This window comes from Emydura macquarii, unplaced genomic scaffold, assembly GCF_026122565.2.
Source record: "Emydura macquarii macquarii isolate MOO-44397 ecotype Brisbane River unplaced genomic scaffold, CSIRO-AGI_Emac_v2 contig_3108, whole genome shotgun sequence".
Taxonomy (NCBI): domain Eukaryota; kingdom Metazoa; phylum Chordata; order Testudines; family Chelidae; genus Emydura; species Emydura macquarii.
In genome coordinates, this window is record NW_027133245.1 from 5,687,487 (window position 1) to 5,759,575 (window position 72,089).

Sequence of the window (72,089 nt, forward strand, 5' to 3'; positions counted from 1 at the left end):
GGATCTGGTCCCTCATGAGCCTAAATGCACTTTAAATTGTGGAAGTCTAATCCAAAGTACGCATCCCTTTAGAGTTTAGACTGTCTGTTAGGTTAATTTAGGGAGTTCTGCATATAATAGAGCCTTCTCCACAGCAGAAGATACAAACAATTTGATTTTTGGTGGCTATGAATTTTATTCATAATTTTATTTTCCTCTATAGTTAATTCCCAGTTACATTAATGCCATTTTATGGTCTTGTTTAAATGTAATCATAATGTCATTTTTTTTTATCTATTTTGAAAGGTTTGCCATCTTGCAATCTGGAGTTTATAAATTAGACATGGTTCTTCTTCTTTCATATGGCTTTAGTAGGTAGCAATGATTACATATTTGTAAACACTGTACTTGTATATAATGAACACATGGGACCTAAATGATAATGTAGCAGTGTCAATGTAGGAGTTAGAAATACACTACACCCTCTCTGGGAAACATGGGAAGAATATATATATATTATAAGGGTATTGCTATCATCAGAGGAAATAGTTTTTCAAGATGGAAGTAATTTAAAAAAAAGAACCTGTTACGCCAGAGGGGAGGACATGAAGGTTAGGGAATTATGCTGTATACAATATATAAAGTTAGAGAAAAAAAGACACACAGATTTTCTGATAACACATTTATTATATCAGCCATTACCCTTAAAATACATTTCTATCAAAACACTCAGTCATGATCTAACTCTGCTCCTATTGAAGGCTAATGGAAGTTGACTGTAATAGGAACAGAGGTAAGCCAGTACTAAGTGCTTTGAAAATCCATTGTTGAAATATAAAGAGAAGGACACATACACTGCAAATTTGACAGTAAAGAGATCACCAAGTAAAGTCAAAGTACTATGAAAGAATGAAATTATTAACACTGAGTTAATTCTCTCCTGTAGCTGGTTTTATTTAATCCTTCTCAAGGAAAGCCCTCTCAAGTTAGTAGGTATTTGCTATATTAAAGACTGAAGGAAGGGCTTGAGGATGTGGCCTATTCAATGTTATTGCATAAAATAGCATTTTCTTCAGTCCTAATTGTGACAGGGTCAGACCTGATGGCTACTGGAGAGTAGTAGAGGGGATCTATATAAGCCCCAGAATTAACAAATCCCTGTTCCCTGGGTGATCCAGCTGGGGCTACTCTGGGGCAATTAGGCCAGCTGAGGCCAATCAAGGAGCTTGCCCCAGCAGACAGGGGCATCTGGAAGGGAGTTAGGAGAAGAAGCGGTGCGGCGCAGCTACAGGACTTGGAGCAACCACTGCCACATACTACAACCTCAAGGGTACCAGAGATGAGAGGGGGTACCTGTCTGGCTATGGCCAGGGACCCAAGGCACAGGCCTGAGGGAGAACCCCTCCCCACCCAGTTCCAGGAAGCAGACTGTGATCAGTGGGGCCAAGGACAGGCGACCCAGGGAAGGGAGTAAGTCATGGACTGGGCAGTTTGAAGACTACTCCACACAGGGTCTCTGGGTCGGGGCCCGGGGCAGAGGGCGGGACCGCCCCTCCCCCCCTGCTCCCCCCCAGACACATCATAGTAGTAGCCGAAGAGGGCACAGTACCCCCGTAAGGGCTGAACAAGCCGCCCTCCCCACATAATTGATCCACTGGACAATCTGAGATTTGGATACTTAGTTTGCAAAATAGATTGATGATATAAATATCCTAATAAATTATCTCAATTTACAATCCAAGTTAGTTGATCTTTAAAGATCAACTAGTCACTTACATGAAAGCTTACAATCTAAGAAGACAAAAATAAACAAAAGCAGACACAGGACAGAGGAGTGAAACAATGTGCTAGCAAAGTCACCAAGCTAAAGTAGACACACTTGTTCTTTCCAGGCCTTTGGTTTTGGACAAGACTATTTGCACTATGCCCTTGCAGAGAGAGATGCTGGGGAAGGGGGCAATGAACAATAGTTTTGATAGGTCATAATAGCAAATCACAAAGAGAGGATCCCAATAGGCAACAGCTTCTGGTCAATACACTGATACAGTTAAGATTCTCCCTTCCATTTCATGTACTTACCCCATACATGATTCATCTAACTTGCAGTTGCAATAATTCTTTGTGTGCCTTTGGCTAACTTGTCAGCCTAAAGGACTTGCTCTTGTCATGCCTGTGCAGCTTCCTTTTGAAGAACAGTTGGATTCATATCTGATTTGTCATGCATTTATGTTCAGCTGAAAGGGATACCAGGCAAAATGGCTTTACAGGTCTCTAATCTCTATATAAGATAAGAAGCTGCCAAGTCTCTATGTAAAATAACATGATTCAAATGTTACATATGAACAATGTATTTGTTTTCATTGGACTGTAAACAGCTTCCACAGCGATTCTGCAGTGATATTACCATGAGATAACTTCCTGACAGCCTCTGGAGCTCCAGTGGCTCAGGGCCAACCCAGCTGACTTGGCCAAAGGCAAGAAAATTATTTTTTTATTCCAAAATGCAAATATTTTTTCAGAATATTGTCCCATGCCAAAGAAAGCATTTATTCAGCGTCTGTGCAACTTCATTTCCAACCTCTATTACTTACTTTAGCTATTCATTTGGGATGGGTAGTCATATTACATCATCAGCTGTTCTCAACCCACTGCAGCATGAAGGACTCTTCAACATTTCAATGGGAGAATTGGGAGGGGGGGAATCCAGGAAATCCCAGGGGATTTGACACCATCCATGAATGTTGATCCTGATGGAATCACTCAAGAGATTTTTGTCAGTCTGCTCACCCATAAAGTAGGCACTTGACATAATGTATTGAATACAAGTTGAGACATTTCTAATACCATAGAAGAACATTGATATTTTAAGAGTAAAAGGGTGTGCTTACTATTTCAAAAATATAATGTACAGTAGTGTTCCTTAGCCTTAGAAAAGCTACTTACATTTTAGTTTAACTACAATTGCTTTATGTGGATTAGAAACAAAATCTGAGAAAATGAAATAACAAAAGTCCATCAAATTATCAGAGATTGTCTGTTTACAAGCCACATACATTCCCAATTCACTCTTCGATTCAGTCAAAAACATACTCCAGCTGCAGGTGCTTCTAGCTGTCAAATCTCTCAAAATCTGAATCCAGAAGGTTCCAATTATAGAGGCAAATACAGCAAGCTGGATAAAATTTTCCACAACAGATAAACAGTATAACAAGTGGCTGAAGCTAACGCAAAGCGAGAGATGGAAGAGGAGACCAAAGAGTCTTCTTCTGATATTCTCTGTTTTAGATATTAAAGGTAGCTCACTGGTCTCTGTGCCTGTCCACTCTTCTTTGGAGACATCTCTAGGAAACAAAAAATTATATATAAATGAACAAACTGAATATATTGAATCATCTTACTTATCTGACAATCATAGATGACCTTGTTTTACTCATGATAAATTCAAATATTAATCACCATGGAGTCTTTGCACCAAGTGATCTGGAGTGGTGCTTAAAAGTTTTTGTTTTGAGAAAATATATGATTTCCTGAAGTTCTAAATGTACAGGCATATTCTAAAAAGTCGGGTGTTTCAATTGCCCTTTCCTGTGACTTTCTCCTGGGGTCAGAATGGGTCCAGAAGCAGTGTCTTTTTTCAGGAAGTCTTGTATTTAAATCCTCCTCAGTTTGATGTATTTTTGCACATTGAACAACCCCTTGCAGTAGTGACACTTGGGGCCTATCAGTCTTTTTGTAAGACTGTTACAAATCTTGGCATTGCTACTTTGAGTGCTTTTGCTGGCGGACAACTGTCTAGTGGAAATAACCAACTAATTCTGGAGATGCCACAACATCATGAAGATTTTTAATCTTAACAGTCTGAGTCAGAGATGAACCAGCGACTTAAAGGTGAAAGACTGCATGTCGTATACCAGTTCTCCAAGCCATTTGGGGTATGTTTACATGGCAAATAATCACTTGCGGCTGGGCTGTGCCAGCTGACTTGGGTTCATGGGGCTTGGAATAAGGGGCTGTTTAATTGCAGTGTAGACATTTGGGCTGAGGCTACAACCTGATTCTGGGATCCTCCCACCTTGCAGGGTCCTAGAGCCCAAATGTTTACACCACAGTTAAACAGCCCTTTAGCCCAAGCCAGCTGGCACAGGATTTTAATTGTAGTGTAGACATAGCCTTGGTCACCCAAGCTCAGCCTTGCCTGGTGCAGCTTATGGGGTGGGATAGCAGAAAGCAAAGATGGCTATAATGCACTTTTGTGTGTTCTTGATCTTGGGGCCAATGAATGCTAAACCAGGCCCCAGGCACCTGTGTCAGGGGAGGGGAAATTCAGGCCACTAGAATTCAACATCACCTCTTCACTCAGTTTAAGGGCTGGGGATATTGCGACGCCAATTTCCACCTATTGGGAAGGCATCATCCCTTTAATCCCCCAAGAAATCTAAGTCATATTCTGATTTTCTAATATAAAAATGAGGGGAAAAATATGTTTTGTGCAGCCAGTCCAGGGGTTGGGGTGGCGCACATTTAGAATTAATTCCTCCTTGATCCCTAACAGCCTGGAGCTGCTAATTTTTAGGGGATGCTACAAAGCTACTCTTTCCCACCTAATCTTGTGAAAAGGGGAGATAATTGCTGGTCATTTTAATCTTTAACTTGTCAGGTTTGTTGACTGTTACTGCAGTCCAGTTACAATGAAGTCCGTTTTGGGTGTCTTTGTTTTAAGTTATGTCCGGCATGCCTGGAGCATATAGATAGGAGCTCTTTTTAGTGTTTTATAAATCCAAATAAATAAATAAATACATTTTTTCTACTTCATGAAAGAGCAACAAAAACAAAAGTTTTCCTCTTTTGCAGTTCCCTTTGAGAGTGCATGAATGCTATGTATTCAGCAGTATAGCACTTATTTAATTTCAGCAAAAATACATATAGCATTTCTCAGTATTTGAAGAGCATGGTTTTACAGGCTCAGCCAGCTCTAACATATAGCAGAGTGGAAAAACTGCTGGCTCCACTGAAAATAAAAAAAAAAAAACCCAAAACACAGATTTATTGTCAGCAGGACAAGCCAGTCACTCTTTCCACAGCAGCTTTCCCACCTGGAGACATGCAATAAATAACCACATTGCAAATATTCACTAACTCCAAGAAGTAGGTAATTACAGTGTCAAGGCATCACTAATACCGGAATTTGGGATTATGGCAGTTTTATCATTGAAGTGTTGAATAATAACAATCCATCATGTTTAGGAACTCTTTGATTTTGATTGTACCATTTCAGATAACACACAGTATGCTTTTTCCCCCAATGGATTTATTCAGCATCTTTTTTATTATCTTGACTGTCACCTGTATCAAGAGTGGCATTTATGTTGCTTTAGAACCCTATCTTGCAGCTCACATGAAGGCAAAACTCCCATTCACTTGGGCATTTTTCCTGCGTGAGGACTATGGAATTGGGTCCTTGGGATCTCCTTTGTACCAGGTGTCTGATTCTCTTTCCAAATCTGCTAGATACTTGGAATAACTTTTAAATGTCTCCTCCCTTTGCTTTGTTTTCCAGTTGCTTACTTTTAATTTGCTTTTATTCTGTTTAGACAAGTGTGTGAGATTTTCCTGTAATTATCACGTCACCCCTTCTGTTTGCCACTGTTTGTTTTGCTTTGCTTGTCATGCTATTTAAATTGTTAACTACAATACAACAATTAGCTTTCTTAAGGGTTTTTTGTGTTATTGTCACTTGACTCATTTTCATTTGTGTACCTCCAGAGGTGATCATTGAGCTGCTTTGTTTAGCTCCCATGTTGTAAAGGGTAATAGCTCATTATTTTAAAGGTGGGCCTCAATTTCCAATTATTTTTCAATTGTTGCCTTTATTTTCCTTTTCTTGTAACTTCCCCGCTGTTCCTTCTGTCTCTGCAATAAAGTGTAGCCATCATTGCTGCTGCTTAATGAGACGCAAAATGAATGTGAAATCTGTCCCCCGATCAAGTCTTTATAGCATGAGAATAGCTCTGCTTTGGTTTTTAGTTTTATGTATATGTGTGTTCTTCTGGTCTCAATTTCCACATGCCTTAAAGTTTAAAAAGAAAATCCTACATTTTACTAACTTTAACTACATTTCAATATATAGATTACATAGCAACATTATGACAGCGTGCTCTTATTAAACAGTATCAGTTAGAGACATTTGTGATTCTCTATTGCCTCCCACCTGTGCAAAGTGAGTGTAGAATGCTACCAAATGAGAATGATAGCTTTCGACACCCACCATTAGCCCAGGTGTAAATAACTATAAAAGGTGTGAGAAAGCAGTGAATTTATTGTGGCTTCAACAGTTTTATATTTGGAAATTAGACTGTCACATAATTGAAAGAATACAGTAGATGCTGGCCAGCAGCGACCTCTGGCTTTATTACATTGTTTTCTTGCAGAGAGAGATTACAGTAGCTGTTGCCATTCCATAACTTGTAAAGTAGATTGCTCTGCCGTACCTTTAATTCTATGCAAAGCAACATGCAATATTAACATATATTTCTTCCCCAACGTGTTTCTATTAACATGACTGGAAAGCAGCGGTTAAAGCAGATCAAAACAAAAGGGGGATCTTACCAACTTTGGTAGTTGTATGTTATCATGAGTGTTGATGTAACATAGTGAAATAACATAGTATCTCTGATGCTGTTAAATGAAGTGCCAGCTCTGGCCAAGGCTGTGGGCATTAGCTAAGAAGTGACAAACTCATAGTTGGAAACCAAACCAGCTTACCTGTATGTTACTTTTGTTCAAAATAGGTATTAGTCTTACAAGAATATATTTAGAATTTAGAGTCTATGAAATACTTGTAAGTTGCTGCATGCATTAATCTCACTTGTAATACCTGTGTTCCATGATATAAGGAAACATGTAAATTTTGCTTTATAACTTTGAAAATGTTTGCTCTTGAACTTGTGAACTCAAGCATGGGAATTGTCCCTCTCCACCTATTAAGAAGTCCTATCAAGATTAAAGAGGCCATTAAGGAACATCACAATACAAAGGATTGGTGAATGGTCTGTCACAACTTGGAAATGCTATATGCAGGGGAGCTTGTCTCGCTGACTGGAAGACTAAATGTAAAAGATACAACAGGGTCACAAGAAAATTTGTCATCGCTTTGCTGTTTGAGCCCTCACAGGGCCAGAGACAATAAACTAAAACACAGATCCCTAGAGACAACCTGGTTCTGCTCTGAAAGACATTTTGAATGGACAGATTACTACATCTGTTACTTTTAGGAATCATAGATCGTAAATTTGTGTGTATATATTTGCTTGCTTTAACCTGTAAATAATTCTCTTATTCCTTTTTCCTAGTTATTAAACCTTTAGCTAGTTTATTCCAGGATTAGCTACAGGCATTGTCTTTGGTGTAAGTTCTAGAATGCCAACTGAGCAGGGGAAAGTGACTGGTCTCTTGGGACTGGAAGTAACCTGAATATATTCTGTGATTTTTGCTGTAAGTGACCATTTGTCTATCACTAAATCCAGCTTTTCTGGATGGAAAGAGAGCCTGGAGAGCCTAAGGGGATAGTCTAACTCCATGGTAAGACTGCTATAGTGATTCAGGAGTTCACATTCATTACTGGGTTGGTGAAATCTAATTATAGACCATATCACCAGTTTGGGGCAGCTGCTCTATTTTTGACTATCTGCGCTGAGGTAGACACTCACAGTCATGAGCCACTTCAGACTGCATTATCTTCTGTGATAGGATTTTGGAAGGGGATGGAGGATGGGAACAATGGAATCCAAATAGGTGTATCTAAAAGGAGTCCAGTTTCCGAAGCAAGCTATGCAAAAGCATGTATATGTGCATTAGTGTGAAGCTGTGTAGGGAAACAGCTTTTGTGCTCCCATAACATTCCCCACAAACACATCCACTATGGAGATCCAAGAAAGAAGAAGGAACTGGCTGTGTCATTTTGTTTCCCCTGGAGTTTGGCAAGGGAAGGGGAAGCTACTGGCAGCATCTTCCTCTGACTCTGGAAGGGAGGAAACTTGGATTCCACAGGCTGTATCTTTTTTTCTCTATCTCCTAGAAGAGAAAAGGAATAAAACTTCCTGTAGAAGAAAGGATACAGATGCAGAGAGGGGCTGCAATCAAGGACAATTCTTTTCCCATCAGGTGTCAAATCTAGAACTGATGAAGTTTTCTTATGAAACTTTGATTAGGCTAAAAATGGCAAACTACTGCCTGAAATATTGGGCCTGAAACATCTTTGCTTCGATGAAGTTTCATTGAATCCAAGACTGGATTCCCATGGAATGCTGCCCAGATTCGTGGTGGGCTGCTGGGGAGATCCCAGCGCTTCCAGGGTCTAGAGAGACCCACTTTATCAGGATTTCAGGGTTTCCAAGCTTCCTGCTATGGACCTGAGAATCTGGCAGTCCTGGAAACCCTCAGAGACCCAGCCTGGGACCTCAGGACTTGCAGGTTCCCAGGTCCAGGAAGCCTTGAATCTCTGTTTCTGACTGGGGCTTGCCTCCTGGATTTATAACTTACAGCCTGGAAGCTCTGAGAACCTCAACTTGAACCAGCGCTCCCAGGGCTTCTGTGCTTACTACCATGGAACTGGGAGCCTAGAGATCCAGGGATGGGATCCAAAGGTCTGCAATCCTGAGGCAGCCCTTCCACAGGGTCTGCCTTGGGGCCAGGGACACCAGGATTTCCAGGCTACCAGGACAACTAGCAGCCCCGGTGTTCCTGACCCCAGGCCAGACCATATGGCAATACTTCTTCATTAGCAAGCACAGAGCATGTATATGGAACAAGGAAAATGAGGACACAGTAGAAAGTTTGGAAAACACAGCAACAGTTTAGCTATACAAATGAACAATGAATAAAGAAATGTACCTCTACTGTTTTAGTTCCCCCTTCCCTATCCACTATATCCCACTCACAGTTTGTTTTTAGTGGGTACCACACTCCCAGAGCCTTGAGATGCACTCAGCAGGCCTCACTGGAGCTCACTCAGCTCTGCTGCTGCCCTCTGTAGCCTCAGCAAAGAGGTCTACCTCTGTTGCACCTCATCAAGATGTCTCTTTTGAATAATCTTTCACCATAAAATCCTTTCAATTGTGCAGGGTTCTCAGGCAAGGGGAAGCAGTAGCATATAACCTTCAAGCAGAATCCTTGCCACAAGATAAGACCCCTTTTACCCTCCCATCTCTGAGTTTAGTTTCACAATCCAACTACTTCTGAGTTTTTGTATTCTGGGTAGAAAGAGTATGCAAACGAAGCCCTCTCTGGCCATTCTTCACTCTGTTCATTAATAGACAGAAGCAGAGAACTCTTTCCCCTCTAAAATTTCAGGCCAGAGCACTTCCACTGAGATGGCACACACCATTCACTTTGTATCCATGAGATATAAACTGAGGTCCACTGGTGCATGCTAGCTAGTCTTTGAAGAATTAAATATATTGTGTTATTACATTTCATTAGAGGTTTTCTTGATAATATAGGCAACATTAATATCTCATTACCACATAAGAAATAGATCTCCACATAAATTACATCAACAGTAGAATAAACATAATTAGACTACTTATACAAAAACAGTGCCAAATTTTTCAAGCAGCTGTTTCTTAGTCACATATAATTCCATATAAATTTTATAAGACAGGTTACCAATGAAACCATTTGGATGAAATGTAAGATTAATATAGCTATATAATAGGAAATGTGTTTTAGCATTTTTAACACAGTATTTAATAAGGTTAAACATAAGGGGTGGCCTTGAGGGTTTCATATATCAGGGTAAAAAATTAAATCACAGATGTAGATTTTCCTGGGAAATATAGCAAAGGCTTCAGTTAATTGTCTATCCTGGATAAAAGGCTCTTAAAGAGGGAATAATTTCCCCCCTACTTTCCCTATATATTTTCCAAGCAAAAGATTTTATGCAGCTAAGACTTCAGGTATTCTTTCAAAGCGGGCACATTATCAGATCTCCAGTGTATAATTAAATATAACTGAATTAAGTTTCTAAATTTTCTTTGTGAACATTTTTTGTCCAAATTTTGGAAGATTTGCCCCCCCCCCCCCCCTCAAAAAAAAAGTTTAATCACAAAATTTTGTCTGCATTTTGCAGAACTATGCTTTTATTTTACAGTTTACAAATCTGGGCTCTGCTCCCATAAACAGTGACTAACTGATGTCAACAGAAGTATCAACTGAAAAAAGAAATTCACAAGGAGCCCCTTCATCATCAGCAATGCAGTAGCTATCTCTCTGACATGTCTAATTCTACCTTGCTTAAGTAAGTGATGTTATGTCAGCATTTTGTAAATAATCCCATGCGGCTTTGAGAAGGTAGAGGCACTGCAGCAGTAGAAGATAAACAGCATGTTCAGTTACATGTCAGTATTATTATGGATAAAATAGTGGACTGGGACTCAGGAGACCTGGGTTCTATTTGCAGACTGGCCACTAGTCTTCTGGGAGTCCTTGTGCAAGACATGTCACTTCTCTGTCCATCATTTTCCCTATCTGTAAAATGGGGATAATGATCCTGACTTTTTTAAAGTGCTTTGAGATCTACTGATGAAAAGCACTATATAAAAGGTAGGTTTTATTGTTATTACTGATGGAAAGGAGAAAACATATTAGCCTTTCACCAGTGCAGAGAGTAAAAAGTAAGAGAACTGTGAGCTCTTGCATTCCCAAGATGAAAGTAAAAAATGGTTGGAATGTAGATGATCAGAAAATTACGGGGTAGGGATGAGAGAAAAATTTGCACCAAAATGTCGGGGGGTTAAAAAACAAAACAAAAATGATTTTTTTCAATTAAAAGTAAACATTTTCTACAGACATTTTCTGTGGAAAGTTTCATTTAGCTGAACCTTAATTTCCATCAAAAATAGTTTTGATGGAAAATTTTCAATGAGCCGTAGTTAAAACCAAAATAAGAATTATCTTACCAATTCCATTGTGAGTGTGAGGTCAAAAATGGTCACATGATCCCTGGGAACTCCACAGAGTGAAAGTGTTGTTTTATTTCTTTTCTCTCCATACTTTCCTTTCTGATTTGAAGTGAACAGACTGGTCAGATGATATGCAGTACATCCCAGTATTTGCTCTCTTTTTCCTTATCTTTTTGTTCCATATTTTCTTGTATTTTGTTTAAACCTTTCTTGTTTCTGGATACTTCTGTATCAGAAACTGTGGAAGAAGGTACCTAAATTAAAGACGTATTATTTATAGAACATATGATGGGTTATGTTAAATTGGGGCATGGTTAAGGACCTACTTATACACATCTAATTTTGAGACTACTCAAGCTGTGCTAACTCTTGATGAGAGAAGTTACTGGTGAAAACCAGGATGCTTTTATTAGGTTGGTCTAAACAATTTTTCTTCCTGAATATATTACATGTAAATTATAAAGAATACATAATGGTTTCCATTCTAATCCCTTGTTTTCAGCAACTCATGCCTTTCTGAAGCCTTTTGGTATAGAATTTTCCATGCTTTGTCTCTGTCTGAAGGTGAATTTAGAAGTTTACATGGGCAAATTTAGAAGTTTGCAAGTTGCTTAATATGAAATGAGATGCTGCTTTAGATAACATGAACAATAAACATATGACATGGGGTCATTTTCACATTAACGTGTTCAGTAACCTATATTCTTGTTTTACATAACATGATCAGAATTTCTGAGACACAAATTAGGAAATGGTCTCTTTGCTATTCAGTACTTAGTTGCTCACATGCTGCTAGTATTGTGGTAACATCTGGATTTAGACTCTGAAGTTTCAAAATACCATGGTGCTTGGCATCAGAATTGTGAATGAGTGAGGTTCTGAAAAGTTTTAGTAAGAATGAAAATATATTTTTATTGAACTTTGAGTGCATACTTCTACTCACCCACAAACTGTTTAGCACAGCATGACTTATTCAGTTTACCCAGATGACCATCACAACTCAAGACATACACCTAGAAGTTATTCTATTTCCCAAGACTCAGCTGCTCCAGACTTCCTCCAACCGAACTTGTCTTTCCTCTGCTGACCCAGATCTTTGTTTATCCTGTCCCCAGAAATCAATTATTAAATAACAGATGCCTGATTTCCATTCAAACATTGTGTTCTTTTGATATAATTATTTAAAGCACCTACTGACCAAATATTTGTCTTTCTCTGCTGAGTTAGCTATTAATTCTAATTTGGTTATTCTAATTCTCGGAAAGAGAGGTTTTCAATCTGGTTTAGATAAGAAAAAATAGTTTACATAGGCCAAGATTCTGCCTAAAATATCTGCAGGTGTGCAGTCATGGAGGGGAAGGGAGTGTAAAAATCACAACTTGTGTCAGGTACCCCTTGCATAAGCCACATAAGGATTGATCAGAATTGCTTTCTGTGTACAGAAGAATTTTTCCCTAGCTACTCCCTTCAGTCTGGAGGCTCATGACTTTCTAAAAGGGGCTCAGATACTCTGAGGGTAGGTGGACTTATGGCTCCGAGTCCCATTGCATGCTGCATAGCTGGAGTATGCTGCATCCCTTAAAAGTTTGGAGCCGTTTGTGTGCTCACTGTTTTGTCAGAGTACATTCAAGATCACACTGGAGCAGTACAGAACTTCATCACCGCCAATAAAGGACTGTGTCACTATCTAAATCAATAGTGATCAACCATACATCCCCCTCCGCACCAGCACCCAGCCAGAACTCTGCTCCCAATTAACAAATACTGAAAAAAAGATCATGGTCTTCAAGTTTAGACCTCCTGATGTGGAATATACTATTACCATATATTTCTGTAGTTCCTGAAGGCTACAACATGTTGCCCCTTCCCATTATGCTAGATGGATTGAATTCACTTGGCATCACTGATTAGTCTGCACCTGAGTGGATTCTAGTGTGAAAACTTTGTGCAATCCCGATCCCCCTCTCTCATCCAGGTACACTAATGCTAGATACTGTACAAACAAATGACAGCCCCTATGACAAGACAAAAGAAAATGATATGACAAGTTGGGGCAAGATGGGGGAAAAAGGGGAACCAATAAATATAATAGCAGGTATACCACTCTCAGATGATGTCTAGAAGTGGTCACAGCTCTCCATCTGTCTAGCCCTTGTCAAGGTATACTTTATCATATGCGAGAGGTGAGTTTTGAGTGGGGGCTTGAAGGTGGTAAGGTGGCTTTAAGGATTTTGACTGAGAGTCATTCCTATGTGTAAGGGGTGGCTTGGAAGAAAGTATTGAGTGCTTGTTGGAGAAATGGAGAATGAAGCGATCAAGATCAAGATTGGCATCATTAGAAGAGCTAACCTCATATAGCTAGGGTAAGAGAGGGTTATGTAAGTAAGGACAAGAGGCTTGTATCTGATGTATTGGGAGAGGAGAGGGAGCAATGGAGGGGCACAAAGAAGGAGCTGACTTAAAGTGATGTGCAAAGATGATGATCTTAGCAGCAGTATTTTGAATGGATGTTGGAGGACAGAGGGGAGAAGGTTGTAAGCATTGAACAGAGACAGGACCAGAATAAAGTTGTTAAAGGCACGGAGAAACCAAGGCTTGGATAAGAGTTTTGACAGTGTGGGCAGAAAGGAAAGGTTGGCGCTTGGAAAGGCAGAAAGAAGCAGCTAAATTTAGGCAGCCTGAATGTGTGGATCAAAGGAGAGGGCTGCAGCAAAGAAGCAGCCAAAATTATGAATATTTCATTAAGGGGAGGAGTAAAATAAAATAACCTTACAAAAGTGAAGCCAGGAAATTACAGATATAACAGAGGCTAAATTATACAGTGAGTACATTAAAATAGGAAAAAAACATTTAAGAGAAAGCAGAATGGAATTATGTCCTCAAAGAATAAATTAGTAAGATCTATTACTATAAGTTGCTTTGGTGTATATTTTAAACTTGTAAGACGAAGTGTTTGCTATCCTTTCAAACTCTAACAAAACAGCCTATTGATGGATTGGAATAGCTAAAGAGGGGCTTTGAAAGGAAACTTGTTTACCAGAGTAACTAGCATGAATGTGCCAACATTTGAAAACATAACTCAAATGCTGGGGTTTTGCCAGGTGCATGAAATAGAGGCTTTCTGATGTAGTTTGTGAATTTTTCTTATAAGCACATTGCAGTCTACATTATCCAAACTTTTTTGTGTGTGTGAGCTTTTTGTAAGCAGAAATGTTCACAAAAAGACGTTACTTCAATGAAACCTGATTTAACTCAGCAGGAAGGAGGGACAGACTCTTCAGGTCCAGCATATGCATAGTCAGCATCTCACTAATAGCTACTGAAAAATCTGAGAGGCGTGGCATACTTGGCCCATTGCCTCTTTCTGGTATGGTGTTTGGGCCTTGTGCATTGGCTGTTTGTGTACCCACTAGTTCCACCCCTACTACTTCCATTTCCCTTCCTCCCTGCTATGCAGCAAATCCCCTCTAGACAATATGAGTTTCTGATGAGTTTTGATTAAATTGGACAACATCTTACTCTGCAACCCTTCTCAGAATTTGTGAAGCTTTGAAAACTTTTCAAAACCATTTGGAAAGGGAATATTCCATGTTCCATCCAATCCTCCTAACTGGAAGAGATACTAATTCATGTGACTTTCATGTGATCTTTCTTAATCACAGCTACAGAGGATGGTCTGCCTCTCTGTATCACATTTTCTACCTAAGGGCTAGTGTACACAATTGTTCTATGCAGATATTTCTGTGGGAGGAACCCCTGTGCTCCTACATAGAGCTTTCTTGAAATTGTTCCATCATGGGTGGCGTTTCCTTTCTGCAGAGAGGACAGCAGCGGTACTCAACTTGAACATGGAAGATAGGTAAGGGACCAGCTACATCTGCATAGAGGTCCCTGTGAATTCACTGTAGTTCTGAGAGTCTCTTAGCTTTCCACTTCCCCTAGTATTGCTACTCCAATGGAGATATATTCCAGCAAAAGGAAAGGGCCAGATTATGCAACCTTAATTCATGACACATAATACCTTGCTTTGCAAATAGTTCCCCTGATTTCAGTGGAACTGCTCACAAAGTAAGGGACACTCAGTGTGAGTGGAGGGTGGCAGACCTGACCCTGAGATTGCAAAATGAATCTACATAATAACAAAGTGATGTTTCCTGTCCCTTTGTGAGTATGATGCCCAAGGAGGGCACTGAATGAAATGGGAAGCCTGTGGACACCATAGCATGAAATTAGAGAGTGTATCATAATTCATAAAAGGAAAAACCCAGTGTTAAGTTTTGTGGCCAGCCTTACATTTGACATTTCCTGACTTTCTGTTGCTTAATTTTGCAACATTAATGTTCTCATAAAGTAGCCTGTTTCTGACTGAATACGTAAATAATATGGTGAAGGAGCAGCAAAATCCACTATTCACTTTAAATTAATGTTTCCCTTCTAACGTCCGTTTTAAATGTTAACTTTTCAGGCTGATCCGTGCACCTGAAAGAACGTTTAGATACAGCCTGTTAACCCTACTACATGCTCTCAGGTGCCTGCTTCATAAATTAGAAATAAAACATCTAAAGAGTCACACACAAAAAATAGAGAGTGCAGTGAGTCTTTGGAAGAAAGATTTTATATTTTGAGTTTGAAAAGATACTCTCAGACCAGACATGTTTTATTGTCACCAAACATTTATCAGTGCATTTATTCATACTCTGAATAGACACTTAATATTTTCTCAGCTAAATAGGACGCAGATGAGAGAGCAGAAGAAAACTATGAGCAAAATTAATTGGAAAGGGGAGTGAGACAGAAACAAGTAAGAATTAGAAACAATATATTTTTAAAATACCTTTTTCTTTTATTTGCAGTGTTTTTGTTGTAGCCATGCTTGTCCCAGGATATGAGAGAGACCAGGTGGATGAGATAATATCTTTCAGTGCACACACTTCTGTTAGTAGAAGAGAAAGAGACAAGCTTTCAAACTCCCCTCTTGCATGCTGTGGTTTATTCCAAAGTTTATTCTGGCTCTTGAATAAAGATTTCAGAGATAGTCCGAATATTGAAAGTGGGGAATGCCATTGATGCATCTTAACTTTAAGCACATGGTTAAGTATTATTGCCTAGGGTGCTTTCCTGAATCTTGGCCTAAAACATGGATAATGATACTGTCTCTGCCTTAGAGCAGCATTTTGATATACCCTTATTGAAAATGTTTGAACAGGATATATACATTCTTTTGTAAGACTATCATCAGTGTTCTGTCCAGTTTCATATATAAAATCAACACTTGGCTACCACAGTGATGGCAAGTCATGAATTTTTCCTGAAATAGACTGCTATAAATGCAAATATACATATTAGTAAATAGTAATAATTAATAATATTAATTAATGTCTCAGATCAATTGTAATTCCACCAAGAATGAATGTGTCCTGATGTTGGTAGACTATTATTATAAAATAGGTCAAATAAATAACATAGGTCCAATAGTATGTAAAACGGGTCAATAATTATGTATAAATATTTTGAAATACTTCAGCACAGCACAATTAGCATGAAAATATTTCTATTGCAATTAGTTAGCCAAGTCCTGTAGCAAATAACGGGAATGTTTACACCCTCAGGCAGGTTTGCACAAAATTTAAATTGAATTAATCCATCCAAGCCTGGGGAAACACACAATGTGTGTCATGTGACATTTACTCATTTTACAGTGTAACAAACAAGAAATATAAAAGCAATTAAAAAACACATGCTCACATACAGAAAGTATCCTTGAAATATTAAAAGGCATTTGACTACATGACAGTTCAAGGTACAGCACATACGCAAAATGGTTCATGGAAATGCATTCTGTTTAATGCAGCCGAGTAACTAAGATCCATTTTAAAATAGCAAAGGAATTCAAACGGAGCTAAGAGTGATGTAAAAGATTGGGTGCAAAAGTCTGAGGAGTGGAGAGGAAGGTAAATCTGCAAAACAAGCAAGCAATAATAATACTACTATATCTAACAAACCATATGTATATCACAAGGTGATTCCAAGGGCAGATCATGAGAATACTTTCAAATTCACAGTACATAAAGCAAAGGTCAGAGAATTGACTTATATTTTTCCAGATTTTTCTTCCTGTACAGCTTTCCAGATGCTAAAGAACAAATGTGTAATCCAGAGCTTTCAAGCCCCAAAGAGGTCACCAGAAATTTGGGGAGGAGTGGGAGGGCCATAAACCTGTTTTCATGAGGGTGTTTCAGTGGCTGGGCCGCCCCTCAAAATTCACGGGAAGACAGAAGTTGGGATATTCTTTGTATGAGGAAAAGGAGGCGCTATAGGGTGGATCACACAACCTCTTTTTGAGGGTGGGGGAGGTGAGCAAATCTATCAATATCAGAAGTGTCATATACATTCCAGCTGCTTAACCTAACCATATCTGAACTCTAAACTTTTTTAGATTTGCTCTTTAGGAATTCATATGCAGAAAGACAAGCTCTTGTAGAATATAAATAGCAAGTCCAGGAGCACTAGCTTGACTAGAATAGACCTATCCACTTTAGACTTCATTGAGCCAGCCAGAGATAACTCTGTAGCCCAGCAGGTTAGGGCATTTACCTAGGAAATAGGTTCACATCCCTGTTTGTATCAACAGAGTGGTGATTTGAACCTGCATCCAACCACTGAGCTATAGGACATGGATGGGAGGCAGCTCCTCCTCCTTGGTGTGTTTTGTGTGTGGCTTGATCCAGTAGGTAGCCTCCAGTAGAGAATGCCTACCAGATTGGTACCAGCAGCTGACTTATGCAGAGGATGCCTACTTGGAGGACCTTGCCAGGTTTAGTATCAAACTGATCAGTGACGTCAGGTAGCTTTGCATGTGCTCACTGGTAGAAAAGTAGGTGCCTTGATGAGTTTACCGACAGGAACCAAAGTGCCTAGGTAATTTAGGTGCCTACAAGATTTGGCAGCAGCTCAACAGGGTTTTATAGATCTAAATTTTGGGCTTAAGTACTTAAATTACCACTTTAGGAACCTAACTCACTTTGAGAATCTAGCCCTTTTTGTACAATTTATTTATTTATAAGTCAGTGTTATCTCATGCTACTTTGGTGTCAGTCACATCTCATAATTGCATATTTATGTTTTGGGGACTTGTAAATCAGAAGTCAAATTCATCAGTCTGAGGCAGCATCTGAATTTTGATATTGTATTGCACATTTTGGATAATTTTGGCAATTTTAGAAAATCTCGCTGACACCATCAAGCAAATTTCAAGTCCCTGTGTTTTTTAGGCTGGAAAAGATAATATGAGGTTTTCAGTAATGTCTTTTATTAATGAGATCTCTCTCTCTTACATCAGTTTCTCCAATAGTATGGGTTTAATTGATCATTAATGATGAGTGGGAATCTGTTTCACAGCATCAGATTCTTTTCCAACATATTTTATCAGTCGTGTCCGTGTGTCAAAGAATACAAGATGCCGTATCAAGGGTTCTGGGATTATCATGGAAGCAATAAAGGTAGACTCAAAATTGTAACTTAACCAAGAATACATTGAACCTAAATCTTATGTTGCAAGTTACTGTAGCGACTTTGAGATCAAAGTTTTATTTATAAGAATAGTGTCACTCACAATAAATCCACACTGTTGAATGCTGTCACATCATTCCCTAGCATCTTTTGGTCACACCTAATAATAAGATTCCATTTATGAATGGGTTTTAAAAGGATTAACACATGATTAATAGATATCTTATTAAATGCTTCATCGATTTGAATCCAACCAGTTAATAAGTTGCTTATAATCATGTCTTCTAACTATCTGTATCCCCTTCTACATATATGTTTATAATCATCTATAACAAATGTCATGTCAATAATATACATTTAACTATAGCTGATTGGAAATTTTCCATAGGAATGACTTTGCAACAGAGCTGCAATGCAGAGACAAGGTGTGTGGTCCCTCATGGGAATCACATGACTGAGTGCACAATGGGAAGTGTAGGCCCATGTTTCAGCAACAATGTTTTCCCATCTGTTGCACATCTGGAAGCAGAATTCCTCCTCGGGGAGGTGCATCTATGCATCACCTCCAAGGTGACGTTATGCTGAAATCAAAATGTCCTCATTAGTACTATTCTGTGAAGTGAATAGCCACTTACTGTTTTAAAATACATAATCAATATAAAACAAAGGGGAATATCTTTAACTGCTAGCTTCATATTTAATGTTAAAATTTAAATATCCAGTCTCTTTATCTCTAAATTTTACATTGTATTAAATTACAGTTAATATGACTTATAAAGCTGCCATAGCCCTGGTAAAGTTCCCCCAGTTAGATACCCACAAGATTGTTGTATTTGGGTCCCACACACTGGGCTCATATGCTTTTAAACTTCCCATGGTCTCAATGGGCTATTGTCTCTTTCTTTGGCCTCCCTGCCACACTTCTTTGGTACAAACTCTATTATCCCTTCACAAAAATCAGACTCTTTTCTCCACCCACATACACTTCCCCAAGACAGCCCAGTTACTTAAGCATGCCTTTCCTAGATCTCCGGTTTACCACTTACCTCTCCAGGGTCACATGATAAAAACCCTTGCAAATCCAGTTGCAAATTAATACAATTTTTCTTTCTTTAGCTAGCAGAAGAAATATACAGCCTTAGATAAAAACAAAAACACATCTCTATGCATTTCTCTGCCTCAGTTTCCTCATCACTCTTGAACATTCTTTGGGCTTAGGTCAGAGTCTTTAAGAAGTCCAGGATGCTTCCCAAGTATGGGTTCTCCAGTATATTGAGACTCCTCTCATTGCTGCAGCCTGCTTCTGATATCTCAGTCTCTCTCAAAGAGCCACTGCTGACATCTTTTCTTTTATAAACACCAGTCCCCTTTGTCAGATGACTTCCTGATCAGCCTCATCAGGTGATCAAAGTCTCCCACAAGGTGATCTGCTGTTTAGCTACCTCAGCCTTTAAGCTCAGACTTGGAAAAACTGGTTTTCCCTGGATGGCAGTCAACTCTTTGTCCAAGGGGTTTTTACTGTGAACAGAGGATCACCAAGGCTTAATGATCCTCTGCTGTTGGTTCTGCTTGTGTCACCACCCTTTAGAATTTCAATCCCACATGGAGGTAAAAAACAGAGAAGACAGTGAGCCCCATATTCAAAATGAAGTCCGACACAGTAACATCTAGAAAATCCCCAATATCAAACAGAATTCATAAGATGTACAAACACAGATTGCCCAGATCATCACAAAAGCCTATTAATTTTTTTTAAATTTGTAAGTTTCACTGTGAATTACTAAATAAGTCAAGTATGAAGAAAATCAGCTAGCATTTTAAAGTTCTCTAGAGAGGATTAAAATGTTTTTGAACCACATTTTGAATCTATAAAGTCCTATATTAGTTCTAAGCATTACTATTCATTATTTAATATGTACATATAGGAAAACGTTGACAAAGTTTAAGGCTGTGGCCTAAATTCCACTTTCTTCCAATTCCATTTGTAAACTGAATGTTTTAAGAAAATATTGTTCCTATTTCTTGTAATCCAATTATCTATTTTTGTTCACCAGATGATCTCCGCTTCCCTGGCCTTGTTTTATTCAAAACGATCTGTAATTCTGTATTCTACTCTACACCTATAAGTATGTGGCTAACCTTTTCTCAAGAGACTATCTCAGCTACCTAAAGAGATTGAAAAGAAACCATCGGGGTTTCCATACTGTTCCTGATTTAATAAAAGAGAAATTTAATTAAAATACACCTGCTGTCGGTAGTCTGCCAGGATGTAATCATTTGAAATGGCAGACTCTTATGGATGAGAATGGCTAGTGTCTTTACTTTTGAATTGAATGAAGCATAATAATTCAAACCTATTTACTGTCTTTTAAAGTTCAATGCCTCACTATCAGTCAGAACTGGGCCTGGTAAAAGTGCTGTATCACAGTAGTATGCCTTTAGAGAGCTTCGTTTAGGATTCTCTTTGAAATAAAGAGCCCCTCCGTGCTCATTCCTCAAACACACATAGGTTAAATTAATGTCCATGTCTCCTGGAACTTTGTGAATAAAGAGACTCTTTGGCCACTCCGAGCATGTCATCAGCAACACTAAGAAAAGAAATACTAGGAACAATTCATTACTTTCCTCTTCCCTTTGTAGAACCATTTTCTTATCTCCATTTTTATTCTCTGGAGGCCTGATTGCTTCTCCTTTTTGGGTTAGACAGCAGAGCTCTAACTCTTCTGGTACTGAAATGCCACAGGCATTGATACAACAAAAGAAGTCCTTCACTAGCTCCCTCATTGGCAGGCTCAGCAAAATGGTCAAGCACTGAATGGACCATAGAGACTCAACACCCCTCTGGCAACTAAAAGGGTTCCCTCCAGGTGCAGTGCTGAGGGACAGGGGTATGGAGAGCTTGCCCTGCTGCTGTCCAGGCTGCAATCAATCTGGAGGACACAAGGCACAGACATAACAGGGACTGAACCAAGGCCTTCCAGAGCTACAACATTAGGCTCTACAGCTTCAGCTAAAAAACTAGGCTTTATACTTCAGGCTGTAAGGCTCAGGTACAGAGGTAACACACATTGACATATTGCCTCTGGAGAGAGGAAGCTCATCCCAAACCACTGAGGCCCACAGAAGTTCAAATCGCAGGTGAACCCCCACATTTTTGACAGCCGTCATCTTGGTTGATGTACTGGCTATTGAACTAGTGACCTCCATGTGGTTTTCAGTGATCACTCAGTGCTTCACGTGCTTGCAAGACTCCTGCTTTATTCTGTGTTTGATTCCAAATGGCTGTGCATAACAACAAGAGCTTCTAAGTGTCCTGCTCAGACTATGTCTACACAGCAAAGAAAAACCCACGGCTGGCCCATGCCACCCTACTCAAGCTCACAGAGCTGTTTCATTGCTGTGTAGACTTCCGGGCTCAGTCCCAGAGCTCGGGTTCCAGCCTGAGCCTGGGAGACTACACAGCAAGGAAATAACCTCCCAAGTCTCGTGGTACGGGCCAGCCACAGGTTTTTCTTTGCTGTGTAGACATAACTTCTGTCTGGGAAGCTCAACCTTAAAAGCACTGACCCTAATACCATGCTCTAGAGCTAAAAGCATGAACTGATACAGCTTGAGATAAAGAGCAAGACTCTTTTTAGCTCAGATCTGTGACTGACTCATATCCTTTTTGGATGAGGCACTGATGGTGGCACACAACATACACATTGACCAGTCATCTTCTGTTCCTCTGCTTACCCACAATATGTGGTCCAGACTCCCCTCCAACTCAATTCCCTGTGTCCCCTTTCAAACAAGACCTCTTCTACCTTCCTAATCCCTGATACGGCTTTAATGGAAGTTGGATTGGGACCTAAATAGGTCAGTTTGAAGAGCAGGTCAGGGTGGATCTCATGAAGGTAGTGGTCACAGTTTCTTTTGTGTTTCTGTCATAATATTCCCTGTCATAATATTCTCACCATGGGTGAAACCCACTGAAGTCAAAGGCATATGACCACTGACTTCTGTGTTGATGCATCAGAACCCAAACACCTGAAATTAACCAGTCTCCGGGTTAAATTTACCTGAACTCTCACCAAGTTCCTAAGGGCTAAAAGAAAAAGAAAATTTCTGTGAGAAAAACATATAGTATGTTAGTTTACATTAGCTATTATTCATCCTGTATAGCACAGAATATTTCACTGATGGGTAATTGTGGTCATGTTGAAATATTTTACAAGTACAATGTTTAAATAAAATATGGGAAAAATTTAAGAAAAATGTTATTAAGATATAGATATTTGAAGTTCGCTAATTGTAGTTTAGATTTAACATTTAGATCTTTAGAGTTAACATTTAGATCTATAACAAACTTCAGTGTAGAAAAATGCAGTTGTAAGCATTAGCAACTGCAACAGCTTTAGTCAAGCATAAAGGGTCAGTTAATTATATAAACAATATAGATGAGATCATGTAAATTCTGCTATAATACTAGGAACAGATGAATTTCTAATATCTTTTTACAACACTTAAAGATAGTGGGCTAAATTCACTGCAATATCTATATCAACCGAAATCCTGGGGGAGGATAGGCAATGGCTATACCACCTACCCTCACTGAGGCAAATCGCTCCCTGCAGGTACAAATGACCATGTTCACTGAGGGAGGTGTAATTTGGCCCATTTCATGATATATGAGATCAGTCTATCTGAAAGAAGCATTTATTAAATTAAACAACTACTGACACAAACAAACAGGCTTCCATACAGCCTGAGTCCCAGTTTTGTCTCTTGCTTACCAAGTACCACTCCCTGTCTGGAAATTTGTGCAGCCCACAGGGATATTTAGTGGTGAATAATAGGGTCTACTTCAATATATCATTGAACTTATTGGGCAACAGTGAATGTCAGCCAGTAAATACACCTCTTCACTAAAAAATGTGCAAACCTTTTTGTGGTAGTTATTTTCATTTCCACTATCTGATATGGTCTCCCACAGTATTTTTATCAGCAAGTTAAAGAAGTATGGGTTGGAAGAATGGACTAAAAGATGGATAGAAAGCTGACTAGATCATTGGAGTCAATGGGTAGTGATCAACGGCTCGATGTTTATTTGGCAGCTGGTAAGAACCAGAGTGCCCCAGGAGTCTGTGCTGGGGCCGGTTTTCTTCAACATCTTCATTAATGATCTGGAGGATGTGGTGAATTGCACACTAAAAAAGTTTGCAGACGACACTAAGCTGGGAGGAGTGGTAGAGACACTGGAGGGCAGTGATAAGACATAAAGTGATTTAGACAAATTAGAGGATTGGACCAAAAGAAATCTGATGAGGTTCAGCAAGGACAAGTGCAGAGTCCTGCACTTAGGATGGAAGAATCCCATGAACTGCTACAGACTGGGGACTGAGTGGCTAGGCAGCAGTTCTGAAGAAAAGGACCTGGGGGTTACAGAGGACAAGAAACTGCATACGAGTCAACAGTGTGCCTTTATTTCCATGAAGGTTAATGGCATATTGGGCTGCATTAATAAGAGCATTGCCAGCAGACTGAGAGAAGTGATTATTCCTCTCTATTCAGCACTGGTGGGACCTCATTTGGAGTACTATGCCCAGTTTTGGGCCCCCCACTACAGAAAGGATGTGGACAAATTGGAAAGAGTCCAACAGAGGGCAACAAAAATGGTTAGAAGGCTGGACCACATGACTTATAAGGAGAGGCTGAGGGAACTAGGCTTGTTTAGTCCACAGAAGAATAAGGGGGGGGGATTTGATAGCAACCTTTAACTACCTGAAAGGGGATTCAAGGGGGATAGAACTAGGTTGTTCTCAGCAGTAGTAGATGACAGAACTAGGAGCAATGGTCTCAAGTTGCACTGTGGGAGGTCTAGGTTGGATATTAGGAAAAACCTTTTCACGAGGAGACTGGCGAAGCACTGGAATGGGTTACTAGGAAGGTGGTGGAATTGCCATTCTTAGAGATTTTTAAGGTGAGGCTTGACAAAACCCTGGTGAGATGGTTAAGTTGGGGATGGTCCTGCTTTGAGCAGGGGGTTGGACTAAATCAGTGATTATCAACCAGGGATACATGTACCTCTGGGGGTACCCAGAGGTCTTCCAAGGGGTACATCAACTCATCTAGATGCAGTATTTGCCTAGTCTTACAACAGGTTATAGGAATAGACTCAATGTGAATAAAAACTTAATTGTTGCAGTCGCTTCACTGCCTCCCATAATGACAAGGCTCACATGTGAAAAACAAGTTCAAGTATTACACTCAAATGCAAGTATAATATTTATATTCTAATTGATTTTTTTTTTAATAATGCTATGGTGAAAAGGAGAAAGTAAGTAATTTTTCAGGAACAGTGTGCTGTGACACTTTTGTATTTTTATGTCCGATTTTGTAAGCAAGTACTAGTTTTTAAGTAAGGTCAAACTTTGGGTATGCAAGACAAATCAGACTCCTGAAAAGGGGTACAGTAATCTGGAAAGGTTGAGAACCACTGGACTAGATGACCTCCTGAGGTCCCTTCCAACCCTAATCTTCTATGATGCTATGATTCTATGATATGAATAGCATCACATTTAGTTTCAAATTTATTTCTCGAGTTAAGAGCTCTCTTTGATACAGTAAAATCTCACAGTGGTCTCATCTTTAAAGATCATTAACTGATCTGAACAGATGCTGGTGTAAAGATATGGACATGAAATATTATACTTTTAATTAAATATTGATACAAATTCAGTTGTCTAAAGAAAACTGTTCAGAAAGCATGTTATTTATTGGCTTATTCTTCTATAAGGTGTCTTTATCCTAACAATGATCATTCCACACGTTTGTTGAATTTGTTCAGAATTACTCTTCATATTCAAAACAACCAGCTGGAGGAAAGATTCCCAGTGAAATCTTATGTCCACTTTTATACAGTGTGACGCATAGCCAACGTCTCATTTCTGGTAAAGAGGAAACAGATTCTTAGCTTGGAGAACAGGACAGCATATTAAATGAGGTTCAGTGTAAAGTTGATAAGTTTATGGAACAGATTTTCAGCTGTGCCCAAGAAGCAGTATACCAGAGGCCCCCCTCTTCCCAAGATCATGGGGCCAGTCATGAGATGGCACAGTCCCTAGTATACCAGTTACAAGATTGTTCCAGTGGCCTAAAACCAACAGGTGTCTTTCTGACAGCCAGAAGTTTCTGGGGCATAGAGACAACCTGGCCACATTTCCTTCCTCTTAGACATTCCCTCTGGGGACTTGGAATGTGTGAAATAAAAGCTGCTAAAGAGCTTCTACACCACTCAAAGATCATCTGTACAGAAGGGATTCTGTAGAGGCCAGATTCACCGGCATTAGGACAACTTTGTTTCAGGAAACAATTGTAACGGTACCAAAATAGATTCCGGGATCAGGCATTAATTTATTATTAATTCTTATATATTCCCCATTAAAAATTCTGGGTCACTCCACAGCCAGTTTATACCACCTGAGGATCTGGTCCAATATGAAATAATATATGTTCAGATATCTTTATCTTCCTCCAGGTATCCAGTTCAAAATCAAGACAGGTAAACTATGTTTATAGAGAAAGTCTAAGTAGAAATTTTGGCATGAGGATCTGACCTGACATCATTTTAAGAGCACTGTGAACATAATAAATATAGAAAAATAACATGTTGTTTCAGTTGCTCTGAAAGAACTAGAATTACCTCCTTTAAAATCAAAGATAGTCTGTTTGTATTAATATATTACAGAAAGAAACAGTTCATGAAACATATCAGGTACTGTGCAACCTTTGCCAAGGATGAAGGGCTGCAGATATCCACCTCTTTTATACAAACACTTCACCAGTCCAAACTAGGTCCAGATTAGGATAATTAAATCCTAATCCTCCCTCATCCTCATATAAGTATCCTCTAATTTACCTCTGAGTGCTGTGCATTAAACAAAATAAAACAATATTACATTATATATTAAATTGCTTTAATCCAAGACCTTAATTTCTTATGGCTTCAGACCTGATCAGCAAACATCTTGACAATATAGAGTAATCATGCAGGGCTCAGTCTTGCCTTATACGGACTAGCCCATTATGGGAGAGGTGTGGAAATAAACTGTTCCAGGAAAACCTCCAGGATTCTCCGTGGTGCAAGATCTCTCTTGAAGCTCTCAGCACACAGTAAGAGTGCATTCTCTGCTACACTCTTTTAGGGAGAACAGCTTACTTCCCAAAGCATCCAGTCAGCTTTGCTGGCTGATGTGGATTGTGGGAAGAGGCACTAGCAGTCCCTGATTTTACATGGATTCAAAGACAGCATTTGTGCCTGGCTGATGTGCAAGGGCATGGAAAATGGGGTAAGTTTCTTACTTCCTCCCTGAATCCTTTTGTACACCCAGGCCCCAATCCAGCAAAAGCACTTAAACACATGCCTAATTTTAAGCATGAGAGTAATTTATGGGAGCTATGCATGTGTTAATTGCTTTGCTGGATCTGGGCCCCAGAGAGTACCTGAGCTGAGATTGATCCATTCTTTTTCAGCTGTCCATCGCAAATGATGATGACTGTAGAGAGCAACTAGCACTTTCCCTCACACTGTTGAGATGCAAGTCCAGCTCTTGAACGAAAACATCAGCAACATTGAAGGCAGGAGATATCTCTCTGTTGGTTTCAAGCCATGTTGTGTCTTAGATGATGTTGATGCTGATAAGTTGCTAATCGTTTTTCTTCTACCTTTTCAACGGCCTCAGATATAGCATTTCTCCACTGTACACGGTTTTCTGCCAATGTCTCCCATGTGTTCACATTGATGTCCACTGTCTTGAGATGTCTCTTAAGGACATCTTTGTAGTGTAGCTTCTGACCACCCATTGCTTGATTACCTTCCTTCAATTCACTATAAAAGAGGATTTTCAGAAGGCGGTGTTCTGGCATATGGGTGACATGTCCTGACCAACTCAGCTGTGAAAAAGTATCTGTTTCTTCTACACTGGGCATTTCAGCTCTTGCTAATACTTCAGTGTTAAGAATTTGGTCTTCCTGCTTGATGTTCATAATTTGCCACAAGTGTCTCAGTTGGAGGCTCTTCTGCTTTTTTAGATGTCTTCTATACAGCGTCAGTGTCTCCACGGAATAGAGCAGAGAAGGTATCACCATTTCTCTGTAGACCTTGACCTTAGTAGCCCGCTTGACCCCATGCTGAGACTAAAGTTGCTTTTTGATGCTGCAAAAAATCCTGGATGCATCTTGAAGACGTGATGTCATCTCAGCATCTGGAAAGTTGTCATTTGTCACTGTGCTACCCAGATAAGTGAAGGAGTTAACACTCTCGAGAGCTTCACCATTGATGACAATATCTTATCTAACCTTGTTACCAGTTTATCTGTTAGCTGGTTGAAACAGTAATTTGGTCTTATTTGAGTTGATCTTCAACCCAAACTTGCATGCTGCATCAGCAAAACATGTTTTGATTTCCTACATGTCTTTTTTGGGTGTGAGCAATACCACGTCATCCGCAAAGAGAAGCTCCCTAACACACTCTTCTCTCATCTGGGTGTTAGCACGTAACCTGGCCAGATTGAATATCTTGCTGTCACTTCTTGTATATACGTAGATGCCAGTGCTTAGATTTGCATTCATGCTTGAGAACACTGCTGCAACAGTGAAGAAGGTTAGAGCAAGCACACACTCCTGCTTCACCCTGTGGCATATGGAGAAGACTTTGGTCACAATTCCTGCCACTGATACTCTGCCAGTCATGTTTTCGTGAAACTGCCTGATTATATTAACAATGTGCTCAGGACATCCATAGGCTATTAGAACTTTCCAGAGAGTGTCCCTATCAACCATGTTGACAGCTTTTGAGAAATTGATAGAAACCACATAGAGGTCTTTGTGCTGCTCTACACATTTCTCTTATAGTTGTCTAAGAGAGAATATCATGTCATTTGTTGACCTTCCTGCTCTGAAACCACACTGACTCTCAGGTAGCATGTGTTCTGATATGATCTTGAGTCTATTTAGTAGTATCTTGGCTATGATTTTTCCTGCTACTGATAGAAGATTGATACCAAGATGGTTTCCACAATCTGATTTATTACCTTTGTGCTTGTATAGAGTGACAAATAGTGTCTTTGAAATCCTGGGGAAGTTCTTCTTTCTCCCAACCCATGTTGTATAGAGTGAGTAGTTGGGACTTCAGTTCTTGTCCTCCATGCCTATACACATCAGAAGGAATCCCATCTTGTCCTGGTGCTTTACCACTGCACATGCTCTCGATAGCCTTCTCCAGTTCATCCATACTAATTGGATGGTTGAGCGAGTAGATAGTTCGTTCAGAGTTTCTGTTACATCAGGAAGCACATTTCCTGCTTGGTTCAGCAAGGTGGCAAAATGTTCTTTCCATTTGTTAGTGATGTCTTGCTTATCCATCAGTAGCTGGTTTCCATCAGCACTCTCTTGGGGTGATGGTATTACTTCTTGGTCTGTACACTTCTTTGAGAGCGTTGTAAAGCTCCTTGGAGTCATTTTTACCAGCTGGTGCTTCTATTTCTTCAGCTTTGTTACTCCATCATTTGTCCTTCTTGTCTCTTATTTTTCTTTGCACTTCTACTTTGATTTTCTTTAGCTTGGATTCTTTAGCTTTCTTTAGCTTTAGCTTTAGCTTTCTTTAGCTTTCTTTAGCTTGGATTGTGCTTAAAAAGGCACTCATTGTGGAGCTTTTGTTTTTCTTCTAGAAGTATGAAGATGTCTTTGTCATTTTCATTGTACCAGTCAGGATTCTTATGTTTGGCTTGTGCAAGGATGGATTTCGATGCAGCAAGCACTGGTTCTTTCGAGTTCTTCCATGCCAATTCAATACCAGTTGATGTAGTTGTTGTGGCCTCTTTAGTGCCTGTGTTATGGCAGAATCCAGTTAGGCTTGTATTTCAAGGAATTTGAGTTCCTGTACATTTGCCTGCTTCCGTCTTGGGAACTTAATTTGAAAGATTAATCCATAATTATATATCAAATATACAAAATTAAATATTAATATATAAACTCCCCCAAGAATCTGTTATTCTCAAGGACCATACAGTTCCTTAAAAACCTGTAGAGGGCTAGATTCTGATCTCAGTCTCATCAGTGTAAATCCCAAGTAAATTCAGGGAATCTAATGCAGTAATTGAAATCAGACCCTGAACCTTGACTGCAGCTGTTCTGCACAACAAGTTCTAAGGGTATGTCTACACAGCAGCTCCGAGGTGTAATCCCCAGTTCAAGCAGATACTCAGAGATTAGCTCTGCTTCAGCTAGTACACTAAAAATAGTGGTGTGGCCACAGTGGCTTGGGCAGTGGCTCGGCCTAGCTATCTGATACTCGTGGGGGGGACTGTATATTTACCCAGCTGGGAATTGTACCTCCCAACTGCCTACCCTAACTCCCAACTGCCTACCCTAAGAAGGAAAGAGCAAAGATTGAAAGGGGAGAAAATAGGTCAAATTATGCAGTCGAGCAAAACTCACGTTGAAAGAAACATTTGTCTGAGTAAGGATTAAGTAGGATCTGAATAATTTGAACCACAGTAATAGGCGGTGAAAAACTTGTAATAGATCCAGAGGGTGAAATCTTGAAATCTGAAATGATTTATCTAAGAGGACACATCACTTCTCAATAATGCATCATTTTAATATTGGAATCTTTCTGCCACTTGTTGCTTCCTCTTTAGCTATGTACTGTCACCTCTCTCTGAGAAGCAAGGGCCACAGAGGAAAGTTACTGTTGATCTAGCAGCATTAACTCCCTCATGGATTTCAATTAGAAATCCCTGGGTCCCCCCAGTGGAGAGACTGGATGTTCCCTCACAGCTTCAACTCCTTCTGATGCTGATGCACCCACCCAACTTCCACACACAGGAGAGGACTTCTGGGCATCTGGGGAGGGGAAGCGTGTAGTGGAACTCTGTTCCTCCTCTCCCTTGTGCCCCTGTCTGGATTTGCCTGTTCCTGCTGCCAGCATAAGTGGAGTGAGGAGAGGTATCAAGCCCTTGGAGATTTTTACATCTTATTTAGTTTAGCTTGATCTAGTTTTTAATTGAATTAAAAATTAATTTGAACTGGCTTTGTTCCTTGAGATATTTTGAATGTGACATAACAAAGATGTTAATTGTGGAATTAACAGGGAAGCTATTGCTGCTCTCGGAATAATAATAATTTTACATATTAGGAAACACCTCATTTGAAGTGCTGAACAGCAAGAACCAAAACAATAAAAATGTTAAGAAAACCACCTGCTTAAAAAATAGCAAATGATATCAATTAATTGCATCCCAAAAGAGGAGTAAAGGGGTGAGGGAAAAGGTACTAAATATTGATGCCATAATGATTGACTCTTAAAAAAACAAAACAACCCCCCCAAAAAAACCTTTAGAAAGGAAAAGGTTTCAGCTGTTTTTAAGTAAGAGAGGGATATGGACTGATGCGGATGCCAAAGGAGACAGTGTGCGCTTCATCCTACAACCCACCCCAGCAAAGACACAATCATCACTTTGTGGTCACTCTGCATAGTTGTCTGAAAATGTGATTACAAATTGTATCTTTCTGACATCTCCTGACTTCTCGCAAAGTGATCCCTCCACTCTGTTTCAACCCTTAAACAACATGATGACAGGTTCAATATTTTACCTTTTTTGTAAGAATGCGATAGCATCACAGCATTTGGACATTGTTCAAACTATTTCGGTAGGTTATTTTTTTTCTAGATTGCTGTGCTGCTCTTCCAATTTTCTGAGGCAATCTTTGGTGCCACTTTGTCTCTTGAAACTCTTTAAATCTCAATCAATTTGTCCTTGATTTCATGCTCTATATGTTTCAGGTTACCAGTAAATCTAAAGAACTCCTAGGATAATTTTTGAGAGTCTTTCTGACTTTTCAGAGTGAAATAGCTTTTATGGCTCCATATTAATTAATATGGCTTATTCAAGAAAGTTACCATTATTTGTCATCTTGTTAAACTGTCTTGAACTGCTTGTATTTCCTGGTTTTGTCTCCCCTTTTCTATACTGTATCCTTTTCATTTTTTTCAATGTTAGAAATTCTAGTAATCATTGGTATCTTTATACATTGAAACAACATTCCCAGGCAGGAATTTCAAAGGCTGAGGATGCTAATTTCTTTTCCAACTTTCTACATAACACCACTTTGTACTTATTTTGGAAATAATGAAGGAACACTACAAAGTATAAAAAGCTATCCATATTGCAAGATTGAAAAAAGGAAATACTGTCAATCTACTTTAAATGTACAAATACGCATCATCTGTACTTTGGATCCTAGCTGCTATATAAAATACCCTTTAGAGCATACATGATTCTAAGCAAATCAGGGAATAGAAGAAGTAGAAAGAAAATATAAAGTATGACGCTTCTATAAACATTTAAATTATTTTATGCCATTAGATTCATGGTAAGTGAGAAGTGTAGTTAAATACCTTTTGATATCATTCTGTTAAAAAAGCCATGAATGCTGACCATGGGAGAATGAACTAACACTATTGAAGTCAGCCCCTTCACCCACATAGCTTCCTATGATGAACATCAGAAACAAGGGAAGTGTATTAGACATACTACATTTCTGACAAGGAAGAACAGGTTTTTAAAATATAAATATAAAAGTGACTATATAAATCATAGAATCATAGAGTTGGAAGGGACCTCAGGAGGTCATCATAATCAAAATATATTTGATTAGCTTTTGTCTTTTATTTATGTCTGCCTATTTCCCAGACAAAATGAGATTTTACTATTATTAGCCCTGAAGAACCAACACAGCTACTGCAGGGAGGAAAAGTGCATATGCATCTTGACAATTAAATTCTAATGAGACTGTAATAATTTTCAAATTATCTAAAATATCTGTCAAATGATCAACAAAATTTAGCTTTCTTTTTTTCTTTGAAAATTGTGTATTTTTTAGTTGTAGGCCCAGATTTTTAAAGGTAGTTAGGCATTGCAAAGCTGAGCAGAGCAATGCCTAACTAGTTCTAAGCTTGAAGTTCTAAGTCAAATTTTCAAAAAGTGGCATAGGAATTTACAAACCAAACTCTTATTTAAATCCACTTTTGAAAAAAATCAGAACTGGCTGTCTAAACCACTTAGGCCTTGCAACACTGAGCAGAGCAACACCTAATACCTTTAAAAATTTGGGGCCTATGTGAATAATTCAGGAATCTATTAATTGGATAACACATGTGATGAATATCATGAAATGTTTTGAGAAGTCTGTTCAATAAACTGTTTTTCTCCATTATAGCTGTGCTAGTTCTGATTAAAGAATCTTTATTTTCTGTGCTAATGTAAGGGCGAGAATACAGTTTGATTTTTCAGATTTTTCAATGGTACTGTACTGGCATTTAAGGGCGAAAAGTATCTTTTGCCTTATAAACTGGGCAAGTTCAGATAATGGGGAGAGAATAAATATGAAATGCCATGATATCATTTTTTTTCAGTGTATAACCATACTTTAATAGATATCCAAACATATATTCTTCAGAAGAGACCATAGTCTCCAGTCAAAACTGCATTTCTTTGGATCAGATATTCCCATTTATCAGAAAGAAAGCCTGGAGACCCCACACATATACACAGAAGGGCATATGAAGTCACTATGGCACATATGACATATGATGTATGCTGTACCAATATGTATTACTATTAACCCTTTATTTGCCATGCCCAGAAAGCAAGAATTTTAATTCTCTCTTGTGGAGTAGCATTTATAGAGGTAACCATATGGTTTTAGAATTGTTGCTATTTCTTGATATAAATTTAAATTCTGTGTGCCAAAAGGTACTCATGCTGACAGATTGTATTGAATGGTGGGGGACTTCATGATAAAGTAGGCTTTATGCATTGACTATTTGAATCTCTAGCTACCTTTCTTACTGGCTGCTCTTATTTACTCACATAAAGAAAGAACATTCAATGACAATGAAAGGAAAACATTTTAAAATTGATAAATGGATTTTTTTTTACATTATGTACAACTGACCAGTGAAAGTCACTACTACAGGATCACACTGAGGCCAACAGCTTAGGCTTTCAAAAAGCATTGGACCGTCAGATGGATAATAAGAATACCTCAAGATCCATTAGGTCTCATACCTTTTATAGGGAGCATAATGCCATGCACTAACTGTCTGGGCCTAGAAAGGAATTTCTCAATATGCATAATTACTGCATAATTGTACAATTTGGTGGATTCGCACTCCCCCTGAAGCATCCAGCACTGGCCACTGACAGAGGACAGATACTGGGCTAGATGGACCACTAGACTGCCAGTTCCTGCGTTCCTACAGCATACATATTATTTTTCCCTGTCACTTCCCCTCATTTGTAAACTGAAATATGGACCACCAGGTTTTTATTAATTTACATCTCCTCTAGTACTGAAAGCCACGAACAGCCTAAGCCATCTATTACCTAATAAAAAAGAGGTTAAAAAAACCCAAATGAGAACAACATAATGAGCACTGCCCCCAGGGCAAGTACCTGGAATTAGTCTGCTTCAGAGAAAATGAACCCCATTGCTCCCAGATGCAGAGAAGCTCCAGTTCAACTGTGAACTTGAGCAGGTGCCTAACTTTAAGCACATAAATCGTCTCAATGAAATCAATGTGACTAGACATATATTCAGTGCTGGGCTTTGGTACCAGAACCAGATGTAGAGAATTGGCTGATATACTCCTCCATCAGATACAGCTCACTTTCCACATCCAGTGGTGGCCAGCTGTGATGCCCATTGTATGGGGGTCCTGCCTCCCACACTTGCTCACAGGAGTAGGGAGAGTCAATCCCTGCAGTGCCTTAACTAGAGATGACAACTATGGTGAGCAATCACATCTGCCATGTACACACAAACTGGGCACAATCTGGCTCAAAATTTAAAGAAAAGGCTATTTAGATGTACAGCATATGGCAAACACCATATAAAGCTCCTTCTTTTTTCTTTCTATTTTATAGATCATTACCAACAAATATCTTGTCGCTCTAGCTTTGGGGAAAATCCTGCTTGTCTCTTAGGCGTGTGAATCATTGGAATTAGTGGAATTACTTGTGAGACTAAGATCAGCATTAAACCCTTTTGGACCCTGTTTTCTGCAAGAATTTGAAAATGTCTTTATGTAAAGAAAAAATATGGTTGTCTTTGATTTGTTGCATATAGCCCTAAAAGTGACTGGGACAATAACATGGGTGTTCATGAGTCATTTCTATTTATCAATAGTACATAGCACATGTTTTCAATTTCCATCCTTTTTGCAACACAGAAAAGAAACTTGGTGTTAGTTGACTCTCAGGCTTGAAGTGATAGCCGTTTTCTTAGTAAGAAAAAACTAGTTCTTCTCCCTTACTTCTTGCAACTCTGCTCTAGAGGAAATGAAGTCATATTCTCAAATGAACAAACTGCAAGGATGAAAAGTAGCTTTTAAAAGGTATTATGTTCCACTTTATAAAACAGTGCACCATTTTCACTTTTTTTAAACTGAACACTTGGCGAAAACACACAGGGAATGAGTGAACTTTTCTCGAGGGGTAAGTTAAGTCATTCCGTTTATAATAATGGGCTCCATTATATGGAATACCAGCCACAAAACTGAAGGGTTTTTGTAATAAAATGAAACAAAAAGCACCTATTGTGCCATTAAAAAGGATATTTAGTGTTAGAAACATTAAAAGTCTCAAATGACATTTGATGCTAAGTAGCTCATTTACTTTAATTAACCTTTCTGAAAAGGTTTTCAGGAAAAACAAATGCAGCTGGGACACAGCTTAGTGCATCAGAACAGTATTTTGATTTTTTTGTATGAATTCAAGGGCTTCCTCCACCTCCCCTTTGTGCTATAATAAGTTATTAATTTGATCAAACAAATTCACTTTCTAATTAACGATGCATGAAAAATGACACTTAGATGAAGATGATTTAAAAGTTTATTCTTATTTTTCAGTGTTTTCTGATTCTTTGTCATCCTTTTTGCTGAATAACTGATTGAACTAAATGAAAGCTAATTTTTCTTTGGACTGACTGTTTCTGTGCTTGGATCTTTCCATCTTGAGGTTGTTTCTCTGTGTATCGCTCTTCTTCCTGTAGTATGAAATATGGGTCTTAGAAATTCATCTTTGCTTTATCTTTTCTGCCCCATATTAATTCTGTAGTTAACACATGGATGGGTTAAAAGCTTTCTTGTTGGTCCCCTATTGCCTACTCTCAATACTGTTCTTTACAATCGGTAGTTGTTTCGCCCCTCCTACACCTCAAAAATCCTAATTTGCTTAGGAGCCAGCATTAGTCTTTCTTGCCTCCAGACAAGCTCACTCCGTTAAGCAGGTCTCTTATTTCATAACTTACACTTTTCAGTTTTGCAAGTGGGATGGATGTGCTATGCAGAGGTATATTTGAGATTCTCTTTCTGCAACACTGCACCCAGGAACTATTCAGCAGCACTATTCAAAAAATATAGCTCTTCAAAATTTGTTTTGGGATTCAGAGCTGAATCAGCATATCCATTGGGCACTCTCCCAAGCCTTTGTGGGGACTCCAGCAGCCAATTTCGGTTTCCTCAATAACAGAATTCACTACCACTAGGGATTTCAACCACAGTTTACAGTGGCAGAAACTGGTCTAGATACATGAGATGGTCTAGATACATGGTCTAGAGGCCATGAGATTTATGGACTTGTAAGTACTGCTGGTGTCACAAACAGCATAATGGTATAAAACAAAGTAATTTATAAAAATACATTCATGGTTTAGCAACACTTACCTGTCTCCCTTCTTTCTAATGCCTTCATCATCTAGTCTTAAGTTCTAGCAATAAAAAGTGAGAAGAGAGATCAAGATGCAGTATCTTTCTGAATGTTGTCTTCCATTGAAGCAGCTCCTTTGTTTTTCACACCCAGAGCATTTTGAATTTCCCCACCCAGTTGGTGACTTTTCCTACACTTTCAGAATCAATATCCATTGGAAATCCAATAGGTGCTTTCACTCTCAAAATGAGCTTTAGGAGCTTCTACTACTGCAATTCTAACTAGAATCTCCTTCACAATTAGCAATGGGCATATCTCAAATGTTTTCTTCTCAGATTTGGTCCTGATAAGCATTTATAAGTGTGGGTATTTATCGAAATTACTACCTGAATCTCCCTATCCACTCCCTATCCTAGGATACTCCCTATCCACTCAATCTCCTTCCCACCAACGGGCCTGGTTCCACCTAGCTATGGTGACTCCTTGGAAGATAGGGCACCTTATTATCTGTATGATGAGTTACCTCTGAACCTGAGCTCGCTTAAGCCTGATGAGTCTTTCCTAAGTAAGAGAATGTCACAGGCAATTACCTGTAGATATTGTAATAAGCCTTCAGGGTTCAGCCAATCCACAAGTGAGGACCCACCCAGATGATCTCAAGGCAGGCTCCTAAGGGAAGCAATCTCTCCAGTCAACTCATTGTCATATCTGGCAGGAAATGTGCCCATTGCTAATAGTTTCAAAAGATTGCCCACATCTGCATCCTTGCTCTAGCACATGTCTGTTTCTGTGCTAGTCAGCCCTGTTCTAACCTGCATCTGGTCCTGTCTTGGTTGGCCGTGCAGTGATTCTGGCACTTTAGTGGCCGCATAACTCTTCAGTATGTTGGTGGAGGCCTGAAGTCTTCTTGTACAGGCCAGGACCAGTATCTTTTTCTTCCTCTCAGTTAACTGCCATGTGACAGAGAACATTGGTCAAAGAACTGGCATGTCCTTCATCTCCATCGTCATGTGGGATTTGAGTGCAGTGATTCCTTTCTGTTTTGACCCACAGATCCCTCCCTGACCACTTCCTTGCTGTTCTCCCACACTGCCATCTCCATACTCCCAGGCAGCAAGCCACCGTGGAGCAATGTCTCAGGTAGTGCAAGAGACTGGAGATTCCATTGGCACAGACTCTCTCCAGCCTGACTTTCTTCCCAACCGCTGTCAATCATCCTCGCAATAATATGGCATTTTGGCCATAATTCAGACCTTGCATGGGGAGACAAACTTGGATGAATATTATTCAATATTGCAGTTCATAAATATTTCACAAATAGCAACATTTGTTACTATTTCCTTTTCCTCTGTTCACTTTTTCGGTGCTATATCAGGCTTCTCTGGGAGCCAGTGCTGCTCCACAGATTTGTTAAAATAATCATGTATTCTCCCAGGAGCTAAAAATAGCCCCATTATCCACTCTTTGATAATCCAGGGATCTAAAAAACAAATATTTTAGAATTTAAGCCTTGCAGTTGTGATATAATGGTTTACTATACAATCCCTCAACAATATCTGCAGCTGCTTTCCTTTAGCAGTTGGGAACTGCTATTCAGGGACCTCCTGCAATTTCATGGCTGCTGTCCCTGTTACCATGGACAGTTACAAAGCAGGGCTTAACTCTGAAGAATGAACATTGCATGCTGGAATTATATCACAAAGCCAAGATGGTACAAACAATGGTTACAAGATGAACTCTGTAACTCCTATACCAGACTTAATGAATCAGACCTTTAGATTTTGTTGTTCACCTACAATGTCATTTTAACATTGGGGAATAAATTCATTTTGTCTTAATCTGAGCCGTTTGGATAAAATGGGCACAAACCAAAAAATAACAATTCTGTTTGGATTTTTTTTTCTTCCATATAATGCCTCTTGGTGAAATGCAGCTTTTGTGGTAAATTCAGTGTAGGCACAAGTTATGAGATATTTATCTGAAAATATATATATGATACTTAATTGAAAATACCTCTTAAAGCACTAGCCTGCTTTAGAAACATTTTTTTCCCAAAAAAATTAGATAAGCTAAAAAGAGGAAAGGGAACCATGGTACTGAATGAGCCAGGAAGATGGAAGGAGTCAGAAGATGGGAAACTTTTTTTTGCTAAGTCTGATGGTATTTTTCCTTCAAATTGTAACTGCAAGATTTCCAGAAAACCCATTCAATCTCTTTGCTCAATAAACTTTGTCAAAAGTTTGATGTTAAATATTTATTCAAGTGATAGAATATGTCAAAACCCAGGAATGTTCTAGAACTGCAACAACCGAATTAGGGGGTGTCACACTCTATCAACCTATTACAACAACACAACACACATATAGAGCATTCTTTTATCATTTGATGCTTGACATTTCTGCAGGGAAAATAAAGAAAAAACAGTCCTTTAACTACTTTTCAGCCCTTACCTAAAGAATACCCAATGCCTTAAAATTAGGCCCTAATTTAGTAAAATTTCTAGCCAGTGAATTACACATAAGTGACTACACCACAAAACCACAGTCACAACTGGTGCTACTTTGCATCCTTATTGACATTCATAGTTTGGCCAATCATTAAAGAAACTTGAGGAATGAACTACCAGACAGAGTTGATGTAGTTGGGCAAGGTAGTTTGGGACATGTTGTGAGAGAGTATAAAAACAGAACTTCATTTTCAGGTCTATCAATGCAGCATCTATCAATGGAACTAAATTTATTGAATAATTTACAAAGAAAACAAAATACAAAACCTCAGTCTGGGGTAGTTTGTGCCATCTCAGATCTCTTGTTAATTTTTATATTTAATCAGTAGACAATGTTATTGATGTAAGATGACATACTGAATACAGCAAAAGACTTTTTGTTTTTTTCCAGATTGAGATGTCAGTACTGTGTTACTCCATTTTTGTTTCATCTTATTATTTTCCCTTATTTCTCCTAGGATATTCTGTAATGTTCTGCCTAATTTTAGAAGAAAATTCTACTTTCCAGTTTATTGTGAAGTCAGATTTCTTATCTATCTATACAAAACAAATACTGACGATACTGGAGAAAATTCTTCTGTTGGTCACACCCAACAGCTCATTAGCTCATTAGTGCTAAATTATAGGAGAAGTAAGTAAGTAAACCTCCCATTTTCCCACTTTTCCATTCATACCATTTGAATACCCATTATCAATACTTTATATAACTTAACTGCATATAGAATGTGCCACAGTGAACTTGATTAATGCTGGCATTGTAACTGTCATAAGCTCATTTGAAAATACTTGAGGGAACTGTTCTAAGATATATATGTCTTTTGAGACGTGTTTAAAATAACGAAGTCATATCTTGGATTTCACAGGACAAGTAAATATGTACATTACCTTACTAGGTACCCTGTTGATCAATTTTATTGATCTCAATAACAAAGTAGGCCATCTTTTCATTTCCTTTTGATTGCAGTCAGATATCACATAGCTGAGTGATATGACCCTAGATTCTTTTCAGAGGTACTTTGCTCAATAAAGTTTAGAGCATTCTTCTAGTAGAGAAACTTGAAGCACTGCAGCTGTGCAGTTGTAGTGCTTTAAGGGCACACTTACCCTTAGTATGTTAAAAGACATGAAAAATCCTCATTGCGTCTCTATTTGGCTGTCATTTCTAATATACTAAATCAAATATTCATTTTTACATGGCATGACACTTTTAAACTGGATCTATAAAAACCGTCAACAAAGGAAAGCTTCCAATTCCTTCAACTACCTTTTGTTCCTACTGCCAAAATAGCAACTTGTTTTCCTTTTGACTTTTTTCCAGTGCTGTGAAACTGCTTGTTTCAGATCTTGCCTTCACTCCCTTTCAGTGCCTTTGGTTTAGTTCTTTTCTGGTTCTACCTTTGTTTCCTCTTTTCAGGCTTCTCCATGCTCAATCCATGAGTGACTCATTGTAAATTTGTTTTTGGAGCAAACATTGTGAGCATGGTCATGAAAAACAATTTGATTGTCAATCTTTATAATGATCTTTGTTATTTTCCTCTTTTCTATTGAAGGGTATGGGGAGTACCTTGTGGGGACAGGGGATTCAGATATAAGGGATGTATTTAATTTCAAGATGAAGGAAAGATTTGTTTTCCCCTTGTATCTGTTCCTTCAAGCATGTTTTTTTCTGAAGGAGCTCTGAGCTCAAGGCTTGATACAAAAGAAAAAGGTTGTGTAAGTGTTTAAAAGGCGAATGTCCAACTTTAACTTATTTAATCTCTTACAATCCTTAGTCAGTGATACAATAGGGTTGTATTTCACATATCTGTAGTCCCTGCTACAAGCACATTTAATCATCTCTAAGGCAAGCAATAGTTATTATAGAAATGGTTTTAACTGAAGAAAAAAGTACCAGGAGCTGGTGGACTCCTAAATAGATAGATTCTTAAGATGCCTGTTGAGATTCAAGTATATAAATATACCTAAGGATAAAAAACTGGGAATATTCAGAATTATCTCTTGAGACAAGTGATGGTGAAGGCCCTGACTCACCAAAATATTTATGCATGAGCTAAGGTCTACCATTATACAGCAAACTACTTAAGTGTGTAGTTAAGTTCTTTGCTGAATTGGGGAATTCTATCCTATGGATCATGTCTTCTGACTTTCAGATCCTAATTCCCATGTCCATTCATTTTATCTGCACCGAGCAGTTTTGCCAGTGATACCTGCCTGCTTTTTGGCCTGTTGTGAAAATTAACAGAATTATATTACTAAAAAGTATTTTTTTCTCCTGCATTGTTTCAAAAATAAAGTGAAGAATTAATCTGGTTAACTGCACTTCTTGGGCCAAGCTGTGATCACTTGTACTTCAGTATGATTATAGTGAAAATTGATTGTTACACCCTTGACCAGTACCACACTGTATGGACACTGATCTGTTGCAAGTGTACCCAGTCGCTGGTTCCGACATACTTCCAAATAGAAGGTCTGGGTAGATTCCAGTCACTGTTTCTAGATCTAGGATACTAGCGCACATTCTCATGCTCAGTCCTCTTGTCTGACACATTTCCTTGGGACATGGGACTCCCCAGTCCAGCTGCCTAAAACCAGTGCCTCAGACCCCCTAGTTCACCTCCGCCCACAGTTATTTACACATGCTTCCTCAGAGTTTCACCTAAGCTGTGGACACTCTGGCTTGTAGTTTAGCCCCTTTGGGGACTATGTGTCAGGAAAGCAAGCAACAAGGCTTAGCAAAGGAGTTTCTTAGCCATAGACATTTTACTCTTAAAGCATTTGAGAGTCACAGAACTTTGAAAACATCAAAAGTCTTGAGACGCACTTTCCCCTAGACTAATATCACCCCTGCTGTGAGTCTGAGATTTGTCCACGTATCAGACTGGGCAGAGTTCCTTCTGATTTTTCTCTCCATCCCATCCTTCTTATGTATGGAGAAGAACAGCTCCCATGCACAGAGCAGCATTCTGCTCTTTAATAGAGTCTCTGTCTCCTTTGCTTCATACTCCACTGGGACACTCCAACCACCTCCCCAAGTCATGCTTTCCCCACTTGTGGACTTCGGGTAGAAAAAAGTATTCCATGGGGTGAGTTGGCCTTTGAGAGACAAGGAGGGTATGTCTACGCTGCAATGTACGCCCAGGGTTAGTAGAACTCGAGTTGGTAGACTTTGGGTTTGTTAACCTAGGGATTGAGCATCTACACTCATTTGTATCCCCACATTAGGAATTGTTGAACCCTGGATCGCCACTTGGGGCTCCAACATCTATACAGTGGGGCTCCAACATCTATACATCTATACAGTAGGGCTGCATCTACACTTCAAAGCAATAGGGCTTGAACCCTGGGCCACAAATTGACTCATGTTCAGACCTTCCATCCAGTGGGGTCTTGGGACAGTGGGTGAAAGCTCTGAGTTAGTGCAATTTTTGTGTAGATGGAAGGGGAGTTAGTCTTGAGCCTGAGTTTGAACCATGATCTCACATTGCGGTGTAGATATACCCTCAGACACTATGATTCCAGATTGCAGCCTTGATGACTTTTCAGTGATGGTCCCACAATGAGGTATCAAACAACCTTTCCTAGGCAGAGCAGCTGTCTGGAGTGCATCATAAAAGGCTGTACTAAAGTAAGTTTAGACTTCTGTTCAGCACATAATACAAAATGGAGGCATATTCCACTCTGTCACACTAATTATAATGCAAGTGAGTTTAAATTAAAATGGAGTAAGAATCCTCAGTTGCTTCAGTGCATCTCAGTGGACTTTCATTCAGAGGCATTGTCCACACTAAAGAAAAATGTGTATGTGTTTTCTAGTACCAATGCAGCTGCAATGGTACTAGCAATAGAAACTGTACTAGAATAGACAGTGCTCAGATTTTGTTAAAGATGTGTGGTGAAAACCTACTGTCTAATACAGTAGTAAAAATGCCTCAGCCCTTTCCACACCAACCATTGCTAGCAATGGAACTGGTCCAAAATTGGCTTTCCATGCAATGAGGAATTCCAATATTTCAAAATTTGTTTTCATTCTAAACCAGGATGAAAAGTTGACATGTTTCACAGAACAGAAAGAACATGAAAAAAAATCCAGTTTGTAAATGACTAAATATTTTATTTAGATAGTTTTGATGAAAACCAGCTATTGCCACATTCCCAAAGTGAAAATGGTTTAATATTAACCTACATCTCCTGTGATGTACAGAAGAAGGGGAGATTTAGCAGGGGCACTTTCAGTTGTGCTGTCTAACACTGGAAGCTAGGGGAAACTTTCTTTGTCATTTTTTGTTTGTTTTTTATTTAAAATCAAGCTGCCCCTTCCCTAATTAACTTGCTGGGTGATGTGCAGCTCCTGCTTACTAGTGGTCGAGGGGACTGCTTGTCCAAATCATCCCATGCAGAAGTTTCCCTAATTGAGCATTTCTAGTTTAGTCTATATCCATCCAATTCCAAATAAACTGGGAATGGGGTAAAAGGGCTCTGATACCCACCTAAATTGTAGTCCTTTCAGTAGGACTAAAGGCTCAGACTGGAGTTCCAGGAGTTGAAAAATCCCAAAGTGGGGGGAGATTACCAAAAAAAATCTGAGCCAAATCTATCCCTAGTATAGTAATTCCATTAACTTCACTGCTGGATTTGGCCAAATATGTATTAGGTAAATTCTGGAGGAAAATTATCCTAATATTTTAAGATTTGATACTATGCGCCTTTCACCAGAATTTCTAAACATGCTTAGCTGGGAATGCTCCCTCTTTCAGAAGCTTTCCTAATTTTCAGACTAAAGTTTTGAGGCTACTGGTCTCTGTCCATGGCCAAAATAAAATGATATACATAGACTAGATGCTATCTGTTTAGGGGAAAAGGCACTTTACTTTATGAGCAATGTACAGAGCTCTAGTGTGCCAAGCTCTGCATTTTCAAAAGTGACCAGTGATTTTGGGTGGCTTAATAATTGGGCGCTCTCACTAGGGACTCTGAAAAGGAGCCAGGTTTTCTGGATATCAGGCCTATTTAAGATATCTCAGGACTTGTCTAAATGGCAATTTATTTTGCTTTAACATACTCCTGTTTGAAATAGCAGTACGTCAGCTTGCACCCCAGAACTTTCAGTGTTTGGTGGCAGGGTTCACATGGTGACCTAGTGCACTGCACATTACAGTGCTGTAGATTTACACCCTAGCTTGCTGCACACTAAGTCTCCATGTAGACAAGCCCTCATTTCAAACACCCAGATCAAGGTGCCAATAACCACTAATCCCTTTTGAAAATGTCAGCCAAAATGTCTAATTTTTTGCATAAGTGGAATTAGAGTTCTAGCGTCTTCTGGTCAGTGCTATTTATGCCTTGCACAATAAAGCATTTGTTCTAACACAGTTCCGTGTGTTAACTAAGTGCTTGATTTTCAAACATCAACAAACCCATAATTGTGTGCTTACAGACCGGCCTCTTGAGAGTATGTTCTGAACCTAGGTGGAAATTGCTGCTTCCTTTGTTGCATTACAGTGCCCTACTGTACTCTGTGCACTGCCTGAGTACTATGGCAAACTAGGCAAAGGACTTGCACTATTCTCTGTTATGAACATTTGTTTTGTGAGGCATGTGGTTTCATAAGAGGTCTGTTTGCCATCTAAAGTCTCCAGGAATACAGATTTATGCGGATTTCTCTCTGCCAACATTTTGTCTATTATACTGTAAAGTACCAAAAGAGCATGTCTCCCTTGTGTGCTGATTAAAATACCTCGTCAGTTTATTTGACTTCTACATGCTTGTCCTTCTAGGTAACCTGTTCTACTTCTCTGTTCAGAGGTTTAGCTATAATAATAAACAAACATTGAACATTCTGTCCTTTTGAGGAAACGTTAGAATCTTGGCACTAATGATTACCTGTGTATGTTCTTTTTAAACTTTGTTAGAATCCTAGCCCCTTAAAATAAATCTGGCTCCAGTCTTTCAATGCACATTCTTCTTGGTCTTTGTTGACAGTTCTTTTTATCTCTAAACAACTGACTTTGTGGCAGACCATTAGTAATCTAGGGTGTGACAATTACAGTAGCATGTTGCAAGTTCATTTTTGTGAAATAAGGCTCTGCTTATTTTTCCTATTTCCTTTATCTCATCCATTCCCAGTTGCTGAATGATGCTGAAAACTTAAACAGCGCATTATTTTTCTATCCTAACTGGATTCTCCTTTCTCTCTAAGTATCTGGACTTCAGTTGAATTATGGGGCTAAAGATTTTATGTCAGTAGATAATAGGTCGATTCTCTCTCATTGCTCCACAATAGGGTGACTGGCTGGGACAAGGTGATCTTGGTCTTCTGACCAGGGCACTATACCTATTAATTCATGCTAGTGAAACACATGTAGGGGAATCTACAAGCATCTTGACCTGATGTCTCAGTTACAGGGTTAGCTGCATCTGTGTACACCTCTCTCAGGTGCTGTTTCCACACCTTACCTGTCTCAGGGTGGAATCTTGCAATTCTTCCATTCTTAGACCAGGACCCAGGTACACTTCCATGTATGTACTAACTGCTTATCATTCTTCAGGCCTGATTGGGTTCTGGGATCTGCATTTCTTCCTTCAGAAACCTGAGACCTCTGATATTGACCAATAGCCTTCTTGAAAGAAAGTGTTTTTATTTAGCAGTTGGAATAAATGATAAGGAAAAAGTAATAAACAGCCGGAACACGTATTTAGTCTTATCTAGTCTTCACTATCTGCAAAATTAGACAGGCTTCCCTCTTAACTTATAGGAACAGAACTGAAGAAGCTCACATTCTCTTAGAAAGGAAAGGTCCTCCTGTGTCCCACTCAGGTCACAACTGATAGTAAGGCCTGCTGTTCTTCTCGCATTTCTTGTCTGTGAGAGTCTGTCTCAAATAGAAGAGAGGCCTTCCCATTCCAGGATGTTATATTCATAACATACCAAAACCAACCAACCAAAAATACTCTTCCTGAAAAGTTGCACCATCACACGTCTTTATTTCTAAGAATCCAGAATTCTAACACAACAACAGCCAAATACAGAGAGAGAGAGAGAGAGAGAGAGAGAGAGAGAGAGAGCAGGCTACTACTTAAGACAGAGAGGCACAACTCACCACACAACGAGCCAGATCCTCTTCTGTAGACTGACTGCATGAATACCCAGATCACACACTTCCCTATAGAGCCCCCAGTCTGCAAGCAGGACCAGGATACCCCTTAAAATGTGACGTGATAGCTTGTAATTTTAACATAATTTTCAATACAGAACACAGACTGAATCCATTACCATTTGGCTCAATCTCTCTCTTTGTTTCAAAGCTCACATGCAAAATCTCCGAGTGCTACCGTGGCCACTCACGCATTCCCAGAATACTGGACATTTCAGGAGTTCCAGGAATGGCACGGACCCACTCCTGCCAGTGGTGTGTCTGTGAGCTCACCTGGTATGGAGGATGCCACTTTGAAGAGAGGGCCACTCTGCTTCCCCCCAGCATGACCTCATATACACAGTTCATGCAAGGTCATGCGCTGGTGAGGCCAGAGTGGCAAGTTTGTCAAATTGTTGATTCCCCACCTTATACAGGACAAAACCACATTTTTTCTCAGTACTGGACAGGGGACAAACCACCCCAAAAGAGGACTATCCAGTTTAAAATATGATGGATGACCTCCTTACCTGGTTCCTGAAACTGTTTTTTTCCAGTCAGCCAGAGCATCCAGTGGGGTCTACCAAATAGGGTGGTGTCCCATCATGGCTGCCCTATTGTTTGAAGGGTTAGACCAATTCAATCTTAATGGATTGTAATCATTGGTCTGATGGCTGTGTCTGCTCTGTAGGCGAGGCAGGAACATAGCTACCAGTGGACCTGGGTAGGTCACAGCTCACCTAGTTAGCACCCTGACCCACCCAAAGTTCACCCACTGCTGTCCTCTGCCCTGCTCAACATGTCCACTGCTGGTAGATGGGGAGGAGATGATCCTGGTCCTCTCCTTTCCACAGCCAGAGCCCCCATCCCATCTCAGCACTAGTCTCTTCCCTTGGCAGATGCATCTGGCCAGGTTTGAGGCAACTCAGGAGTGCTGTTGGTGGGGAACATGTGTAGCAAGAGCAGGAAGGAGAGTCTGTCCGACTCCATGGGCCAGGAAAGAGATCTTACAACCAGATCATGGGTAAGTCCTGTCTGTGGGTAGGATTGGGGGGAAGGTGCAGCATCTGCTTAGCAGCAAAGTGCAGGGTGCAACCCAGCCGGGGCTTCAGTTTCCAACCCCTGGACTTGCCCTGGGAACATGACAAGGATTCACCAGGGGGCAAGCGCTTTCCAGGCATCTCCAGATCCAACAACACAGCCCAGGACACTTCTATTCTCTATCCTCTGTCTCCCCCATAACATCCCTTCCTCTGCCTTCCTGGGCCCACCCATGATTATGAGACAAACACAAGAGACCCTCACCTCCCCATGCAGAAGTAGGGAAGTTTGATCTCCAACTTCCCAGCCTTGCCCCAGGAACAGGTCATTGCCTGTTGGGTTCCAATGCTGATGGCAGAGGACGAGGGAGGATTCCACTGCTGATGGCAGAGGATGCGGGACGGATAAAGCACAACAACCAATATGATTGCAAGCAGAATCGTTTATTCCATCTTGTTCTCCAGCTTATATACCTTTTTATCATCTCTGCATACAATGGTCACACAATTGCTGATTGGCTATTATATAATTTCACACACTTAGCATGGGAACAGCTTACATATTATTAGCTTCTTAGCTTACATAGCTTTCTTGTTTACGACCTTGGATACTTTCTACTATCTAGTGGATGGCGGCCAAGTCCGCGGAACTCGCCGCCAGTGAGGCGCCTGAGTGAAAGTGGCCACCTTCCAGCTCCCTGTAGGCAGCCTCACTTGACCCGGTGTCCACCACCAGGCCTGCTGTAACTTTCCACTTAAGTAGCCATCAGGTCAGTGTATGGATAATACACTCCCACAATTGCCCATCTACCTTAAATTTGTGTTCATCCCAAATTTCTTCCTCTAGCTATACCACTGATGTTAGGGCATTGAAACTGTTGAGTAGGGCTCCTTTCCTCCCCAAGACCCTTTGTTAGTTTAACCTACGATCTTCAAAACCAAACAGATCAAAATATATAATTAATATAGACACATATGTTCATATGCTGTCACTCTTAGGTTTTTAATGCCTGCCATTTGATAAGTTACAAAGTGCGGAGAAAATGCTCTTCAGAGGTATTTCCAAGATTAACCCCAAGACAGATGGATTATAGCAGTATGACTGTGGATACAACAGATAGACAGCAATTGTTTTATGTTGTCTTGTGACACCTGGCTTCTCCCTAAATTAAAAAAAATGTAATTCACTTTGGGCTTGACCCAAAGCCCTCAAAACTGATGATAAGACTTCCACTGATTTCAATGGACTTTAGATCAGTAAAAAGTACAGTAAAAACTACAGAACTCTGTCTCCACTAGAATTTAACAGTAAGATACGTAACATATTAGTTATCTCCCTGTAAAAATATAGCTTTTTTCCCCTTATGTTCTGCCTTCTTTCCCTTGCTTCACTTGACCCATTCTTTCCCTTTTTTGCATGTTTTTTCTTCCAGATTTTAATGTCTATTTGTAGAATTGGTTGAAAAAAGTCCATTGAAATGGAACTTTGATGAAAAATGGAAACAAGGGTTAGAATTTTTGTGTGTGGAAAAAACTCTTTCCATTTCCATTGCTGCAGTCTGTGTTGCATCTTTCCTTCTATCACCTTCCATTCTCCACATTCTTTCTTCCTCTCTGGGCTAGACTTGGACCCTGTGACAAGGTGCTGGGTAAGAATTGCTAAGTCAATTGTCTGTCACACCAGCTTCAATTTAGGGAGGTAAATCAGGGCTGGCTGGAGAAAACCAGCACCTAATTAGAGAATGGAAGACAGCTGCCCGTCTAATTAGCCTGAGGCGGCATAAAAGGCTGAGAGAAAAGAAGCCAAGGAGTGGATGCAGCAGATATCTCTTCCCTCCTAAAATGCAAGCGGTGTATGGTGAAAAGGTGGTGGGAACACAACTGTAAATCAAACTGCACCAGTGGTTACTGAACCTGAGTGTCTCTGAGTGACTTTGTGAGTGCAGCAGATGCAGGGCAGGCACAGCGATGCCCTGCTACAGACCCAAACCAGGACCTCAGGATCTGGATGCTGTGCATTCTCAAATAGACTTTTTGGCCAACTTTTTCCAAATATAGAAGCCTGAAGTTAGGTTCTTAAATCCATATTTAGGTTCCTGCCTGATTTTAAAATGTATGAGCAACCCATCATTCCTATTCAAGTCAAAGAAGTTACAATAGCAGAGAATTTGGCCCATAACTTCAATATGGAAAAATATAGTTATAAGTGTTATGTTGTGTTCCTTCATCTCAATTCTTTTTTCACCTTAAAAATTATGAAGAAAAATAGTTGATCACATTTAATATCTTACATGCATATTGGTGCATTCTGATACATTTCATCCCAACCATTGCTTTAATAGTTGATACTGGAGTCCTATTATGTGAAATCTGCATTTGTAACTCAGAGAATAAATTCAGTTTTAAAAATTTTATTGTGCAAAGAATGTGAGAAGACTTAAAAAATCCCCAAATCTGTGCTTGGACTATTTTTCTTTAGAAAAATAAAGTTCCTACAATAACATAATATGTACCAATCATCACAGCACCGTAACTGTCCTCCATTTACAGGTAATCTTGCATCCACAGTGATTGCACTTTACATGTAGATTCAGCACCAAACCGCACTTGGAATCCATTTTGAGTTCAGAATAAAGGCAGTTTGAATACATTTTTTAGCACAAAACATGTATAATTACAGGACCACTGTATATTCCGAATAATTGCAGATGAATTGTGGTTTCACTGCAGACTAAGTTTATCAGACACCAGGAGTAATATGTAGACTTGCAATTTCAACAGGGTTTCAGTTCAAAAGAACTGCAGGCACTTTCATTTTTGTTTTGCTTTACAATAGTCTTTAAAATAATTTTTTCTTACGCTTCTATTGTGCTTGCATGGAAGACACAATCTAAAAATAAAGTTGTCACATTAAAAATCAATTTCCTTTGACAAAGATATTTTCAAATTATACATGGTCTGTGTATGTAAAATAAATGTAGGCAAACAAATCAATAAATACATGTGGATATTAATAATTACAGTGAACAGTGAATTACAGTGAACTATCTCTTTTATCTTCATTAAGATTGTTTCTTAATTTCTTAGAAAATGAGAAGAAATGTGTAGGCATTTACTGTATCTGAAATAATTATGCAGACTTACAGAAACCTAAACATTTAGGGAAAGCGCTATCCAGCAGAAAACACAGGAATCCTTGTTCTCTAGTAACATTTTTTTATAAGTTCTCTTGTGCCTAAGAATCACTGTTCTGAGAAATGGAAAATACATAGCTACTCCATCCCAATATTGTTCCACCCACGTGGACACAGCCTGGCCAACTCTTCTGGCCTTTGTGGAAGGGTGAAAATAGGGCCACCCCCTTCTCCTGCCCCTTTTGGAGTAGCTAACACCTGCAAGGGTATTAGGGAGGAGCAGCCCCTGCATTTGGGGGAATGCAGAAACAGTAATTGCATCTTCCTTCCTTGCACATGGCAGCAAGGCACAAGCTGACCCTATCTGCGAAGCTTTCCACAATGGCAAAGCTCACATCCATCTGACTTTAACAGAGTTTCTTCCTTTTTCTTACTAATCTGTGATGAATGATCTTACTTTCTGTCCTTAGAACAGAGGTCCCCAAACTGTGGGGTGGGCCTCCCTAAGGGGTGCAGAAGAATGTTTGGGAGAGTGTGGTGGGGCTCAGGCCCGCTCTGCCCCCAGCCTTAGCCCCCGGCCACGGTTCTGCATCCAGCAGCGGCCCTGCTTCCAGCCTCAGATGCAGCCCTGGCCTCGGTCTCTGGCCCTGACCATGGACAAGGGAGGCTGCAACGTAAAAAGTTTGGAGACCACTGTCTTAGGCTTCCATACTGGTTGCTAAGATACATGCATACAATGCAGCATGAAGCAACCACCCCCTGCTATTTACACTGAGCTGCCATGACTGTGTAATGCCTACCCTGTGTTTTTAATGATGGTTGCCGATGAAGTGGCAGATTGATTTTAAAATAGTTCTGTAGCTTTGAAAGCCGTTAATGGAGAAAGACCTGTCTATATTTGAGATCAGACTCGATGATCTAACAGTCCCTCTAAATCTATGAACATTCAAAGCTTCATCTGCAAGGCTTGGTGCCAGACATCACTCTGCTTTCAAGAATTCCACCACTGAGCTGCAAATCAGAGGGTTATTACGCTTTTTGCTGTGTCAGCCTGAGGCTGTGGAACTCTCGCCTCATGAACATCAGCCTATCCTTCTTCACTTATGAACATTTGGAAAACTTTACTTTTTCTGAGGCATATTGCTGGCCTAAACAGAGGTGTAGGCGGTGCCAGTCACTCCTGCCCCTTTGGGTTGGAAGGGAGGCCACACCGCCTCACTCGATCACCACCTACTGACAGGGGGTGAGCCAATAGGCAGTTAAAGGGGTGAGCCCTGGCCTTCAGACAGGACTGAGCAGCTGAGTAGCCTATAGTCCTTGACCCTTAGGTAGGGCAGGCCAGGGCAAGTATGCAGCCTAAGGCCCCTGGCCCTCAGGCCAGGCAGGGCAAGCACACAGTTTTGGAAGCTCTGGCCCTCCGGCAGGGCAAAGCAACTAAGCAGTCTGTAGCCCTGGACTTTCAGGTAGGGCGGGGAGGCAAGCAGTCTATAGCCCCTGGCAGGATTTGAGCACTTCTGCAGTCTAAGGCTCAGGTAGGGTTTTGAGCACCAAAGCAGTCATGGGCTCAGATAGGGGGTTGCTGCCACCCCAGAGGGGTATGGCAGGAGGGGTAGAGGACATGAGCCTGCCCAACTCCGCCGTGTCCCAGCCCAGGGCCCTAGCAGTGGGGTTAGCAGGGAATCCAGCGCAACATGCTGATCATGCCTCTGGCAGCGCTGCAGACGGACTTGAATCAGCTGCCTCTGGGCTATTTCCTACCCTCCCTTGGGGTCTACCTGAGTCCATGGGGCATCATTGGTCTCACTGGGGTAGGTAGCCAGCAGCAGTCCTGGTGGATCCTCTTTGGGCACAGGCTACCCAGTGGGCAGGCGTCTCTGGGTGCAGCTGCAAGGTCAGCCATCTGGGTCAATGGGGTGTCATTGGTGTTGCTGGCATAGGTGTCCAGTGTTGCTGGCGTAGGTGTCCAGTGGCAGTCCCTGTGGTTCCCCTTCAGGCACAGGCTCCCCAGTGAGCAGAGCATCTCTGGGTGCAGCGGCAAGGTCAGCAGTCTGTAGTGAGCAGGATGTGTCCATTTCTCTTGCTGTCTCACCTCACTGAGCTAGAGGCCCTGCTTTTATATTTCCAGTCCCACCTATCCACTTCCAGTGGAAGGGCCGAGGTTGGTCTGACTCTGCCCAGTTGAATGGGTAGGGTGGCTCCTTCCCCTCTGGCTTAGAGGGAGGCCACACTGCCTCATGACAATAGGACTCTTTTCACATCACATCCTTTTAAATGATGCCACTTTGACTGGCTTTATTCAGTTTTTATATTACAATATTTACTGAATTTTTTTTATCATATTGTGTTTTATCTTTTTGTATAGAGAAATGTGTGAAAAGAGTTTGCTCTAATTCTCATGCCCAGTGGTTTTCTGTCTAAAGCTGCTATCTCAGCTGGCACTCTTGTTGGCAATCACCACAGGAAGAAATAATGAATGGACACACAGCTTAAAGAACCCTTATACACCAAGAGGTGCTCCTTCTACGGTTCAGTGTGGGGAAGCTTGTCCATGTTCTGTGTTTGAACAGAGGATTTAAATCAACAAAATAGAGTTGACTGGACTTTTTCCAACAGAAATTTCCATAGGAAAAATTCACCTTAAAAATTGTCCTGCAAAAAAATGTTTGTCTGTGGGACATCATTTTGAAATCTCAATTTAAAATGAAACAAAAAAAATGTTTTGTTTTAAAAAAAAAGTCATTTTGGGTTATATAAAACTACAAACAAATGTTGGCTTTCCATTTCAGCTTGGGGATTTCAGATTGTTTTTCCTTTCAATTTCCCTCCTTTTATACACCCCCATTCTCATGCTGAAAAAGGGGTGATGGGAAGACTTTAAAAAGAAAAAGAGTTTTATTGCATCATTTCTATTTGGAACAAAATATTTTTGTTAAGATTCCCATTTAGCAAATGAAAAAATTAATCTAAGTTGACAGCTCCTCTTGGGTAATGTGTCTTTTGACAAAAATCACATTTTCCCCACAAGATTTTTTATTTCAGTAGAAAATGGTTGATATGCTGTATTCCAACGGTTCCCTACCTGGGGTGCGGTACCCCCTTGGTGGGACGCCAAAGATTATGGGGGTCCAAGAGGCTTCAGTAATATTGAGGCCATTTAGTGCCCCAATTGCTGCGCCGTCCAGGCACAGCAGCCTCCAGCCCCATGTCGACTGGAGTGGAGGAGCAGCCCCGAGCTCCACGCCAGGTGGAGCGGAAAAGCAACCCTCCCCCTCAGCCCCAAGCCAGCCAGGCTTCCAGCTAGAGTGGAGCAGCCCTGCACCAATGGGGGCCTGGAGCAGCCCCGGTCACCCACCAACACCCATCGCTTCCCTTACCTTCTGTCCACGATGGATGCGAAAAGGCAGAGCCACACCTGGTGTGCGGTGGCGGCTGCGCCAGGGAAGGCTTAGCTTCTTACTTAGGTAAGAGTAATTTATTACTATTATTATTAGTAGTAGTAGTAGTATTTATGAAATGTAGTGGTATTATTATCATTATGTGTTTATAGGGGTTATATGTGTTTATGGCTGTGTTGGGTGGGGGGGGGGGGATGGGGCATATATTTTACCTAGTGTTAACTAGTGGGGCTTTCACTCAAAAAGGTTGGGAACCACTGCTCTATTCCATGACTCCTTGCCCAATGCAGGAATCAAGGATAGAACCATTACTGACCACAAAATGTACAGGAAATAATTAGTATTATAATTTTAAACCTTTGTTTCTATAGTAAAGTAGGTTTGTGTGGAGGACTAAAGGGGGTTTATACACAATAATTATAATTGTTAATAATCATAATTGATTATATAATTCACCAAGTCTCTCCACCTTATTCTATTCCTTTTCACCTTCATAATTTGTATCAGAGGTAAACAGTTTGTAATACTATATAGTATTACGATAGTTTTCATTCACTTTTCTATTGGACACTGAAGGCTTTTAACTGTTACCCAGTGTTGGTTTTTTCATTGAACTATATTATATTAATGTGAAAGTTTACCACTGTGTCACTATAATATTCTATAGGCAAGGCCTTTTGTTTTTGTTTTTTATTTTGGTTAAAATTTCCCAGGAATTTATCAGTGATTATTTTTTAAGAAACAGTGAAAATTGGTGCAAAAATTAACTTCACAACTTTCCAGGTAAATATTAATATTAGGAAATAGGAGGACAGAAAAAGGGACAAATAGAGAAAATAAGGTTATTAAAGTAAAAGCAGTTTAATGCTATGGTTTATTTAATTAATTTGCATTAACATTATATAGACATATTCATGCTCATGGGTGTGTATATGCCGTCTACTACATTGTTTTATTTATAAAATAAGTCTCACATTTACACTGAAACTAATTTATTATTAACAAACACATCAACCTCATGTAATGAATTGGATTTTCTTAACATAATCAGTATTTTCATGTACATTAGTGATCCAAAATTCAGTTGAAAAATCAGTAAAAACAAACTAGGGAATTTTTCAGTTAAAAGAAAAAAGAAGGGCCTTAAATGTAGAATACAAAGTTATAGATTGATCCTATGCTCACTGAATTCCATGGCAATTTTCTTTATTAGTGCTGGATCGGGTACCTAGGCCCCAGTCCTTTGGATCCTTATTTACATGGGCACTCCCATTGATTTAGATGATTCCTGTATGTATGTGTCTTCAGAATTGGGCCCTTATTTTCTAGTGTTATGCATCTTCAGTGTCAGTGCTTAAATCAAGGAGATCACATGTTAATTTTTGTGTGAATTCATCTTTGGTTATTAGGAGAAATGAAAACAAGTACACTGAAATAAGGTATTTTTCCTTTTTTTCCTTTAAAATTATACTAACCTCTTTTAAGAGGATAAAAAAGATTAAGAGCAAGTCAAACTTGCATTTCAAACTAATGCATTGCATGGAAAATTTTACTACTGGAATGGAATATTTGATTTATCAATTTAATAATCATGCAGGAGCATTCAAGGATTAGATTTTTTTCAAGAGACAATTGTAATTGAGTAGCCTTTTTGAAAAATAGCATCAGAAGACCTAATAGAAAACAATACAAGAAAGTAAATTGAGACATAAATTCACTTTATATGAACTAGTAACTACCGATGTACAAAGCTATCCAAATGTGATATGGATTGTTAGCAAATTAAAGTGGCTGCCACTTTGCAGATGTTATGTTTAGTAAAGTCAATTATTGCCATTCAAGCATTTTCATATCTATTGGTTGACATTTTGCTGATAGATAGGCAACATTTCTTTGGCATCATGGTGGGGTGCTGTACATAGACTGGATCAGTACAGATTAGATAAATGTGATACACTTTAATGGGCTTACACTCATTACAAGTATGAGAACAAAATAAACAAGTAAAGACTAATGGTAGAGAAATATAGGAAGAATCAAGAATATAATTCTACGGAGACAGCATATTTTAAAATGAGCATTTACAAGACAATTCATGATAGTTTTACACGCAGAACTAAAATGATATTAGATATAACCATGCTTGCTTTCCAGATAATATTAAAAACAAATGTCTTTATGGTTTAATTTTGTTTGAGTTTATTTTGACACACAAAAGCTTTATCAGAGAATCCATTTGTGTGACTCTTAAAGTTAACTCTCTCCTATTTGAAGACAGAAGTATTATATAAAATTAATTTGACAAGATTAGAGCTGATTGAAAAATGGGAACAGTCTTTGCAAAGATTTTCATGGGGAATTTGCTTCCCACCTGACAACCACTCCATGGGCTACCTCAAGGAAGAATTTCTGGGAAAATGCACCACAAAATCAATATATACAGATATATCTGCAATACCTTGATGATTTCATCCTTTGGACAGACTATCTAAACTCCCTCATAGACTTCCATCACAATGTCAAGAGCCACTGCCATCAGACTCTAGATATTCCACACCATCATCAACTTTCTGGACATCAGAATCAGCTTCAGCAGTGGAACCCCACAGAAAACTATATACAAGAAACCCATGGATCATCACACTTAACTCCAAAGATTCAGTAATCACATCAGACACACCAAGAAACCTGTTATCTACAGTCAGACATTCAGATACCACAGAATATGCTCCTAGTGGCAAGTCCAGGAGACATACCTTAACACACTTAAAACTGTCTTTATCAAACAAAGACACTCCACCAGATAAATAGATTGCATCATGAAATGGGCCACCTTAGTACTCTGAGAGAACCTGAGTCAATACAGAAAAACAAAATCCACCAACCGCACACCCCTAGTAGTCACCCACACCTCACAATGGAACTTATATGGGGTATCATCAAACCATTACAATTCATACTTGATGGAGACCACATCCTGAAAAAAAATCATTCCCAAACCCCCTCTTCTAGCCTTCTAACAACCACCAACTTTTCCAGGCTCATCATCAGAAGGAAGCTCCTCCTAAACCAGGATTCACCAACTCAAAGGGGCATCAGACCCTTCCAGAACAACAGATGCAAAATCTGCAAGCATAATTCCACGACTTCTATGATCAATACCCCACACAACACACCTTTCAAGATCCATGGATCTTATGCATGCCTATCACAACATGTGGTGTACCTTATCCAGTGCATCGAATGACCCAACAAGTAGGTGAGTGAAACCAGAAAATCACTATGCTCTCGAAAGAAATCATGCAGAAAAATGATAAAGACAAAAATATCCTATCATCCATGGGCGAACACTTTTCACAAAGTGATCGCTCCATATGTGATCTCTCAATCATTGTCCACAAAAAAAACATGCACAACAATGAAGAGCCTGGGAACTTAAATTCATAACTCTTTTAGACATTAAAAATCATGGATTCAACAGTGACACTGTGTGATGAGGTGTCCACCCCACACTGGCTGTGAAAGGGTTAAGAAAAGATTAAGAAGGGGGCTAATTAACCCAACAGGCCACAACTGAGAGGAATCAGGTGGCTAAGTAATCCGCGGACTGAGTGAGGAACAAGCTGGGCTGGATTTATAAAGACAGGAAATTGGCAACAGAAAAGGGAGGCTGCTGGGAAAGTCTGCAGCCACTCCCTGGGAGAAGGAGGTGTGTTTGGGCTGGCAAATTCAGGAAGCCAGGAAGGCAGGACAGGGCTCGGGGAAAGGCAGTAAGTTCTAGAAGGGAACAGAGTTACTCCCCAGAGTGACCAGGAGGAGATGCTATCCTAGCAATGAGTGGAGCACCCCAGTCACACATTGGTTTTATGGCTCCTTTGTAACCTATTAACTCTCCTTTGTCCTATGACTACAGAGGTGTTTATTGCCTGTTTCATTTTAAGTGGTCTCTTACAATATGGGTTAACTCCTTATGCTTAACTATGTGTCCCATCTTTCATTTAGCTTTTTATCTTTTTCAGACTTGAGTTCTGTGAAGCTTGAAAGCTTGTCTCTTCCACCAATAGAAGTTGGTCCAATAAAAGATATTATCCTACCCACTTTGACTTTCTAAATAGTGATCAGTGTGCATTCATATGGAATATTGTTATGCTCAGTATCAGACAATCATACAACCTCATGGAAGCTGTTGGCTGTGGCAGCTGCCTTCAATTCAGGCTAAATCAAGCAACAATTAAATGTCCCCTTGTTTAGTAATATCTGAAACAATAAAAAAGAGTAGACACAAACAAGTTGGACAGTGGCTGGCCCATGCTGTCCAATGGTTTGCTGTGGTCTGATAACAAATGCAGGGATGGAGAACTGATTGGTTTACAGGTGTGTGTGTGTGTGTGTGTGTGTGAAAGAGAGAGGAGAGAGAAAGACCACCAAAGCACACAAAGGAGGCAGTAAAGAAGCCCTAGACACATACAAGAAAAGGGCTTGGAGCATGAACCTTGAGGACAAAGCTAAGAGAGAGAGAGCTTTTGGATAAAGTGCTGGCTGGAAAGACACTTGAATCTGTAAGCAAGGAAACTCTCTCCTTATTCCTACTGTGTACAGGAAAACAGGACTTTGCATTTTCTAGTAAATAAACAGGAATTCATCAAAGATATACCTGACCCCATCATTGATTTCTTCTCCTAATGGAAATAAGCAACAAGACCCCAATTATTGACTAACTGCTCAGGTCAAAAGGAGTAACAATATAAACAATAAAGAGTACTGAGGTATTATGGCAGGGCCAACAATAGATCTTCGGTAGCTCTGTTCTATACAGCTTGACCAGGATTCGTTTTAGTATACATGTAGGGATGTTCAATCCCTGCTAGTTTACAGAAAACCTTAGTTTGAGGCATACATTTGGTAGAAGCTACACAGGACTGGATCCAAGGAAGCTACAGTATTAAATATTCTGAGAAGTGGTAATTCAGTGTTCCCTCAAGCAAATTTCTGCTGTTGATGTGATAGATATGATCTGCTGCAAGTAAAACTTTGGATGACATATAATCTTCTCAGAACTTATTCAGTGCATAAACCATCATCGTTAACTGTGTAAAAGGATTTCTTTATACCCTCCCAAAATAACATCGGACAGTATCATATAAATGTCAAAGTAAATTCCAGCAAGACATTTCCTGAGTGGGAATTACGAGAGGTTTATGAGATATTTTCTCTGTTTGATGCATGTGTGTCCTCTCGTTAATGGTAATAGAGCTCTGAGCATGCATCAATGGCAATATGTACCCCATGGGTCTACTTCAGTAATTCTACACAGGCGAAATTCTCATTGATGTCAGTTCTCTTTTCCATGAGATTATTTATCAGAGGACAAATCTTGCTTGTATTACTCACATGACTAATTCCCACAGGGACTACTGTGAGTAGGATCTGGCCCTAGCTGATTTGATAAAAAGGTTGCACTTTGCAGGCAGGCAAGTTTTTCCAAAATATTTTGTTATAAAACAAAAAATATAAGGAAGAGGATCATTGTTTAAATCTGTGGCTAAACCACTATTATGAACTGACATAACATTGTAGCCTTATTGCTGGATTGGTGATTAATTGATTAATATCTTAGATCATAGTGAGCAATAAAGGTTTGCTCTCCTGAGGGCTATGGCATCAGAAATATTATTATCAGTATCATTAGAATGAGAGACCCTACAAGCACAAGGAAACACTGCCATTTATCACAAGTCCCTTCATTAACAAATCCACTAAGCAGATAAACAATCCCACGAACACTGAAATAAAATAGCAGATAAAGTGATAGTGCAAAGTGTTTAGCCCTGTGACTGCCCCCTCTCACATCTCTAGGTGGGGGATCCTGGAGCGTCAGTCATTATCGTCCTCTTCCTCCTCCTCCTCTGTGGCTGTCATCCTGGAATCACCCTGTGCTTTCCCCCTCCTCGACAGCAAGCAGGCTGGGCAACATCTTTTTAGCCTGAGTTATGTTTACACCTTCTAAGGCTCAGGGGCATGCACAAGGGGGGCAAGCAGAGGCACCCCCCCCCCCAATAATCATTGGGGGCCCCAAGGCCTGGGGAAGGGAGAGTGAGGTCCTGCTGAGGTTGGGGCTGGGGTGGAGTAGAGGGGAAAAGTGAGTGCCTCCTGGGGCCTAGGCGGGGGGCAGGAGGGGAAGAGCGAGTTCCAACAAAAGGGGTCAAACTTAAATTCCTGCGCACGGCCCTGCTAAATTTTATACATATGCATAAGGGTTCCAACCCCTTTTTTCCTCATCCATACTTCCACACCCCACTACTCAAGGGGTGCCCCATTTCTCATTGGCTATCATCTTAGTTCCTCTTTGTCTCGTTAACATCTATATCAATGCACTACTATAGCAACCTGAGGCTATTACAAAATCCTCCAAAACATTACTATCAGGTATCTTGCAGTATTAACTGGAACGTTGCAACATATTTTCAAACCTATTGCTGCATAGTTTCCAGGATACCAGCACCTAACACATCTTTGACTGTAATCTTACGCTTCACTGGTACAAGGTTATCTTTCGGTCATGCCAACTGGTTTCAGGCCTAAGGCCTTTCGTGGCTAAGCTGAATGTCTTACAGGTCTGAAACCTGTAGACTCTGTGTTGCAACATTAATCAATACTTACATTTTGCCTCTATATCCTAATTATACTTAATATCTTTTTATTCTACAAAACGTGGCACTTTCCTTTTCACAGAACATACTCTTTAGTTAAATGAATGATTATAATATGTCAGTATTTTAACTGTTGTGCCTTAGAAAGTTCTTGTCAATTTTTATTTGCTCAATAACTAGAAATAATATGAAACAAAAAAACACCTGAAGATAAATTGCCTAACATTAAGTTCTGTTAGGTCATGGGACAGTCTCGAAAGTAACGTAAAGGGAAGCCTGCTGTTTGGATCATTTCAAACCAGACTGGCCAAAGTACCAGAAAATATATTCTTGGAGAAAATCTTGTATTGAGATAGAGTTGGTCTATAATATATGATCTAAAAAGTTCCATTACCTTTGCATTATTTGGGGGGTAATAGAAGGGATAAATTAAAGCCTGTGCTACTTGTTTTGGTCTAGAAACTAACCAGATAAATAATATAATTCTGGGCACCACTAACCACATCATAGCAAACAAATATTAAATAGATGAAAGATGATCTTAGGTCTGTGTCATGTTAGAAATCACAGTGTAAATAGTGTGGAATCTGCTTCTGATAAATCTATTGTGCACACTAGGATGTGGATAAGGAGATAATGAATGGAGTGTGTGATATATTGTTTTTATTTCAGGAGTGCTATTTTGATATTTATGAACAGGTGGAAAATTAAGCCAAGCTATTCTTCATTGAGCTATTTTAATTTTTAATTGGGTTTTTAATTGTAGAAGTGTGTAAGAAAATCTGGTTTACTTTTCCTTGGAATCTGTTACATTTTGAATAATCCTGTGTGTAGTGAAATGGTTTCATTTCAAGATCTGGAACTCAGAAGAAGGTTAAATGTGCACATTTAAATGCCTTCAAAATAAAAACTCAATATTACATCATTACATTTAATTAATCAGATGATGTGATTTTTTGACACTGATGTCCTCTCATATGCAAAAACAATAACATTTCTGGAGTGTTTCCAGTCAAACTTAATAATTTACATCTTGACTCTACCTGGTACCCCAGCTCCTCACTGCAAGAGAATCTAATTTTCTTCCTTATCAATCAGGCACATTTTTTACACAAATAATTTATTATTCATTATTTGGAATTAATTAAATGCCAACAAAGCACTGATTGGCATTAAATACATATTTTGAAGCCCACTCCTGCAACTGATAGGAAACCTCCATCCCTTGGTTAAAAAACAGGATTATTATCTCTTGTTTCTATCATCAAACTCAGTTAACAAATAATATCACTGTTTAAAAAATAAAAGATAAATCCTGGTTTACTAGCTAATGTTCTTCACTAAAGCATTGTAATAAGCAGGAAATAAAGTCGTTACAGTATGAAAAGGCATGTAACATTTTAACAAATGAGTTCCATTGAAACTGCTGATTATATTTGTTTGCTGGGGTGTAGGTCATCCGACATTTCTGTAAACAAGCACAGAAAGGCTAGCTACTGTGCCTGGAAAAGGCATACATGCTTCCATGTTTGTTTCATTTCTCTGTATCTCATATTGGGAGAGAGGCATCAAATAAGTACACTGTAGGTGGGAGAAAGAAAACAATCTTTTCTACTAAAAAAAATCTTCTGTTGAAAATAATGGAATAGCTTTTGTTTTCCATTGCTTGAAATATATAGACATGCCAAAGATTAAGCCCTGAAAAGGAAAGCAGGTGATGAAGTTGTAGGTGAAGAAATCTGAAATTAACAGTAGGTAAAAATACAAGCAGTCTAGCAGAATAGCTGCTGTTTGGGGAGATTGGAAAGATGCAGCAGGGGTAGAAGGAGAAACGGTAATTAATAAGGTCAGAGCCTCAGATTTGATCATTGGCACAGTGGTCGCCTCCCAATAAACAAAGGTTCACCCACCCCTCCGACAGTAAAGGTCTGAGGCTTCACAGAGTGGGGAATAGACGTATAGCTGGATCTGTTTGCACAATTTTTGATCATTGCATCATTGTTTGTTATGGGGTAACCATGTGTCATCATATCTAAAGCACTATATCTTGGTTTGCATGCTAACATGGTTTAGTTTTTATAAGGTAGAATTACTGTCTCTTCATGTACCCATTAATTTATAACCTCTTCCTGTGGTTTCTTGGCTACTGCACCACATCCCCTAGGGAACAATTGGTTTTCTTGTTATGCTCCTTGTTTCCACAGCTCCATCCCAACAGAAATGAATATTTATTTCCAGGCAGACTGAAGACCCAGAGAGCTAAAACCCTTTTTTTACTCTCTCTTTTTTCTTTGTTTGTTTCTTTAAAATTTGTTTCGGTTTTAGCTGAAGGTTCAGAATTTTTCAAAAATTCCAAATCCTGAAGATTCAAAAAGTCATTAAAAATTATAAACCCATTTGCCCCTTCATATTATTATTGTTGGTGTTCTTGGTGTCCTGAAGACTAGGGCTCAGTTATTGGACTAGGGCTCCAGAAACAAATAATAAGAGACCCTGCTTCAGAGAGTTCATAATCTAGGTTTATGAAAAGACACAACTAGTGGATAACACCTGGAACCACTGGCTCCTGAAGCCCATAGAGTGTAGGGAGCTCTCTTTTGACAGCTGTTGTGAACTGTGCGACATGCACCCAGAGCTGCTTGAGGACTCCAGATGGACAGAAGCACCACAGGGAGGGAGCTATTGACCAGCATCTATTTGGTTAACAAAGGGAAATGGCTGAATGAGACAGTTCTCATTTGTATTTCTATTATATGACAGTTTGGGGCATTTTGATCAAACCTCAGTTAAGTTTTAAGTCTGGGGATAATAAAACATTCCTGTAAACTCTATAGGAGACAACTACATTCAGGTGTCATGTGATGAGAGGTTACAGTGTCTGTGCAGGAAGGAATAAACCTGCATGTTGCACTGTCCTAGCTCTCTGTCTTTTAGGCTCAAAAAGAGCACAATCCTGATACAACTGTGTCATTCAGTGGATTGTACTGCTTTAACTATACTAGTATTGCAGAATACTATGTAAGTATGGTTAAAGTGGCACAACTTTCTAGTTTAGACAAGCCCATAGTGACATGAGAGGTGAGAATCTTGCTCGTCCCCGGGCCCAGAAAAATCACAATTTGTTTACTTTAACTTTAGATTTCAGACTGCTCTGGAAGGGACTGTCTTCGTTTGGGTCCCGTACAGCTCTAAGCACACTGTCAACACTTAGATAATAAAAATAATATATGCCATTATTGTTCATCTTTCTGTTATAAATACAATGTTTCATTTTTCTCTTTGATGGGAGAGAAAACCAGATGTCCCTGAGATTCCAGAAGCACAGCAAAACATAAAAAAGGAAGAAAACACTGGTGAAAGTGCCGGAGTATGTTGGTATAGGAAAGTTAGCCTTCAGGACTGTTGATCCTTCACCGGATCTTCAACTTCTTAGCTGGCCTAAAATTGGGTAATTTGTAATGAGGGTTTAGCCTGATTCCAGGGTTCCTGGAACACAGGGTTAGCCAGGGTTCCTACCTTTAGGAAAAGTTAAGATGCTCAATAAACCAATAATGAATAATCATTGTAGCTGTAATGCAAGCAGGAGTACACAAAGTGAAGGATTGTCTTAGAACAGGCTTGATAATAAGCTTGAGGCCTACCAGTTAGCAAAAGGCCTGAATAGTTAGAATGAGTGATCATAAGATTTAGCAAAATGTATCTTGTAATAATCTTATAAACTGCAATAACAACAGTCTGGGTATAAAATAGCTTATTTGGGCTATGCTTTTTTGGGTATACTTTGAAACAGCGTTGATGTCTCAAAGCCATTGTGAAATTCATATGACTCAACTTGGCCACACAAACATCTGGAACCCTAAGAGTGATCCCCTGGAATACTAAACAAGGGCGGGGGTGAGACTTAATCAGATATGGTCCCAGACATGGGTGCATATAAGGGAAAAGAGGCGTACATCCAGCCCTTAGTTGGGATAATTGGACAGTGGAAATCTTATCACCACGCCTAGAGAAGAGGGACTCCCTCTTCCATCTTCATTGCAGGTGTACCCCATAAGGTTTGTAATTATACATAATGCAGGTTGTTCTATTGTACTTTTCATACCTTAAAAGTGTTGTGATTATGCTTACACTGATCTGAGATTTAATAAAAATCTGTCTATCTTAAATCTCTGAAACAATTCTTAAATAGCCACCTAAGAGATCAAACCAGGTATCAGTAACTTGGATATTTTGCACCCCAATTAACTCAAAGACTACAGGACAAAATAGGAGATTCAATGACAGGGGCAACGGTAGGGCCATTCCTGACTACTTTATTGACGGTGCAGTGAGTAAGAGGCAGAAATGAGTTTGGGTGTCATTTACATGTGACTGTGGTGGAGGAGAGACTTGGCAAGGGAGAGAAAATGACTTCATGATTTCATGTTCCTATGTCAAATAGCAGAGCTTTTGGGAGGAGGTGGAGGAGAAAGGAAGTGTAGGGTCATATGTCACAGTTCAGGGCAGCTGCACCTGCACTTTCCTCCCTTGTGATTCACCAAGGGCACCCAGTCTAGACTTCCAGGTTCTCAGCTGTCATCCATCTTGGGCTGAAACCTATCTCTCTCCATCCTGACCAGGGATTTTTTTTTTAGTCTATAGAGTTCCCTGACTACACAATGTGATATCCCCAGCAAACCAGACTGACTAAAGAGGCAGCATCTGTGCTTTGCTTTCTTTCTGAAGGCTATGAACAGCTTTAATTATCAGTAGTCACAAGTTACCATGCAAGCACATTTATTCTTAAGTTGAAAGCATTACAGAGGAAAATATATTAAAAAGAAAATAAGAACCTACACACATGCTAAAAAGCTTACCAGAGGTCACCCCAAGTCCAACCTCCAGCTCTGGTAGGTGTCAGTCCCTCAAAACCCACAATTGTTTTTTCCCCACTAGTTACAAGTTCATAAATGTCTCAGATTCAGAAGCAGAACAACCAGCTGTAAAGTTCATCCATTTCTTTATACAGATTGGTCCTTTGATGTCCAGTCTCCAGGAACAGGTCATCAGAAAATAAAGACCCTCTCCACAGAGCTCAGCTCCAAAACGCAGAGATTTTGCATAACCAGAGGTGGGGAATTTGCATTAACCTCTCCTTAGGTATTTCCCAGGAAATCCACTTTACACGTGTTCCCCAAAGTCCGTTCTTGACTGACATATTGTTCAGTATAGTCTTTGGATTATCCAGGCTCAAATCATATGATCCTAACCCACAAAAATACATACATTTTGCATTTAGTACAATGGACCCCAAAGATAATTAAATTTAATTAAATAAAGTTCTCAGGGATATTACAGGAAATTGCCCTATCTGTCACAACATTGGCTTAGCAAGCCAATCATGAGCCAATGCCAGATAAGATCATGACCATGCTGTATTTTCCTGAATCTATTTGGAGGGATCATCTCTCAGTCTCTCTGGAATCTGCTGAATGGCCCAATAAAACTCCATGATCCTCCCCCTCCATAAACTCACCAAGTGGCATCTTCTCTTCCGTCTGCCACTATGAATTGGCTGTTGGAGATGGAGTTGAAGCAATGGGCTCTGTTTGGCCCTGGGGGGTGGGAGATCTTTCCCCTTGTCATAGATTTATTCAGATTAGGTGAATGGGTTGATGATGAGCAGATGTTTGCTGATGATGGCAATACAAATACAGATATAGACTGATGAGGCAGGGGAAATAAGAAGGTGACTAGAAATGAGAATCCTTGATCCCTTTTGATAAGGCAGGTGATGATGGTATTTAGGGTGGGACTGTTGCAGTCAGATGGAGAGGCTGATGGTGATAATCTAGGATGGTGTTATTCTCCTCCCATTCAGATACCTGAGTATCTGGAGGATTTGCCATTGGCCAGCTTTCCCTCAGGGATGTAGATGGACTAGAAACTTTACTGTGAAATCAGGACACAAATAGTACTGAACAGTCACACTTCCCATGCAGACACCTCAGGAACTGAAAACAATGGTGTCATAAATGCTCTCCTTGCATTACTGCAGCAGCAAAAAGCAACACAGGGTCTGGAGAATGTAGAAAGGAGATATGGGAAGATATCCTAGTGTGGAACAGAGAAACATGTCAGAGGCAGGAGGTAGAGAAGTCTCAGGTGGGTGAGAGTTGGTGTATAATGTATAATGAAAGGTTCAATAATGGTACACCACTGGGAGGGTGTCCAGTTTACCAGTTCCTGTCAAGATGTACATGAATATGCCTTGCAAGAATTTTATTCTGAGAGTTCAGCACAGGATCTGCACCAGATGGCCTTGATACTTTGACTTTGTATCTTTGTGATCGGGTATAAACCTCTCAATAGAACTGAAAGGGTTAAGGAACAGTCTCTATCCTCCTCCTTCTATTCCCCCCTCCTGCATATGCAGAGCCTCCTCCAACTGCAGGAAGATCTTAAAAGAGAGCCAGACAGCACAAAAAAGGCTCATAGCTGAGCCTAGATGGGCTGAAGATTCAGCGGGTGAGGTGTGGGTGTGTATGTGAGGGGTGTCGGTTGGGGTTTCCTGTTGTTGCTAGCTTATGTTATACTCTGAGACTGGGTGGTGAGCAAATGGTAGGAAATGGCCCAGGGATGCAGCCTGGGTGCACTCAATATTGTTACCTTTCATAGGGCCCTGGGCCAGACCCCAGTGGAATGGTAGGACCCAGGTTCAACTTCCCCTACCAACCACCCTTGTTACAGACGGAGCATAAGTCTGCCTTCCATTCCTCCACTCAGAAGTAAGGGGAGGATAGACTCAGAGCTTCGGTGAGGGTGAGCTACCTGCAACGGCCTGAAGGTGGGCTGAAAGCCTTTCCTTTTGTGAAGGTGTGGGACTTTATATATTTCTTTGGATTCTGATATCCACTAAACTGGTGACCCAGGCAGAGGGCCAAGTCATTACCCATCAAAAGGCAGGTTTTCACAGTACGGGAGAATCATTGCTGGCAAGCGGCACTGGAGAAAGGAGAAAGCGAGGGCCCAGCTACCTAACCTCTAGGCAATGCCACCAGTAACCCAATCCCCCAGTTGGCTTAACTGACTGAGGATTTCCCCTTATAACCACAAGGTATAGTGACAACTATGCAGCCCTCTGCCAACTTCTTCCACCATCCTGGTGTAGGGGATATAACTGGGCGAAAGGGTGTATGACCACATTACAACTTTCTGACTACCGGAATGGCAACTTGGGCTCTGATGTAGCTAGCACAATTTAAATCTCCCAGAAAATTGCTATAATTTGCTCCTTAAGACGGACCCTGCTGCCCGAGGGTCAGATACTCATAAAGGAGGCCTCTTCATCTATGCTTGGCACCAAATGTTTGGATCATTGAGCCTAATTTCTAGTGACTACTATTTTATTTCTGATTTCTGTGTTTTGCTCTATTATGCTGAAAGATTTGTATTGTGCTTCCTTTAACAGCTAATGTTGTGTTTTTACAGCATAAAATGGCATCTAAGAACATGTGTTCATTTATGTGACTGCCATTCTGGAACAGACTCCTTTGAAGGATGGGCACTGAAACTGAGATACGCATTGTATGGCTTTTCTTTGAAAAGGTTAATATCATTTCATGTCACATGTATTCTAAGTCTTTGCAAATTTAGTTCTTGATGCAAAATGCCAAACAGCCACTACAAATGTTAATGAATAGCAAGTAGCAGTTCATGTTTGCTTTACCTTGAATAAAGTGTAGATCTTTAATGTGTGATTATTAAAAAGTGCTTTTATTGCTTCAGAAGGCTATTTTAGAAGCCAATATACTGTGATGCAAGAAACGTTAATTTGATTGAAATATTGTTAAGAAAAGGTTGTACAAGATCACTACCCAAATTCTTGTGTGACCTTAACAGACCTCTTCTTGCAACATGCAGATTCTACACCTTGCAATGAAAAGTTTAAAATACACTCTCTTGGTATGGCTGGGCCACTTAAGAGGAGATGGTCCTCATCCCCACTTGTTACAAACTTAGTTCTACTTCAAGTGGGGAGGATGAGTAATAATGAGGGATATTATGTGACAGAGTAGTCAGGTGGCTGAATCAAGCCTATTGTAGATAAGGAAAAGTGCTTGGCAGCTGCCTGCAAACATTTAAGAGAGTAAGAAGGCTCCTGATTTAGCAGGGTGAAGAACCCAGGAGTGAATGCCTGATTCTCCAGGGTGCCAAACTCCAGGGAAAAAGTCCTGGGAGTTACTGCTAGGAGAATAGGATGACAGAGCCGCAGGGAGGAGGTGATCGGGGTGAAGACTGTTTGAGTTCTATTTTGAGGGTCTCTGAAAAATTTCATAAATTGGACCCTAAGGTGGAATGTTTTATTAATTAAAATATGTGATGTGATTAAAGAGCACTGTAAATCCAGGCCATAAGGGGGCACTCAGAAGGCAGCTCACCTGGTTCCATATACAGAAACAACATTGTCTAACCAAGGATCTGACCACAGTCAAATTATGTCAATTTAAAAATTCAAACTTCTGTTCATGAACTCCACCCCCTCTTCACCCAGCTCTACTCTCCTACAAGAAGATTAATCTGTGGACAGTATATGACCCTACTTAAGAATTTTGAAAATGCCTTTCTATATATTCACAGATTCTGCAAACCAGTGCCGTAGGTCTTGTATACAGCTGCTGTTCCACAGCTGCATGAATCTCTGAAAACATATGTTGCATGAACAGACTATGTCTGAAGGAAGCTGTATATTTGTTACATCAGATATAATATTTGTGAGCCATAAAGTTCCCATGTGTGGCTGCAGAGTTGGCAATTTTTAAAAGTTATATTTAGGCTGCAGCACTTTGATGAGTGAACAAGAACTTCTTTCAAAAAATGTGGCTGTCTGTGCTAAGTACTATGTACAGTATAAGATTATGGAATAAAACCATCTCTAATATGGGCAATCCAGAGTGCTTTGATTTTTGAAAATTCAGATCCACAGGTTCTGGCTGTAATTTCCATTTTATCCACACCACTAAAGTTTGGGGGTGGAAAGGTATTCAGCTAAAAATATTCAGGTTTGTTAAGAATAAAGCATGGACGTAACACACATTTTTCTGTGGTTTGAATATGAATATCAATGAATTCTTTGAGAATAAATAGTATGTAACAACTCCTACTCCTGACCAGCTGGGAAGGTATGTCTAAAGTTCCTAGTTTTGAAACTAACTTTTCAAATGCCTGGTTGATATTGCCTGAATTATTGAACTTCAATCTGTTTTTAAAGTGACAGGATATTTTGTTCAGTTTTCTCTTATCAACCTTTCTGCTCAATATCATATATATTTATATTTTTGATTAGAGCTTAATACTGTACAAAAAATCACAATAGCAAAATAACCTATAAAATTCACAAACTAACAACATTTAAAAAAAAAGCAATCTTACAGAGCTAATAGGAAACAAGGAGAAAAAAAATGTATAACATAAATGTTTATATGTCTAAATTCAGAAAACCAAAATGTTGGTCTAAATTCTGATCCGTTACACTGGTATCAATCCAGTATAGCTCTATGCATATCAATGAAGTACATCTTGATTTCATGCCAGCACAATTGAGATCAGAATTTGTTCCTCTGTCCCATTTTATTACTGGAAACTACCAACTTCTTTATTCATAAGTTATCAGGAATAAATGTGTACTGTCATTTGAGGTTTTTGTTTTTGTTTATTGACATGTCCAAGATTTGGAATGTGTAAAACTAATGCATTTGGTTACAATTATTCTTTTTAGCATATTTTCCAGTGTATGCAAATGAGTCCAGCTGTTTTAATAAGTTTAATATTATTCTTCCTGTTAGGGATAATTGACTTCAACAGATGTTAAAGGTATAAGGTAATCTTTTGATACAGTACTCATCAGCATTTGGTAATACAAAATATTTAAATAGTAACTGTTAGAGTAAGTCTCAGTCTGGATAATGTTTTTGAATATCTGTACAGAATGTATATAAATTTTGTCATTCTGGGTTTACCTTTTAAATGCATTTATATTTGTCCAATATGGCATGCACTGGTGAGGGTCAAGGATATGGGATTTGTGCAATTTAATTGGTGCCCAGCTCTCTTTTATAAGAAGAAAAGAGGTCTGAGTAGAACTGGTTGAAATCTATTCGACAGATAAAATATTAAAAAGATTTTAGTGGCTTTTGGCAGTATTTTAATCAATCAATACCTCTTTTTAGTATTAAACTAATAATTGGTCAAAGTGGTCAAATGTCACTAGTCAAAGTATTCATTGACTAATAGATAATAACTGTGTTGATATGCAGCCATGTTTAGGACAAGGGCTGAAATTGATCAGTGCTTTTAATACATTAATCTAGACATTCTCTTAGCGTGCTCCAGGAAGTCAATGGAAGTTTTGCCATTGATTTCAATGGAAACACGATCAAGTCTCTCGTCTTTTAGGAAAATGTCAGACAATAAGTTTATATTCTGTACCTGGGGAAGCTGATGTGATTTTTAGGTTTGAGATTTGTCTCAGATTGCATAGCTTGGAAGCATTATGAGTTAAACTACCAGTAGTGTTAATGATGGCCTCTCTGTCAAGAACTTCCAGTGCCTAGGAAAAGAGAAATAATAGTATGTCTGAGTTGTATACACTGAAAAGTGGGTTCTTAGGGCTTATCTTAAGTTGATTTAAGTTGATTTAAGAATACAAATTTGCCGTTGTCAGATCGATCTATCTGGATTGACTGAGCGGTAGTGAAGACCTGCTCAATCAATCCGGAAGTCGATCTATTAAAACCACCTCCAGAAAAAGCATAGCGCTACATCGAAGGGTACGCATTTCCCGTCGGCGCAGCACAATGGAGATGGCGCACTAAATGGTAGTTATGAAGTCGGCATGAGTTACGCAAGCTACTCTGCATAGCGTGTGTAACTCCTGTCGACTGCTGCCAAATTTCGCTGGCAGCATAGACCAGACCTTAGTTACATCGACACACAGCCACTGCTGTAATTAAACTGCTGGTGCATGTCCACACTACACTCCTTGTGTTGATGGAGTACATCTGCATTAGCAGCTCTTGCATTGACAGAGAAACCAGTACTTCATGGGTAGCTATCCTACTGTGCAACTGGCCACCATTTGCTGCAGGGTGTTCTGGAAAGGGTTTGCAATGCCTTAGGGGTGCTGGTTCACTCCCCATGATGCAGCTTTCTCTGTCCCATTATTCCATGGACTTCCTAGTACATTTCGTGCCGCTTTCCAACAGTCCCTGTAAACTGCCTGCCCACCATCTTTGTCAGAAAGCATGGATCCTGCACTGCTCTCCAGTACTGTGATGAGCCTTATGAACACAATGGGCCTGATCCTGCAGTATTTCATGGGCTGCCACTCTGATAATGATGACAGCGTGGTGTCTGCCCTGCTGTGTGCCATGGACAGAAACAATTCAAGATTCCTATTGGCATTCAGGGAGTAGCGGCACACGGTGAACTGTTGGTTCTGGGCTTGAGAAACAAGCACTGAGTGGTGGGATGGCATCATTATGCAGGTCTGGGATGATGAGCAGTGGCTGCAGAACTTTTGGATGTGCAAAGCCACCTACCTGGAATTGTGTGAAGAGCTTGCCCCTGCCCTCCGGTGCAAGGACACCAAAAGCAGAGCAGCAATAATGGTGGAGAAGCGAGTGGCAATCACTGTGTGGAAGCTGGCAGCACCAGACTGCTCGTGATCAGTTTGGAGCGAGGAAATCCACCATGGGTGTTGCAGTGATGCACGTGTGCAGGGCCATTAATAGCCTACTACTATGAAGGACTGGGACTCTGAGAAACAGTAGATGGTTTTGCAGCAATGGGATTCCCTAACTGCAGAGTGGTGATAGAGGGCACTCATCTCCCCATTTGGCCCCAGGCTCCTTGCGATGGAGTACATCAAAATAAAGGGCTACTTTTCTATGATATTCCAAGTGCCAGTGGATCACTGGGGTCATTTCACGAACATCAACGTGGGCTGGTCAGGGAAGGTGCATGATGTGTGCTTGTTTAGGAACACAGGCCTGTAC